This window comes from Culex pipiens, chromosome 3 (assembly GCF_016801865.2).
Source record: "Culex pipiens pallens isolate TS chromosome 3, TS_CPP_V2, whole genome shotgun sequence".
NCBI classification, from domain to species: Eukaryota; Metazoa; Arthropoda; class Insecta; order Diptera; family Culicidae; genus Culex; species Culex pipiens.
In genome coordinates this window covers 162793192-162850994 of record NC_068939.1, presented here as the reverse complement: position 1 = coordinate 162850994, position 57803 = coordinate 162793192, and the positions used below count along the sequence as shown (strand labels likewise).

General features: G+C 34.9%; 4 protein-coding genes across 5 annotated transcripts; 2 read left to right on the top strand and 2 right to left on the bottom strand.

Annotated features, from left to right (window-relative positions):
* Positions 1–6696: 6696 nt before the first annotated feature.
* LOC120425212 (40S ribosomal protein S3) lies at positions 6697–15857 on the top strand. Its single transcript, XM_039589643.2, has 3 exons — positions 6697–6838; positions 7257–7453; positions 15243–15857. The coding sequence occupies exons 1-3, from the start codon at positions 6809–6811 to the stop codon at positions 15766–15768; spliced, it is 753 nt and encodes a 250-aa protein (XP_039445577.1). The 5' UTR covers positions 6697–6808; the 3' UTR covers positions 15769–15857.
* On the bottom strand, positions 15854–29406 carry LOC120425211 (ribosomal protein S6 kinase delta-1). Its single transcript, XM_039589642.2, has 4 exons — positions 29253–29406; positions 29042–29165; positions 27299–28980; positions 15854–16425 (listed from the first exon to the last, which is right to left on the bottom strand). The coding sequence occupies exons 1-4, from the start codon at positions 29258–29260 to the stop codon at positions 15993–15995; spliced, it is 2247 nt and encodes a 748-aa protein (XP_039445576.1). The 5' UTR covers positions 29261–29406; the 3' UTR covers positions 15854–15992.
* A 1928-nt stretch (positions 29407–31334) lies between these two features.
* On the top strand, positions 31335–32370 carry LOC128093320 (uncharacterized). The gene is made up of 2 exons (XM_052709701.1): positions 31335–31608; positions 31668–32370. Exons 1-2 carry the CDS (start codon positions 31575–31577, stop codon positions 31991–31993), a joined length of 360 nt encoding a protein of 119 aa, XP_052565661.1. The 5' UTR covers positions 31335–31574; the 3' UTR covers positions 31994–32370.
* Positions 32371–35496: 3126 nt separating this feature from the next.
* On the bottom strand, positions 35497–54690 carry LOC120425226 (glycine receptor subunit alpha-3). 2 transcript variants are annotated; one of them, XM_039589658.2, is made up of 7 exons: positions 54380–54690; positions 45919–46001; positions 42334–42788; positions 42038–42273; positions 41615–41971; positions 41494–41520; positions 35497–36477 (listed from the first exon to the last, which is right to left on the bottom strand). In XM_039589658.2, the coding sequence occupies exons 2-7, from the start codon at positions 45996–45998 to the stop codon at positions 36268–36270; spliced, it is 1365 nt and encodes a 454-aa protein (XP_039445592.1). In that variant the 5' UTR covers positions 45999–46001; positions 54380–54690; the 3' UTR covers positions 35497–36267. The 2 variants fall into 2 exon arrangements, with proteins under 2 accessions (XP_039445592.1, XP_039445593.1); XM_039589659.2 differs by lacking the exon at positions 41494–41520 and having other exon boundaries at positions 54380–54688.
* Positions 54691–57803: the final 3113 nt, after the last annotated feature.

Genomic DNA, 57803 nt, shown 5'->3' with positions numbered 1-57803 from the left:
CGAGGAAAAAATAAAAAGATTAAAAATATTCAAAACTTAAAATTAAATAGATTTAAAATGTTTATTAAAAAATTTAACAACAATTATAAACAAAATTAAGAAATCAATAAATAAAAGCAAATTTAGAAATTCGTTAATTCTAAAACAAGAAAAACAGAAATTAAAAAAATATGTAATTATGAAATAAGGAAATTAAAAAACTATGTAATTATGAAATAAGGAAATTAAAAAAATTGGAAATTAGGAAACAAGGGAATTAGGAAATTTGGAAATTATGATATTAGCAAATTAGTAAAATAAAGAAAATAAGAAAATTAGGAAATTATGAAATTATGAAACAAGGAAATTAAGAAATCAGAAAATTAATATGTAAGGAAATTAGGATGTTAGGAAGTTAGGAAGTTAGGAAATTAGGAAATGAGGAAATTAGGAAGTTAGGAAATTTGGAAAATTTGGAAAGTAGGAAATAAGGAAATTTTTAAAATTAGAAAACTAGGATTAGGAAGTTAGGAAATTAAATTAGGATATTAGGAAGTGAGGAAGTTAGGAAATTGGGAAATTAGGATATCAGGAAACAAGGAAATTAGGAAGTTAGGAAATTAGGAAGTTAGGAAATTAGGAAGCTAGGAAATTAGGAAGTTAGGAAGTTAGGAAATTAGGAAGTTAGGAAACTAGGAAATTAGGAGTTTAGGAAGTTAGGAAGTTAAGAAATTATGAAATTAATATGTTAGGAAATTAGGAAGCTAGGAAATTAGGAAATTATGAAATAAGGAAAATAGGAAATTTCTAGGGAAATTCAGAAATTAGAAAATCGTGAAATTAGGAAAATAATATGTTAGGAAATTAGGAAGTTAGGAAATTAGGAAATTAGGAGGTTAGGAAGTTAGGAAATTTGGAAATTAGGAAATTAGGAAATTAGATTATTAGGAAGTTAGGAAATAAGGAAACTAGGAGTTTAGGAAGTTAGGAAGTTAAGAAATCAGGAAATTTGGAAGTGTGGAAATTAGGAATTAGGATATTCGGAAACTATGAAATTAGGAAGTTAGGAAATTTGGAAATTATAAAATAAGGCTGGTACAAATGTTTGATTTTTTTTCTCTGGAATTCTTAAATTCTTGAATTTTTAAATTCTTAAATTTTTAAATTCTTAAATTCTTAAATTCTTAAATTCTTAAATTCTTAAATTCTTACATTCTTGAATTCTTAAATTCTTAAATTCTTAAATTCTTAAATTCTTAAATTCTTAAATTCTTAAATTCTTAAATTCTTAAATTCTTAAATTCTTAAATTCTTAAATTCTTAAATTCTTAAATTCTTAAATTCTTAAATTCTTAAATTATTAAATTCTTAAATTCTTAAATTCTTAAATTCTTAAATTCTTAAATTCTTAAATTCTTAAATTCTTAAATTCTTAAATTCTTAAATTCTTAAATTCTTAAATTCTTAAATTCTTAAATTCTTAAATTCTTAAATTCTTAAATTCTTAAATTCTTAAATTCTTGAATTCTTAAATTCTTAAATTCTTAAATGCTTAAATTCTTAAATTCTTAAATTCTTAAATTCTTAAATTCTTAAATTCTTAAATTCTTAAATTCTTAAATTCTTAAATTCTTAAATTCTTAAATTCTTAAATTCTTAAATTCTTAAATTCTTAAATTATTAAATTCTTAAATTCTTAAATTCTTAAATTCTTAAATTCTTAAATTCTTAAATTCTTAAATTCTTAAATTCTTAAATTCTTAAATTCTTAAATTCTTTTCATTCAATTCAATTCATTTTATTTACCGAAATAACAATTTTACAACTTGTGTGAATGGCTGGTTCATAGAGATTTGGTGTTCCTTGCAACTATTTCCTTTTCATTAACCGCTTGGTAACAGAAGGTTCTTCAAATGCAATTAAACAAAAACTAGGGAAAATTTGGCCAAAAAACCTAGTGAGATTGAAAACTCTTAAATTCTTAAATTCTTAAATTCTTAAATTCTTAAATTCTTAAATTCTTAAATTCTTAAATTCTTAAATTCTTAAATTCTTAAATTCTTAAATTCTTAAATTCTTAAATTCTTAAATTCTTAAATTCTTAAATTCTTAAATTCTTAAATTCTTAAATTCTTAAATTCTTAAATTCTTAAATTCTTAAATTCTTAAATTCTTAAATTCTTAAATTCTTAAATTCTTAAATTCTTAAATTCTTAAATTCTTAAATTCTTAAATTCTTAAATTCTTAAATTCTTAAATTCTTAAATTCTTAAATTCTTAAATTCTTAAATTCTTAAATTCTTAAATTCTTAAATTCTTAAATTCTTAAATTCTTAAATTCTTAAATTCTTAAATTCTTAAATTCTTAAATTCTTAAATTCTGAAATTCTTAAATTCTTAAATTCTTAAATTCTTAAATTCTTAAATTCTTAAATTCTTAAATTCTTAAATTCTTAAATTCTTAAATTCTTAAATTCTTAAATTCTTAAATTCTTAAATTCTTAAATTCTTAAATTCTTAAATTCTTAAATTCTTAAATTCTTAAATTCTTAAATTCTTAAATCCTTAAATTCTTAAATTTTTTAAATTTCTTAATTTTTTTAAATTTCTTTATTCTTAAATTTTTATTCTAGATTTTTTAATTTTGGAAGAAATCGAGGTTTTTAAGCGAAGATGGCATTCGAATGGTGAACGCCCGAAATGTCAAAATCACACAGTGGTACCAACATTACGGAACAAGTGTGCCATGGCATGACAGCCACATTTTTTTTCTAATGTTGGTGCTACTGCGCGATTTTGACATTTCGGGCGTTCACCATTCGAACGCCATCTTCGCTTAAAAACCTGGATAGAGTTTTTGATTGTTATAATTTCGAGGTTTTCGTAAATTTGTATAATTTCTATATTTCCGATTTTTAAAACTTTTGGAATTTCGACTTGTACATTCGTTTCGAATTTTAACATTTTTGATCTATGGAATTTATAAAAAAGTTAAAAATTAAAATTATTATTCAATTCTGCATATTTTTAATTTTGATTTTCCAAATTTCAGATCTTTGTTGAAATTTTCTTTATTATTTAAAAAAAATGTTATTTGAAATTTCTGAAATGTTATTTGAAATTTCTGAAATGTTTGTTTTTTTCACATTTTTGAATTTGTTGTTTGGTTGGATTTCAAAATTTCAGATTATTATTGTATTTTCAGTAAGAACATAGATATTTGTATGATTATTGTCAAGTTTAATTTCACTCTGATTTACTTCATTTTGGTCCCGCGAGTGTGGATAAATCGGACAGTGCAGGGGACTCATAATCCAGAGGTAGCTGGTTGGTACTAGCAATAAATTGTTGGTGACACGATGGCCGACATCTATAAAGACAACTTCTTATTTTACTCCATTTCGACCGAAAAACTAAATCGGTCCTTTTAGTTTCAATATTCTGCTTTTTGAGATTCGGCGGGAATTTGAAATATTATTATCTCTAATACAAAATTATTAAAACGTTTGTAATTATCAGTCGCATTCAAAAAGAAAAAAATACAATTCTTTGATTTTTTCATCAAAACATATTACAAACAAGCACCGCGCGAAGAAACGTCAAACGCAATCTTTCCGTTTCTGTTACTTTTCAGCTGCGTACCGCTTAAGAAAAATCTTTTCGTGACCCTTTCCTTGACCGTTTCTTGGGCGTTTTTTTGTATGGAGTTTTGCGTTCCTTCCCATCTGCGTATCAGCCTCTACACTCAAAATCAGAAGTACCCTTCAAAAAGGGTTTTATCTACCCTTTATCTGTCATCCCAAAGAAAAAAAACCCTTTTTGAGGGTTACTTCCACCCTTTTTTCAAGTTTACCGGTAGTAACCCTTTGCAAAAGGGTGACGACGGGTGAACTTGAAAAAAAGGGTGGAAGTAACCCTCAAAAAGGGTTTTTTTTTCTTTGGGATGACAGATAAAGGGTAGATAAAACCCTTTTTGAAGGGTACTTCTGATTTTGAGTGTAGAGTAAATTTTCATAACAACCTTGAGTCAAGAGTTTCCTATGCCGATAGGACCTTTTAACAAATTTAATCAAGAAATTAGGTCCAAAAAGCAAATCTGGATTTTTTATTGTGTCAGATTTTTAAAATTACAATTTTGATTGCTTTTTATAGGACCTAAAAAAAAGAAATGGTAAAGTTTAGCGTATCGAGCATACTCTGATAAAGCTTTTACGATGTTTATATTTGCTAATTGGACCATAAAAAAGTCCAGAGATGAAGATTGGAAACAACAATTTTTTATGAAATGGTTTTCTACTAGGTTTTCTAATTTGAATCTTAATGCATACAACTATTTACGTTGAATTAATAAAAACCATGTCAAAAAAATTAAATAAAGTCTAGTCTTGGTTTAGTCAAAAATGAAAAAGTAAAAATTTTAAAAATCTAAACAACTGAAGCATTCAAAAATTGTTCAAAAACTGAAAAATTAAAAATCTCTAGAAATCTAAAGCACTTTTAAATTGATTATCTTGAAATCTAAAAATCTGAAAATCCTATATCGTAAAATCTCATCCGAAAATCTAGAAATCCCACAATTTATATCTGGAGTTTATGTTTTGAAAAGGTCCAATTTACAAAATTTTCAGCTTTTGCTTTTTGGGTGTTTTTTAATACCCCTGACTCAAGGCTGTTTAAAAAACACCCAAAAAGCAAAAACTGGAAATGTTGTTAATTGAACCTTTTCAAAACAAAAACTCCAGATACGTAGATTTAAAATTTCTATGACTCTAATTTTCTTTATCTTTTTGGTATATTAAATTATTTTTTTCATCTTTAAGAATTATTTATTTGATTCTTAGTAAATTTTCAATAGGGTGTAACCGAGGGTGTAACTACGGATATATGGATATATAAACAAGCTGCCTATCCCACTCACACTCAAGGTGAACTGTCACAATAGCAAAAGGAATGGACTGTTGGTTTACATTGAAGGTTACTCCCCTACCTTTTTTTTAGGTTTTTATGAATTTTTTTTTCAGATTTGTAGGTTAATTTTTTTTAGATTTTTAGATTTTGAGATTTTGAGATATTTAAATTTTTTGAGTCAAATATTTTGATTTTTTTTTCATTTAATAAGGAATTTTTAGATTTTCATATTTTTTATGTTGAGATTTGCAGAATTTAAAATTTTTGGATTTTAGAGTTTTTAGATTTTATGTTTTTTAGATTTTTGGATTTTTAGATTTTTAGATTTTTAGATTTTTAGATTTTTAGATTTTTAGATTTTTAGATTTTTAGATTTTTAGATTTTTAGATTTTTAGATTTTTAGATTTTTAGATTTTTAGATTTTTAGATTTTTAGATTTTTAGATTTTTATATTTTTAGATTTTTAGATTTTTAGATTTTTTGATTTTTTGATTTTTTGATTTTTTGATTTTTAAATTTTTTAACTTTTAAATTTAGATTTTTTGATTTTTGGATTTTTAGATTGTTAAATTTTTAGATTTTTAGATTATTAGATTTTTAGATTTTTAGATTTTTAGATTTTTAGATTTTTAGATTTTTAGATTTTTAGATTTTTAGAATTTTAGATTTTTATATTTTTAGATTTTTAGATTTTTAGATTTTTAGATTTTTAGATTTTTAGATTTTTAGATTTTTAGATTTTTAGATTTTTAGATTTTTAGATTTTTAGATTTTTAGATTTTTGGATTTTTAGATTTTAAAATTTTTAAATTTTTTGATTTTTAGATTTTTAGATTTTTAGATTTTAAGAATTTTAAAATTTTTAGATTTTTAAATTTTTAGATTTTTAAATTTTTAGATTTTTAGATTTTTATTTTTTTTTATTTTTAGATTTTTAGATTTTTAGATTTCTTGATTTTTTAAAATTTTTGGTAATTTAAATTTAAAAATTTACGTTTTTAATTTGTTTACCTTCGTACATCTTTTGATTTTTCGATTCTTGGCATTTTTAAGATTTTTTTGATATTAAGATTTTTAGTTTTTTTTAATAGATTGTAAGGTTTTTGGATTAATAAGATTTAAAATATTTATAGCCTTTTTATTTTTTTTTAGATTTTTGGAATTATCGCGATTACACTCAAACCCCGATGGTTTGACACCAACTGTTGTCAAACGAACGGGGTCACGTTTAGTTTGACACCCTTTTTACACGGAGTTCACACACACTACCAAACGTTTGTTTTAATAGTGTGCGTGAGCGCCGTGTAAAAAGTGACAGCTCGTCACTTTTTAGTTTGACTTTGACCAACCAACGGGGTACAAACTAAAAAAGTGTCAAACGAAAAAGTGACCAATCACCGGGGATTGAGTGTATTAAACTATTTTAAACGACAAACTGTAGAGCAATCAATTTGATTCGATTTTGAATTTTGATAATCAAATCAAAAAGCTTAAAAATAAATCCAGAAATCATAAATTTCCAAATAAATAAAAAAATAAAAAATTAAATCCTAAATATAAAATAAAGCAGCGATTTGGTTTATGTTACTGATGTTACTTTATTGCACTACATCTTCGCTTAAAACCTGAATAACTTTTACCTCACACGTGCCTTTAACCAAACACGGGTGACATAAAAATCAAACTAACAAATCCGTCCTGTAAAAACTGGCACTTCAAAAGCATTCTTGCAGTTTTCCTCCCATCTGTCAACGGTTGCGTTTGCCTCGCGCAAAAAACGCAAACTCGCCTTCTTCTTCTTTCGCACACGCTCGGCTGTCAAGTTTTCTTTTTCTTTTCGCGGCTCGGCCTCGGCGCACGGCGCTGACATCTTTCTTTTCTGCCTTTACCACGTTTTGCTAAAGTTGTGGTGCGACCAAAATGTATAACGTTGTGTCGAAAAAACGCCGGGTAAATGTCGAAAATGGGCCAAAATTATGTTTTCCGGAGGCGGGGGAACTTCCGGCGCAGCGGCCAGCATGGATTTGTGGCGGTTCCGGGCGGATTTTGACCGAAAATTGAGTGATTTTGTGTGGTGCACTGGTGTTTGACAGTTCCTAAGGGGAAGAGTGGTTCCATGGCTTGCTTTGAGAGGGGAGTGATTTTGGTGTAGAATCTGTTCTGGTGTGATGGACTTTACTGAAAGTGTGTTGAAAACAAGTGGTTCCAGGTTGCTTGGATGGTTCCTGCAAATCCGCCCGGGAACTCGTCACAAATTTGTTTGCTGCTGCTGCGCTGTCACAACATAACCTCCAAATCCTGTCGACTATTTTGGTAAACAAAAACGCACAACCACCCCGTAACTAATCCGGATTCTTCCCCTTTCCAGTTCGTTGCCAATGGCATGTTCCGTGCTGAGCTGAACGAGTTCCTGACTCGTGAGCTGGCCGAGGATGGCTACTCCGGTGTGGAGGTTCGCGTCACCCCGACCCGTACCGAGATCATCATCATGGCCACCCGCACCCAGAACGTGCTCGGCGAGAAGGGCCGCCGCATCCGCGAGCTGACCGCCGTCGTCCAGAAGCGGTGAGTTTTGGGAGGCCGTCTGTGCGCGGAACATAAGAATGATTTTGGAAGAAGTTGCGGCGAGAGCAGACTGAAGAAAGTCAAAGTAGTTATATTGTAGAATGGCGTAGGACCAAGCAATTTTGCTCGGTAATTACTTTCCAAGTTGTTCCTCACTAGAAGAAGTGACCAAGTTCTAGGTTCTTGGAATTGAAGTTAGTGTTTGGTTGTTTGAAGATATAAATGGTCCGAAATATTGTGCCTGCAACCCATGTTGTATTTAGAATGACTCTCAAGTATCTTCCAGTTAACCGTAGTCCTACGTTTGTTTTGTTCCGTGGTTCTTTTATGCATTTTAAACTCTTTAGCTAGTTTCTAAAAAGACTGGAGCGATTGAAAACAGTTTTTTTTACGAATACTCGGTGTATTCTGGTTTATTGTTATGTTATTCGTCAGCCCAGCCGCAATTCGTTTACACTTTGTTTGTTGTTCTGTTTTTTAAATTCATATTTATAGTTTTGAAGAAAAAAAAAGTGGATTAAATAAATTTGAAATTCTTTCATTCATACTAAAAATCGGTAATATTTGTTTGAGTCTATGGAACGAGCATTAGAATCCGGTTCTGAATCGACTATATTTTAATTTTCCATGATTTTTTAGCTTTAAAATGTTCTTGAGAATGTTTCTTAAATCTTGAGTGTGCAAATTTGATTGATGGGCTATCTACAATCACTTAGCTTAGAACATCTAATTAAAGTAGTTACTTAGGAAAGTACGCAACTTACGGCCGTCATCCACAATCAACTTAGAAATTTTGCTGGGCTGATATACGTTGCTATGCAGTTGTTTGTTTACCTTTGATATTGAAACGTCAACTTACCGTAGATTTTGAAATTTTTCAAACCATACGTCAGTTTCTAATTTGATTACTTTTCCATTGTAGAAGCTCGGCTTCATTTCCATTGATTCAAATTCCTAAGCTAAGTAAAATTTTCTAAGCTAAGTGATTGTAGATAGGCCAAATTTTACGCGAAGATTTTTGCTCACTTTGGTTGAGAATTTCAAAAATTAAAAATTATGTACATACAAAGTTTCATAATTCCGAAGTTCTAGAACTCTTAAATTCCTTCATTGCCAAATTTAAAATTTCTGTCATTTAAATGAATTGAAAAAAAAAACTTTGACATTTTAGAAATTGAAAATTTTACAATATTTGAATGACGAAACATTGGAAATATAAAATTATTAATACGATTTTTTTTCAATTTTGTTTTTATAAATTATTGTTTTTCTGAATTCATACATTATTAATTTATGAAATTTTGTATAACAGAACATAGAATTTCACAATTTTAGATCTTTTAACTAGCCCATTTTTTTTTAAATCTTTATTTTTTTAAATACTTCTACTCTAAAATAAAAAAAAATCAGTCTCGAATTTTAGGATTTTAAGAATTTTACAATTTTTTTAAAATATTAAAATAAAAAAGTATTTTTTTATTATTTTTTTTAATTTTTGATTTTTTAAATTCATGAATTTTTATTTTTTTAATGTTGAATTTTAGAATCAAAGAATTTTACAAGTTTATAATCTAAAAATATCAAAATCTTAAAATTTCACTATGTTGGAAGCTAAATTTAATTTTTTTGAATTTTTGGATCTTGTATTTTTGAATTAAAAAAATATATGAATTTGGATTTTTTGGAATATTAGTACTCAGAATATAACAGTTTTGAAGTTTTAAATTAAATAAACTTAAAAAAAAAATAGAATTTCACAATTTAATAATTTAGAAATTTTAGTGTTTTTTTTTTAAATTCGAAATCTGAATGTTTTGAAATTTTCTAAAAATTCAAGACTGATTGTAAAAATTGTAAATTATGAAATTCTAATTTTCTAAAGTTCCTATATTTTAAAACTTCAAAACTGTTATATTCTTGAGCACCAATATTCCAAAAATTCCAAATTCATATATTTTTTTTAAATTCAAAAATACAAAATCCAAAAATTCAAAAAATAATTCAGCTTCCAACAAATTGAAATTTATAGATTTTGATATTTTTAGATTTTAAACTTTAAAAATTATTGAATTCAAAAAATCACCATAAAAATAAAAATGCACGAATACGAAAATTCAAAAATTTAAAAAAATATTTATAAAAAAAATACTTTTTAATTTTCAAATTCCAAAAATTCTGAGACTAATTTAAAGTTGAAGAATTTGAAAAAAATCAACAGTTCAAAAATGAACAAAAAAATTATGATATAAAAGATTTAAAATTGTGAAATTCTTGTACCTTTAAATTCATAATTTTTTATTCTTTTGGGTGAATTTAAGAATTGAAGAATTTTACGAGTTTATAATCTAAAAATAACAAAATTTAAAAATTTCAATATGTTGGCAGCTGATTTTTTTTTACTTTTTTATCCTTGTATTTTTGAATAAATAAAATGTATTATTGTAATATTAGTACATAATAATTTAACAGTTTTAAAGTTTTAAAATATAGGATCTTAAGAACATTAGAATTCACAATTTAATAATTATAAAATTTAGTGTTTTTTTAATTTGAACTTTAAATGTTTTGAAATTCAAAAAATAAAATTCCGGAATTAAAAAAAAAATAAGTCCAACATTTAAATTTATTAATTTTCGTAATTTAAATCTAAGAATTAAAAAAAAATATTAAAAACATCGCATTTTTTTATTTGTTGTGCTATGGAATTTGAATTTTTTTTGAGTCCTTGTTTTTTAAAATTAAGAAAAAATAGGATGTAAAGTAAAAAAAGTAAATCTTTCCCAGTTCCTGAGGGGAACACCCTTGAAGAGTATCGGGGCCGGCATTTACAAAGCGGATTCAGTGGCAGTTTCATTCTCAACTTAATGTTAACATGTTAAGGTTAATGTTAACATTCCATAGGTCGCCTCCCTAAGGTGTCGTGATAAGGTCCAGTTTGTGACGAAACACTACCTTTCCTTTACTAAGCAATCGAATCCAGAAGGGAAAAGATCACCAGTTGTGTTGGTCCGAGCCGGGATTTAAACCCCGATCTACCGCTTACGAGGCGGAAGCGTTACCACTGGGCTACGTGGCTCGGTCAAAAAATAGGATGGGTCATAAAAAATGCCGAAATTTGCATGTAAAAATAAATAAATTTAAATTGGTAAAAACATAAACCTGTCCATTAGGCAATGATTAATTTTCAAATTATGTTTTTTTTTGTCTCGATCAAAAAAACTTTTGCGGAACTGTAAATCAGAAATTCACATATTTTTTTCAGTTATTAAACTTCGGTTTCCAATTAAATTTTAAAGTTTTTCTTTAAAATATTTGTCGACATAAACATTAAAAAATATTTGCAGCGGCCTAATTTTAAAGTAAAAAAAAACAATCTTAATTTTTTTTTAAATTTAGGAATTTTAGAACTTAAGAATTTCTATATTTTATACATACTCAAGTTTAAGTATTCTTATATTTGAATTTCATAGATCTAGGATTTTTTCTCAAAATTTATTTTCCTTAAAAGAGCACGCAGCTAGCAAAATCTAAACTTAGAAACATGTACCCTCCCTGTAATTCTGAATTGCAAATGTAACATCCTGGAGCAGAAATGTGAAATTCTAATAAACACCAATTGAATTGAAATTATATTTGAATTTTTAAATTTTAGAACTTTGGAAATCTTGTACTTTTGAAATCACGGATGTTTGAAATGTTGGAATTTCAAATATTATAACTTGACAATTTCACAATTTTGGAGTTTCAAAAAAACCCAATTTTAGAATTTTAGTATTTTGAAATAAGATTTTTATTTTTTTTTAGCTTCTTTTACCCTTGAAAAAAAAATCATGAATTTTTAATTGTTGGAACCGACAATCTATTAATATAAAGATTTAAACTTAAATTGAAATTTTGGAATTTCAAAATTCTTGTGTCCTAAATTCAAATGAAATTAAGGGTTTAAATTTTTTCAAATTTAAGAATAAAAAAAATGTTAAAAGATATTTATTTTAAATTCTTCTAGTTTTTTTTTAAAAAAAAAAAAGGTCATACAGTCCAGACTCGCTTATCTGAAGGCCTTGGCAAAATTTCACTTCGGATAATCGAATCAGAACCCTAAACTACTCTAAAGTGATTTAGAATTTTTAAATCCAAGATGGTGGCCAAAATGGCGGCGATGAAGCATTTAAAATGCATTTTTTAATTTAATAGGCAATTAACCACTCAAATTGCAATTGGTTGCAGAACTCGGATTTGATGTTAAAAGTAAGAAAAAATAAATATCTGAATTTCTATTATCCGAAGGTTTGTATGAGACTTCGGATAATCGAATCACGAACTAATTTTTTGTTCTCGTATTTTTTTTTATTTTCTTACTTTTAATATCAAATTCGAGTTGTCGGCCAAGGGCTGCAAGATTCCAAGTATCCACAGTGCAATAAATAAAGTTCCCAGTCCTGCTAGTTTGAACTATGTTTTAATGCTTTTGGATACTAGGGATGCCCAGGTGCAGGACATCCTGGAAGGAGCGGAACTGACTGTATCGGCAGTCCTGTTCGCGACTGTCGTAATCAGGGAAGCGATCCGCCAATTGTTGGTTGTTAGTATTCCTGGTTATGAGAGTCTGAACAGTATAGCTCTGGTCCTGCACCAGTTCCCTATCCTCATGCCTCCCCGTATGTTAGATGATGACTTGAACATCTGTCTAGCTGGCGGTTGATGATGTCCATGTTTCGAATCGTGGTGATTGCCCTGTCTTGTCACATGTATTTACGTAACTGACGTATAGGCGAGTGACAAGGTAGCACTATCATGACGAAGTATGATTGCGTGGACGGCCATCACTAGGGAGTTCCGTAGTGATTTTTCAATGGAGCGTAGCCTTGGGTGTGAGCAGGCAGCCTATTCCAGTCACATTCAAAGTGAACTGTTTGTTTGCAACAGGGGTTGCGCCCTTTTGGGAAGTTACTCCGGAATTTAACGATCCTTAGGGAGGATTCTCCAGGACAATCATATTGAAATAGCCGAATGAGGAGGGCACGGAACAACGCAGTTGGTTTGGGTGCATACCTAGATTAGCTGTGTTGTTTTGGGTGGGATTGGGTTATTCGTGAGTAAGAAGATCATGTATCAATGCATCTTTTTTGTCTTCATTTTCATGTCATGCCTGGGCCTACGACTGGAGGACGGTCGCACCAGGACAACCGAATCAAGACGTCTCTGGTAGGATATCTATCACATTGGAAACAACAGCAACAACAACAACCTGATGGCACTCAGGTTCGGGAAAGTATTTGTATCGTTATTTTATAGTTTTTATATTTTATTAACATCCCTTTCTTTGCAGAGCATGGACCACAATAACAAAGCGGCAATGTGGGAAAGGGAAGTCATTTGTGATTGTAGAAGGTATTGTTTTGATTCACAGCATGTTGAACGAACTGTTGTGGATGTACCTAGAACATCGCAGCACGGGGTTTTTCTTCTGCACATTTCCAACAACAGTACTTGTTCGGTAACTTGGCTGAGAATGTAGCACAGTTACCGAATGTTGCTCGCAAACTGGACTGAACGAAAAATGACGAGGGGACCGATGCATAACATTTTCTATACAAATGTAAAATGATGGTTGCTTAAATTTCTTTCAGAGCTCACCTTTAATTTTGACTTAACATTTAATTAAAACTTAAATATGATTTCTAATTTGCTGAACTTGCTTTTGCATCCACTGGCCCCTCCCTCATCATTCCGGTTTGTTTGGTTATTTTACATTTGTCTGCTTTTTAAGTGGGCTACAGCCCAAGTAGTCCAGTCAAACAAGCTCAGTTATCGAACAAGTACTGTACTTTAATTTTGCTTCACTCATCTTTCTACTCTTCTGCTCTCATTTCCCAATAAATACTGAAACGTGTTTTCCCTAACAAAAACAGTTTCCCTTAATATGCGAACGATTTTAACTTCTGTTTATCATTGATCTTTCCTTTACCCATTTTCTTATTTATTTATTAAAATGTAATTTTCATCGGCTCCTACTCTTCTTTCCTTCAAACTACAATTATTCTTTCAGTATCGATCAGTTTATTCTTTCAGTATGGTTCGAGTCCTTACTTAATATATTGAATGATCACACACATAAAATTATTGTACTTTTGGTAAACTTTTGAATAACATGCTTAGGTCCAAAACATTGTAACAAAACACCGCGACAGAAGAAATAGCAGCAGATTAACACGATTCAACATTAGGGAAGATTTCAGGAGGAAACATTACACAGTAAATAACAATTAGTTTTTGAATTCAAACTAAAATAAAACAGTTTTTGCTTTGTTGAAAGTTGATAGGCACACTATAAATGGTTAGGCGCTTATACTTACATCAAACCCTACGTAATGTACCACCCCCGGCCGAGTTAAAATGCGTAACCGGAAAAGAAGGTGTGCATGCCTGGCACGAACACTCAAAGCGTGTTCTAGCGTGCTGCTCGTACTGACTCAGAGCAAGGGTGAGATGTAGGTGTAAGGGCAGTGCGTGTTCGTCGGGAACCTGGTGCATAAGATCGGTCAAGGCCCGTTCTTACACTGAAAATTGCGAATTGCGAATTTTAATATCAAATTCGAGTTCTGCGATCCAATTTCTGTCAAATTTGATTGGTTGATTGCCTATTATAGAAAAAAAATGCCTTTTTAAATATTTCATCTCTGCCATTTTGGCCACCATCTTGGATTTAAAAAATCTAAAACATTTTTTAGGACAGCAAAAAAAAAAAAAGTTTTTTCGTGATTCTATTATCCGAAGTGAAATTTTTCCGAAGCCCTCGGATAATCGAGTTGAGACTGTAGCTAGAAAATCGTAAATTTTGAAGTTATTTGCCTGGAATGCTGCACAGACCTTTTGTAACAAAATAACTACAGTCATCCCACATATTCGGAACACCCTCAAATTCGGAACACTTTTGTGATAATTTGTCAATAACATGCCAAATGCAGCTTTTCTGTCGACCCTACAATTTTTAGGACCTTTATTTGGACATTCTCTTGCTATTTCACTAGTAAAAGTAGTACTTTTTGAACAAAAAACCTCATTTCAAGACTATTTTATCCAGTGCAGCAAAACACTGCCTCCAAATTGCCTGTTTCATAATTGTGGGATGTTATTGTGCCTCCCACAATTGTGGAACACCTGAGGGCTTTTGTTAATTTGATTTGGTTAACCGCGGTGGATTTTCTTGAAATAATTCGAACTGTCAAAAATCCACCAAAGCATCTACCACATTGATCGCACAAAAATCTGTGGTAGAAAAGTATCCACCGGTAGATGCTTTGGTGGATTTTTGACAGTTCGAATTATTTCATGAAAATCCACCGCGGTTAACCAAATCAAATTAACAAAAGCCCTCTGAATTTAACTGATATTTTCACAAAAAAGTTATCAGACCATTCATAAAACATAACTAAGCTTGAATTTCGTTGGTTTCAGTGCGTGAAGTCATTATTTTGTAAAAATTATGTACTCATGGAGAGAACCAAAGTTTACATCCGTAAGAAAAAAGTGTTCCGAATTTTGTGGAAAAAATAAAAAAATTGTGGTTAAAGTTTTTCTTCAAAAACTTGATATAAAAGTAAAAATTTACAGCTGTTCAATACAGCATTCGAAAGATCGCAAGAAAAGCCACCAAATGAAGGTAAAAGCGAGTCATTAAGTTCAATTATTGATTTTCTATGATTTTTTGAACATTGGCCGATCTGTAAACTGTTCCGAATATGAGGGATGACTGTAAATAACCCTTCTCTTCTTTCCCCTTCCGCAGATTCGGTTTCGCCCCCGGCACCGTCGAGCTGTACGCCGAGAAGGTCGCCACGCGCGGTCTGTGCGCCATCGCCCAGGCCGAGTCGCTCCGGTACAAGCTGATCGGAGGACTGGCCGTGCGTCGTGCCTGTTACGGTGTGCTGCGCTTCATCATGGAGTCCGGCGCCAAGGGTTGCGAGGTGGTCGTCTCGGGCAAACTGCGTGGTCAGCGTGCCAAGTCGATGAAGTTCGTCGACGGTCTGATGATCCATTCCGGAGATCCGTGCAACGAGTACGTCGACACGGCCACCCGCCACGTCCTGCTGCGCCAGGGAGTGCTCGGTATTAAGGTCAAGATTATGCTGCCGTGGGACCCGAACGGCAAGATCGGCCCGAAGAAGCCGCTGCCGGACAACGTGTTGGTGGTGGAGCCCAAGGACGAGATCATGTACAGCACGCCCCGCAGCGAACCCAAGAACAAGCCGTCGGCGCTGGAGCTGGGAGCCGGTGGAACCGTCGTCGAGGTGGTTGAACCCGTCATTAGTTAAGCTGGGCGCAGGATTCACGCCACGTTCAATATCCAAGGAAAAAATGTGTGTGAGATGATGAGTTGAGACGAAAAAAAAAACATTAAAAAGCTAACAGACTCGCTTACAAACACATTTATTGAATCCGAACGTCATTACACAAACAGTATTTATTGTTGGACTATATTTTGTTGCACCGGTTACAGTTTAAATTAGTACGCGCGCGTAACGAACTCCACAAACTCCTAAGCACTTTGCTGTCCTCGTCGTTTGACCTCGCTCCAGTCGATCGTGTGGAAGAATGCACTTGCGATGATCTCCTTAAAGTCGAACCGATTCTCGGGCAGCGGCTGCAGTAACCCGTCCAGCAGCTGGCGCGCCTCGTCCGAAATGTCCACCGCGTCCGGATACTGAACGTCCTGGTAACAGAACACCCCGGCCGGATGGCAGGCGAGGAAGCTGCGCCGGGTGAGCATCTCGAACAGGATGACGCCAATGGACCAGTAGTCGGAGCACGGTTGGAGCGGCCGCTCCGGTGCCACGTAGAGTTGCTGGACCGCTTCGGGCCGAAGTTCGGTGGCGAGAGTGGCCGCGTCCGGGAAGCGCTCCTTGCGGTAAAAGTACGTCAGCAGCAGTTGGCCCTCGGGACCGAGCAGCAGGTTGTCCATGGTGAGGTCGCTGGAATGAGGTTGAGATTTACGGTTTAACAAAATTATCAGATCCAAAATTCTAACAAATTATCAAGCGAAATGTGCGCTTCTCAAACACCGACGTAAACTTCAAGTATCTAGAATACGTTATTAAGATAAATTTTATAAAATTGCTATGAATATGGCCGTATTAGCACAGACAAACAGACATGAAAGTTAGAACAAATTTCTGATCAAAATGTGATCTTGTGCGCTTGTGGCTTCCGGAGCCACATTTCCCTGTGGTGGGCTGGTATCATCGAGTTCCATACCAACCTCATCTAACAGCTCAATTTCGTACGACGGGGTGATATGACCAGCCTCAAGCTCTTGGTCAAGGTCAACATCCTTAACATTTTCTTTAAAAAACTCAATTTCCAGGTGAATGGTTTAATTTTCCATTTTTTATTTTCCATTTTTAATCAAAACGTTTGAACAAACAAAACAACTAACTAAATTCAAACATGGAAACGGAAGAGAAACGTCAACGTACCCAAGGGCGCCTCTAGCGGCGAATCCGACAAGTATTAGTCATGCTTTTGGATTCAAAAAAACCGTTATTTTGTTGGGAAACCGGTAGATTTTTTGGGACAAGTTGACGACCTCGACTTTCATGTCTGTTTGTCTGTGGTATTAGGGCCATTCAGAATCTGTCTGGTTCTCCAGAGCGTAAACTTTCCGAACTTTTCCTCTAAAAGATTGTAGTAGCAATACCCCGAAGATTTTCTCTTCCGTTTCTTCAAAACTTGGTTCGTCTTTTTCTTGAATTGTGTGTGGGGATATCGTCCTTCTGACAGTGAGTGGCAGACGGGATTAACTGTTTGCATCCGAGGATACGTTCTTTTGGAATCTGTTGAATTAGAATTGATCTGAGGTGACCTGGCTACAAAAAATGTGTTTTAAGGTAGCTGAGCTATTGATAATTGACATCAAAAAAGTCTCACTATACACACCCAGAATTGGTGGTCAGATAGAGGACAAAAAATCCAACCTTTTGCTATTTTAAGGCATCCAAATTCGTCCACTACAGCCCGATTACGAGTCAGAGATTTGTCATTTCTACTAGAGGTGGGCAAAAAAAAAAGAGGTAGCCGTTCAAAGAGCCGGTTCATTAAAAAGAGCGAACGGATCCATGGCTCACAAAAAAAAAGAGCCGCGGTTCTTTTTGAAACTCCGACCGTTCCAAGATGGAAAGATTAAAACTCTGAATAGCATATTTGTCAATATTCGAATAAAACTTAAAAAATTTCAAAACTAAATTTTCAGTTTTCTATTTTTTTTTCAATTACAACTCCTAAGCTGCCGTTCTAAGCATAATTGTCCCATGTAATTTTTTGACGACTTTGACCTTTTGACATTTTTAAGTTCAGTTTGTCGTATACTTACTTTTTTTTTTAAATCTAGTACTTTGTTGGGAAACTCATCAAAAACAGGACGATTAAGAACCCACGGGACAACTATGCGTAGAAACACAGAAATCGATCGAAAAATTTCGCGTTTTTCTCAGTTGCACTGTTTTGAACATGGGACAATTATGCGTAGAACGGCAGTAAGGCTGGTACAAATTTTATTTGAAGTTTTTGTCTCCCCCACCTTCAACTTCAAAGTCGGCCCGAAAAATCAGGGGACTATTTTTTTTTCAAAAATCTTCAAAATTTCTATGGAATTTGAAGTGCAATCAGCTGAAATCAATTTAAAATGCATTCTCCTGCGTTTAGAATCATTTTGAGCATGTTTGGGTTAAAAATCTTCTGAATTTCAGGAAATTTGTGATGTTTATTATCGCAAAATGTTATTTTTTTTCGCAAGAAAATTTATTTTCGACAAACTTACATATTTTGAAAACTAATGATGGCAAATTATCTTAACTAGTGTAAAATGCATTTTAGAACGCTTTTTTTCCATTCAAATGTTAAAACTATGGCTTGTTATTTCAATAATTTTATTTTTTATTTTTTTGACCCCAAAAACAATTAAATAGCTAAAGAAATGCTCTTCCTTGCCCGGGCGCCCAATTAATTTTTGGCATTTTTGACATTATCAAATTAAACAGAATGTAGAGAAAACATTCTCGAATATTTTCTTAAAATAAAATATTGGTAGGGAAAATTCTCGTATGTTTGGCAGGTTAAGCCCTCTCTCCTAACTCCATCCAATTGTCTGATTTTTACTATTTAAACAACTTATTTTGTAAAACTGTTGATAGAAACTTGCTTGCTCACTTCCTATTGAGCTATTTATCACACGATTTTAGTTGAAAACGCGTTTTATGAGCTGTAATTGAACGTCAAAGTGCTGATATGGCAACATAACATGCTGCTCCCCTATCTGTTAAATTTTAGCAGAGCAGCGATGGAAGAATTATCATTAGCATTAGCATTAGAGCACGCCCCACCACCGGAAGGCTCCACAACGCTTATCCCACTGTTGGTGTGGTTGTGTTAGACCCTCATCCGGAACAATAATCCAACACGGGAGATACCATGTCTTCATCTTTAGATGAGTGTAATACTACCCAGGGCATAAGGGGGTCCTTGCCGGTTCTAAGCTATCCTTTGGGTCTACGGAAGGAATATTAGTAAACACCTATGTTGCGACGGAGCGCGTCCGAAGCAGCCCCTTGTTCTGCGTCATTGTCAGTGTTTTGTAATTGTTTGACTGGTGCCCGTGCTGTCGCTTAGAAATAAAGAAAATAAGATCAAAACAATTTGAGTAAGCGGGAGCACGGGCGCAGCTGAAGAATTCAGCTGTGAAAAAACACCAAAGATGTAAGTTTTGTAATTTTTTGTGAACTATTAGTGTTATTTATTAATAAATAAACTTTAGTTTTGTAGCGAGTGGAAAATAATGATGTTTTCTTTTAATCACTCCGCTGACAGAACCGGTGCCCGATTCAGGACATCCCCCGCGACTCAACAACCTATCTAAAGTGCGCAAGGATCCCTGCGTCACCTTAGTGGTATAGAGGTTTGTAGGGAGGTTTTGGACTCAATGTTAGTATGAGAGGTAGAACCCTAGGATATACCTACCCCAAAAGGTATTGCGGGCGAATCAAGTAGAGTTAGTTTTTTTGTATTAAACGTATACTTGTGACTGTATAGTGTAAAAGATGCATGATTTATATTTTTCATATTTAAAACCACGGCAGAAACAACGCGACGAAGCCGTGCATGATTAAATTGACTAGTATTACTAAACCAACAATTTTCTCTGGTGAATGCAATGCTAATTAAACACAGTTTTAACTTGTCTGCTGTTAAACTCAAGCTACCTACTGTAAGAGTAAAGAGAAGTTTATATTTTCTTTTCATTTGTTATGTGTTTAAGCGAAATACGAGGTTAAAAATGATTTATCACATCATTTGAATCTTGATTTTAAACTCTTACAGCGATGTGGAGTAGACCTTAATTATTTATTTGATTGTTTTATTTAAATGTAAAGCACGGACGAACGGCATGACACCACGAACAAATTTTGCCCATTTTTCTGAGGCAAAATTCAAATTCAAGCCGAATAAAAATACGTTAAAACCGCCTTGAAACACTAGCGCTGCCTGTGTTTGCATTGGCGAACTACACTGAACAAAAATGACCCTTTTAAATCAAGTGTTCTACCCTTGATCTGACCCTGCTATACAGTGCACTTAAAAACCAATCGCAAAACACTTGAATTTTTGGCAACAAAATTAGCTGTTAATTCAATAGCAAAACACTTGAATTTGACGTGTTGTGTCACATGAAATACTATATTATATTTATTGGTTTTAAATGGCTTTTCTTTCTTTAATCAATGCATGTTTGCATGTAATGGAAATGGATTTCGATTTGTTTTTATGTAAGGAAGATGTTGCGAAATGAAATGTCTTTTATTTTCTATCAACCTGGCTTGTAAAAACTTTGTTATTTTTTTCTTCCTGGTCGGGATCGGTTTGTTCGCCACCACTGCTTCCTGGGAGGTTTCTCAGCGTCGGCGAGTGAAGCACCGGTGCCGGCGGAGATGGAGGCCCCATGGGGAATCTTCTTGTTGATGCAGAACCACGGTGGTTCGAATCAAACTGTGCCTTGACCAGTCGAATGACGCATATCATGGCCCCTGAGTTGAATGCATCCAAATCTTGTTTATCACTGGCATCGCCTACCTGGTACGGCATCTGCAGCTCTTTCGCATCCTTCCTGCAAATCACACAAAATAAATCCAAAAATCTAAACAAAACCCCACAAAAAAAAATCTTTCTCCCCACTCACCAAGTGGGTGAATCTCCGGAAAAACGCCGCTATCGCCAAAGTTAGCCTCTTTCTGGGTCCGGGAGACCGAGCCCTTCCGCTGGCCCGAGGCTGCGTCTTTGTGGCGATGCTCGTCTTCGCGGCCACAAACCGGGCAGGCAATTTACTAGACAGGAACATGGCGGCAGCGAACTCACGCGGTCATTCGGGCCTGCGAAAAACGAACACACCGGACCGCCAAAACACAAATGAAGAAACGAAGCAAAGTCTGACGAAGCTGTCACGAAACTGCATTTCAAATCAAAACAAGATCAATTTCAAGTGTTTTCCTCATCACTTCGAATAGTTCAGCCCTGTGGGGCAAATTCAAGAGCGAAACACTTGAAAAGTTTGGGTCACCCGAATGAAAATAAGTTGTCAAAAAATACCATAAAGTCAATCGCTAAAACACTTGAATTTGATAATGGATTGGATTGAAATTCAAACACAAACAAATTAGATCTAAGATGTGGCTTTATTGAATCATTCAAGTGTTTGGGCACTTGACAAAAAAGTGTGGCGTATTTTCAGTGTAATTTTGTTTTGGCATTATTCTAAATTCAGTCAAAATTTTGTCATACTGCGGTGATTGAAAATTGCCTGTGTTTTACCCGCTACCAATGGTTTTACATTGCGCGCTGTTCTTTTTGCGGTGAATGGGAATTGTACATTTTTGATTGATACTAACAATACAATCTGGAGCGAATCAAGAAATTGTAAATAAATAAACAAAGCAAGCAAGATGTGCGCAGTTCTTGTGAATATTTGAGTTTTTCACTGATTTGAGCTGAGCTTTTACATAATTGAAAAAGGTATTTATTTTGGTTAGTGGTTAATCCGAAGCTAAATCAGCAAATTTAAATCAAAATTAAACTGCGTTTCCTCCACAGTATCGTTACAGCGACAAATTTACCGCAGCTACAAATAAGGGTAAACCAGAGCACCGAGACCGTACCTCCACGGTCCGAGTTTCAGGTCAAACTGATCGCCATGGAAAGGAGGGCGCCCAGCCTACGGAGCTCGAGTACTGGCCTCCAAATAGTCCCAAATAAAGAATCGGCTTTTATAGATTGCCAAGATGCTCGGCTGGCTGCACAAGGATACCGAACCGTTGTTCCGTCTGTGGAATCTGTTCTTGCAGATGCGTGAAAGTGAGATTTATAAAACGTTAATTTTTCTAAAGTTTTTATTATTTGCTCTAATTCGAATACAAACATCTCTTCTATTTTGTTGTTTTTGTGTGTTTTTGTCGGGTTATGTTCAACTCGTCCTTGAAGTCCAACTAAATGTTGACGAAATCAGACTTTGAATGATCCGGTTCAGCCACGACGTAGGGGCAGGGGGGGCAGAATGGCCCGCCTAAGTAAAATGCGCCAAAAACCATAGAAAAACATGAAAAGTTACGAATTCATTGTAGTAGGCTTATGCTTTGGGATGTTCCCTTCAATGTTGTATAGCCACTTACCAAAACCAACATTTTTGAAAATAGTGTTAATATGTTGAAAAAGGATACTATTTTTACAAATAATCATCAAAACAAGTAAAAAATCGACTAATGTTGCATTAAACGTGATTTGTGAAGCAACCAGGAGTGAAATAATCCATTGAGCTCAAATTTCGTAACTTTTTATTGTTTTTATAAGGCAGAAAAAAGGTGGTCCATTCTGCCCCCAAGTGGATTTTAATTTAACACTTCCACCACCAAGCCTCTAAATGATTTTAGGGTTCCGTTGTTGTTCGTATACCTTGGTAGTAACATCTAGTAACGTTATAAGCATTGAGCAAACTTTTTCAAACAATCCAACTTTTCAGAAAGCTTATTTAAAAACCTCGAAATAAACATCATTTGCGTGGTTTTTCTAATAAATTTACATTTTTGCTCATAATTCGAAAAATACAATGAATTCAAACGTCATTTTCGGTATGGTGAAGTTATTTGACGTCCTTTATAAGACCCTTGCCTTACAATTGGTCTAAATCCATTCTAAAGACCAAAACCAAGGGTGGCCCATTCTGCCCCCCTGGTCCATTCTGCCCCCCCCCCCCCTGCCCCTACTACTGGGTTTGCCGTTGAACACTTCTTTGCCAACCAGGGCGATTGAACTGTGTCGGTTGTCGGTCTATTTGAGCTTATCGTCCAGTACTCATGAGCACACCGTTCAACTCTACCTTGGCTAGTCCTAGTCGACGAACTTAGAAACGTCCGGCCATAAATCTGGTGGTCCTCCTGCTTGTTTCAGCGTGACCCACATTTAAGGGAAAGGAGGAACAGCCAACAATACGCGCAAGCCCTCGCGTTTCGATCTGGTCGCCCCGAATCCGGAAATCTTCCGCAAAACAACTGAGCACTCCGCCCACGCCCGTTTGCAGGAGGCAGAGAAAATTTGATGACGGAAGATCCGTTCCGTTTTATTTCGTTCTTGGAAGACGGTGAACCTTCACTCGAGTGTGCAATTTCACGCAAACTGTAGATTTCAAAACGTTTTATCAACCGATGAGCCAAACGCAAAAAAGCTATCTGTCAACTAGAGCAAACTGTCAAATTTTGTTTTGACATAAGCGTTCGCGCTGTGAAGGCCGGCAAGAAAATGAATAAGAACAAGAAAAAGAAGACCTGCTTCAAAATCCAAACGCTGGTGTCATGTCCGTTCGTCCGTGTGTAAAGTTAAAAGTTAAATTAAAACGACCGATTGGAAAAGCATACTTAGTTAACATTTAATTTATTTTGTGTCATGGGATTTATCAGCATATTTATATTTTTAAAATAAAAACAATTTAAATCAAAAGTCCTCACCAAGAATTTCAGCTTCAGCAGAACAGTAATAACAACCCCCTACTCCATGTGCATTTTTTCAATCGACCACAAAACCCCGAAGCAAATTGGATTCTATGCTTGTAGATTCGAAATAAATTAGAAAGTTAAGCGATGGAAGAATTATCATAAACAGAAAATCTTTTTAAGCTCATCAAAAGAAAAAAAATCGCGACGGACATGGCTCTCCTCTCTCGCACACGAAATGTCGGTAAAAAAAACTCAAAAAATCATTATCTTGATTATTCGGTGGAAAATCTTGCAAAATAAAAAAATATAAAAATTGAAAATAACAAGCTAAAGTCTAAACATATGAATGAAAAAAGTGTTGAAATAGTAGTTTATGCAACAAGTTGCAAAAAGAGGATTTTTTCAGCACGAGTCGTACATTTATCCAACGAGGTTCACCGAGTTGGATAAATACGGAGAGTGCTGAAAAAATCAAGTTTTGCAACGAGTTCCATACAACATTTTTTGCAATTCCGATAAACACCCTTTGAGTGATATTTTAAGTCAAATTTTCATGTATTTTGTCAATTAATCGATTAAATCAAAAAAATGTTGAAAAGTGTTACTTTTCGAAACAAGTGCTGAAAAGTTCAACTTTTCAGCACCCATTTTAGTGTTGAAAAGTAGAACTTTTCAGCATTTATTTTGAAAAGTGTTGCTATTCGATTCTGTTATTTTTGGTACAGAAAAGTAGGCTATTTCGTCGTTCAAGAATGACAGGAAAAGTAAGTAGTTTCACGACGGAATTGCAAAAATGCATTTTACACTTTCAGTTGTTTTGCAGTAATTAATTTTCAAAAAATGTTAAAGTTGACGAAAACAAACATTTTTTGCGAAAAAAAAGCTTTGCGGTATTGGGAAATAAATACATTAAAAAATTGAAAACTGATAAAAAACAGTCCATCCAAAATACATTGATGTTATGTAAATTTATGAATGTGAAAATCTTCTAAATAGTTCAATCTCAGAAAAAAAAGATCAAACTAATGTAAGGTATTATTATTCAATCATCAAATTAATTAAACGTTTTTAATACTAATACAAATTTCTGGAGTTTTTTTTTAGAAGGTCCTATAAACAAAATTTTATTTTTTTGCTTTTTGGGTGTTTTGAATACTCCTGACAGCTCCTGACCTGTGTGCTGAATAGTCGTCCACAGAGCGGCCTCAATTTAGAACTGTCAAAGCGGAACCAATTAACTGTTCGCAAAATGCTCCCAAGAAATAGCAAGTATTGTAATCGATCAATAATTTATTTTGTCAGGAATAAAAAAAAATTGATGGCGTCGAACTTTTGAAACATTCAAAAGTACCATTTGGATGCTCTTACGATTCACTAAATTCCACCCACTTCTGACTCAATTTTTCGTCACGTGGAAAACATAAAAGGCCTCTTTTGGCTGTCCCTCGTTTGGTCTATGAACAAAACACGCGCGAAGTACTTAATTTTGTCAACAAAAAGTCTAACATCAACAGATCCAAAATGTTTCAAAACAAGTCACTTCAGCAGCAAAAAAAATGTCACGCTAGAGCTTGAACATAGCCTTCAACTTTGTTTATGTTTACAGCTGTACTGCCCATGTTCGCATAAATGTCCCATATGCAAAAACAGCAAGCTGAGAAAAACGCATTTGAAGTTTGTCCCACACATAAGGCTACGTGTTAACTTTTCGCGAAAAAACTGGATTTCCTCCTGATTTCTTGAACAAAGTACTGGATGTTATAGGCTCTTTTGAAAGAGCACACGATTTTGAACCTCACTGCATCAATAACTCAAAAACGATGAAAATGCATATGGGACATTTATGCGATCAGGGGCAGTGTAGTGCAGTTGTATTAGTGAGGAGTAGTGGGGAGCATTCGAAAATCACGTTACGCATTCTGTCTTTTCAGCACCCAGCTCCTGACTCAAGGCGGTTTTAATTTAAAACTTCTAAATACACCCAAAAAGCAAAAAAATAAAATTTTGTTTATAGGACCTTTTTTTTTTAAAAAAAAAACCTTACTTAATCCACCTTTAGGTGGTTGGAGCCTTCCTCACATTCATAAAGTGAATACACTATACAGTGTATGAATAACACTTATTTTTATCAAAATATCTGAGATCAGGCCTCAAAAAAAGTGTATCAAAAACACTAAAGTACTAATAACTTTTGATAGAGTTGTCAGATCTTGTCTTTTGATTACATATCCATCCAACGTCAAAATATTTGAGATCAGGCCTCAAAAAAGTGTATAAATAACACTTAAATGCTCCCAACTTTTGATGGGGTTGTCAGATCTTTAATCGTTGGAAAGGTTTTTCAAATACCTTTCTAACAATATATAGCATGACGGGTTTTCTTACAAAAACCACCCTTTTTACAACCTTCTGAAGTTTAGCTAAAACCGTTTTTTTAGCATAACTTTTGAAGTACTTTTCTAAACTTTATAATATTAACTAGGGTCTCGTGGGACCCCAAGACGGATCGAATGAGACCAAAACAGTCCAAATCGGTTCAGCCAGTCCGGAGATAATCGAGTGGATATTTTTGGGTGCACGGACTCACATCCAGACACACGCACAGACATTTGTTCAGAATTTGATTCTGAGTCGATAGGTATACGTGAAGGTGGGTCTAGGAGGTCGAATAAAGGAGTTCATTTTTCGAGTGATTTTATAGCCTTTCCTCAATGAGGTGAGGAAGGTAAAACTCTAGATCTCGCCCCACTAAGCAGTAAAAAAAGTACGGAAAAAATACCATAATTTTAAAGTCGATGTTTTATGGTGCAAAACTGGATTGTTGTAAACCTTGTTCTAATAAAGTTATGGTCAAGATCTGGAATAAGATGATCATCAAAAAATCCAACAGATTTTAACGTTTGCGTTTTCTCTCTGAATTAAATTGATAAGTGCTTTCTCATTTTAAGTATTGTTTTTATGAATTTGTTGGTGAGTTTCTATTTAACAATTCTGGAGTTTTTTAAAGGTCCTATCAACATTTTTTTGGTTTATTTTTGTGTGTTTTGAATACCCCTGGGACCCGTGGTGTAGGGGTAAGCGTGGTTGCCTCTCACCCAGTCGGGTTCGATCCCAGAAAGTCCCAGTGGCAAATTTTGAGACGAGATTTATCTGATTACGCCTTCCGTCGGATGGGGAAGTAAATGTTGACCCCGGTCTAACCTAAAGGTTAGGTCGATAGCTCAGTCCAGGGGTAGGAGTCGTCTCCCTGGGTCCTACCTCGGTGGAGTCGCTGGTAGGCAGTTGGACTCACAATCCAAAGGTCGCCAGTTCGAATCCCGGGGTGGACGGAAGCTAAGGTGTAAAAAGAGGTTTGCAATTGCTTCAACAATCAAGCCTTCGGACACCTAGTTTCGAGTAGGAATCTCGCAATACCCCTGACTCAAGGCGGTTTCAAAAACATCCAAAAGCAAAAATTGAAAATTTTGTTTATTGGACCTTCTTTTTTGTTTAAAAAAACTCCAGAACTTAATTATCAATATTTGTTTCAACCTGGCACAAAGTTATGCGTCTGCGTTCGACGGATAATCATGTTTCTAATTTTAGGGATTGTTCTTTTATTACGTAACGCAGCAAATTTGTATGAAAATTTTGTTACAAGGGGGTCTAAAATATTTATTTTTTTACGTTAAGTAATAAAAGAACGCTCCCTACTGTTTGCGATGTGATGACTTCTAATGATCAGTGGTTATTTTTTGATGATTCGAATTGACCGTTAAATTGTTGATCGACACAATTTACAAGAGATGAACGTCTATTTATCTGTGTCATAACTCACCCACAAACGATCCCATTAAAGTGCAGATTATCCACCGCGATGATCAGCTCGCTGATCCACTGCTTGACGCATCCCTCGGGCAGTTGGTCCGGCTGCGCCGCCGTCCTTAACTCTAATTGACTAGTATCGATGTGGGGTCGCTTGGGCACCGCCGCCACCAGCAGTTTGCCACCTTCCCTTTCCAAAAGCTCGCTCCTCGGACGCTGCTGTTCAGATTGCTCGATCGTTTGCGACACGGCACGGAGCAGCTGCTGGCTGCAGCTGACGAGATCACTCACGTCCATGTCCTTGGACAGGGCGTCAAACGAGGGAATGTAGGTTGGTGGCGGGGGGTCGACTTCGTCGACGACCGCTTCCTGGGCTTGTTCGACCTCCTGCGGAGGTTCCGGATCGGGGATCAAGGGTTGCTTGCTGTTGTAGTCGTTGACGAGATCGATGAAGCCGGAGTCGAAGGCGGAGGTTGTAGTGGTGACGCTCGAGTCCGACTCGTTGGACGATTCTTGCGCTTTGGTTTCCGGTTCGGAGTCGTCGCCGGCGCCGCCGGCGGAATCTTCTGAAGTGGGAGGGGTGAATTCGTCTGATTTTCGGTAGCTGGCGATGTAGTCGTAAAGTTTGCCACCCGCGACCAGTTTGAGCAGCAGGAAGACGCTGGACTCGGACTGGAAGTACGCGACCAGCGGCACCATGTACGGAACGTTGTACGGGAGAGAGCTTGCTTGGGAGAAGCCTCCGGCGGGTTTCCGGATGCCCTTCATGACGTAGAACTTGCGATCGGTGACGTCCTGAACCTGCATGACGCGACCCTCGAGCACGCGGACCACTTTGTACCGGGACAGGTAGTTGAGCGGGCGTTCCAACAGCTGAATCGGCGAACTCGGATCGTCCAGGCAGATTGGGCTGAGCTGCAGAATGGCGTCGTCCTCCTGATGCAGGAGATACTTTTCGTAGATTTCCTCGGCACGCGTTACGTACTTGCAGGTCTTCTCCTTGGCCATCTTCTTGCGGGCGGCATTCGCGTCGGTTTTCGCTCCGGTAAGCAACCGGTCAATTCCTGCCTTGTACTCGTCAAACGCTTCCTTGTAGCGGCCGTTGGCCTCCGCCTGGGCAGCCCGGCTAAACACCATGGCCGCCTCCACGATGTAATCCAGCGAGTCCACCTCATCAACCGGTTCTTCCAAAACCCCGGAAACCGGTTCCCCCCCAGACTGCGCACTCGAAGACTGCGACAACATCGAGTCCACCATCGACCCCCCAACGCTCACCACGTCGTCCTCGCCACCGCTCCCAACCTCCCCATCGTCCCGACTCGGATCAACCAGCACAATCTCGTCCGGCACCGGAATCGCCAGATTCCCGCAAATCTCCGCAATATTGCCACCCTTCTGCGGCGATCCCTCCGGCGAAATGCCCCGCTCAAAAAACTTGACGAACGCGTACGACTGGTACAGCACCGGTTCCCTCCCGGCAAACTCCAGCAACCGCAGCACGTACTGCCGCCGTTCCTCGATGATCCGCGCGTCGAACCGCTTGAAGTAGGTCCGCTCCGCCAGCTCCGGAACCGTCCCCGGCAGGTGCCGATCGCGATGTCGCCTCACCAGATCCTTGTACAGCTGCTTCACGTCGCTGAACCGCTTCCACAGCGTCACGCTGGTCAGCGCCTCCGGCAGGTACCGCGGGAAGACCTGCAAGAATCGACCCGTCAAAAAAACCCCGTCGACAATTCGAAATTAAAAATGTTCATACAATCGAGGTGATCCGATAGATCGTGTAGCCCTTGTGCTTGCGCGTTTCGCTCACGCTGAAGCTGTGCACCCAGTCCGGGATCTTTTTGGCCGGTTCCATGCTCGACGACGACGACGAAGGGGTCCTTTCCGGCAGATTGCAGCGAAAAAGTGGGTGGGAGGATATTCGGTTGTAGTGCACCGGGTCCGTTTGAACAAAATTTGGTCCTTACTGTCCCATGGTCAACGGGGGGCGCGCTGGAATTCACATGATTGCGCACCGGAATATGTTTTGCGAAAGCTGGTAGGTTTTGCACTAAAATTACGCGAAAAATCAATCGATTGAAGCAGAATCAACACAAATTTGCAGTTTGTCAACAAGAAATTTTGCTTCTCGCGAGAAGCGTCAAAGTTTGATGTTTTGAGTATTCGAAATTCGAACGAAATGACGAATCTCAGCCTTGAAATGTTTCAAGAACGAATTTCAACACATGGGAGGGGCAAGACACAGCTGAAATAGTAAAAAAGGCCATTTTCAATTGGGTCCTAAAGCCGTATGTAATTTTTTATGTACAACGGTAGAAAACACGATTAAAAACCATCCCTGATCACCTTTTTCTTCATTTTATTGCAAAAAAAAATATTTGACAAGACAACTTTATACGATGGATCAACTATGGACCCCTTGGAACAAGCTATCAAGTATTATGCTTTCTGTCAAGAAGGGCCGCGAAGTTAGCTTTTTAAAATTTAATTAAAAATCCATTTTAAATCCTTGGCGGTCGTACAAAGGGTCATTGTACTCAGAAAAACATGCTTTATCGTTGTGAACAATAATATCAACAATTTATGCTTCATTTAAGGACCCAGTTGCGAATTTGATTTAACATCTGTTAGGAAATTTTAATTTATTTGTTGACTTTATCTGCAATATATTTCAAATGTTTTTTTTTAAACTTTGGTATTGGGGCTTTTTTGTCCTACTGCCCATGTTCGCATAAATGTCCCATATGCAAAAACAGCAAGCTGAAAAAAACGCATTTGAAGTTTGTCCCATACATAAGGCTACGTGTTAAGTTTTCGCGAAAAAACTGGATTTCCTCCTGATTTCTAGAACAAAGTACTGGATGTTATAGGCTCTTTCGAAAGAGCACACAATTCTGAATCAAACTACATCAATAACTCGAAATCGATGAAAATGCATATGGGACATTTATGCAATCAGGGGCAGTATACTATTAAAAAAAAAATATATATATATTTGTTCTCTTTGGGGAATTAAGTTTTGGGATTTTTTTGCATGCCCTTTTTTAACTTTTTCAAATAAAACCTTTCTTAAAGGAAGGAAGGAAATTTTCTGGCAAAAATTCTAAAATTCAACAACTTGAAAATTCAAAAATTTTAGACTTAAAACTTTTTTAAATAGAAATTCAACAATCCAAATAAATACAAAAATTCAAAATTTAAAGAAAATCAAGTATTTAGATTAAAGCATCCAATTTCCCGGGAAATCCCGGGAAATTTTAAATTTAATGAAAATTGTTATGATCTTGGTTTTAATTAATATTATGCAACAAAATTGTATAGGACATCAACATTAATGGTTTAAATAAGTGTGAAGATCAATTGACAGCTTGACTGCATGCAAAAAATCATTCAACTATAAGAAAATTTATTTTGGTATTTTTTGATGAGAAATATTTTTTATATCAATGTGTTTAAACTGTGAGTAAAATGTATCCATAATCCACAATCATAAAATTTCTTTTAAACTTGCCTCTGCACACAAAAAAATATTACTGTAAAGACAAAAGTAACTTATTTTTGATTTAAAAAGTTGCTAAAATTTGCTTGAGGGAAAGCTTTTTTCTTGTGTTAAAAATGAAAACTTTTACTGGTAAAGTTTTTAGAAATCTCCTTACTAACTGATTTAAAAGTCTTAACTTTTAATACGACTGTAAAATTTCTTTCATTTTGACGTTCTCGTGTAACCGAGTACGCCTAAGTCCCAAATGTAAACAAACACTTTGGTGGGTCCGGTGCACCGCGGTGGTGCTGGTGAGTCTAGGACGCAAAGCAAAGCCGACGCGGAAAACTTTGTGAGCCAAACAGCAGCAGCGGAACGCCTTCGAAGGAGGGTGGTGCAGGTGCGGGATTAGGTCTATTGCTCGAAAAGAACAAGGCCAGTTTCCTGCAGGAACTGCAGCTGTTCCAGGACCGGAATAGGTAAGAAGGAAGCTTGGACGTTTTGTGGGGTTTGTGATTGATTATGTTTGTTTTTGTAGGATGGGAGGTAGGAATGTGGTTTCGAACCGGTTGTATTCGGTGGTGGTGGCCCGGGATTGGTGGTTGAAGGTCAAGTCCCGCGAGGACTGGGGCGAGATTATCGAGGAGATGGCACTGCCGAAGCGTTGCATGAACAACGAGTTTGCGTGGAAGAAGATTAACGTCTGGTTTTTGGACAAGTACGAGAAAGTTAATTTTCACGGTGAGGAGAAGGATCCGACGAAGAGGAGGACGATGAGAAGCGGCATAATCGGAGGTGGTCAGCGCAGATGTTGCACTCGGTGCCGGCGTTTTACAACACCGGTGAGTATTGAGAATGTGTGCAGTGATTAGCCAACTTCACTTACTTCCATCTCTTCTAGCAACTTTCTGCCCACAAACGCTCACCTCGCGACGGCGCAGCTCCAGCAGAATGAACCATAACAGCAACCGAAAAATCTGTCATTCTCAAAGGAGGATGAAGGCCTCATCAACCCACGTTCTGGATGCGCTTCCAGGATCGGGAACTCCCCGTTCAGGCACTTCACTTCCCAGTCGGGAAACGTCGACCACCCTTCCCGAATCAACGGCCAACTCTTCCAAGACTGTCCTGATGAAGGCCGGCAACGTGACCATCCTGTTCTCTACACTGCTGTCGCTTGTCGAAACGTCCATCCGGAACCGTTCAGACTGGGGTCTTCGGAAGTGACCGGTGGCGTACCGTAAGAATCGGTACAGCTTGGACTCTGATGTTGGCCAACCTTGAGCAGAAGCGTTAAATGCAATAAAAAATGTTTTTTTTAGCATGCTGTTTTAAAGTTTTAAAAATAAATATAAAAATCAAGCTCATTTTTCTGAAATTATCACTGTAGTATTAAATGTTGTTTATTCTTGCCATAAAAGGTTTCTTTTCTAATTAAAAGTAAAACACTTTTACCGATACAACGATTTTGTTCCATAAATGCATGGTAGTATCAAAAACTTTCCAACTTTTAAATTAAAAAGTTTGAACTTTCTACGAATATTCACCAACGCGAACTTTTAATCCAGCGAACGATCTTTTTAAATTTAGAGTATTTTTTCTTTGTGTGTGTGTCAGTTTATTGAAATGAGAAAAAAAAAAAAAACATGCAGAAATTATGTTTTTCATGACAAATACTGGTTTCAGCTCTTGAACAAATGGTTAAGCTTTTTAGTGTTGGTTTTACTCCAAACAACCCAATGTTTTCAAATATTTGAAGCAAGCTTTGAATATATTTTTGCATTTTTTGAGAACAAACAATAGAAAGTAATTTTTCAATGATTTTTTTTTGTATTATTATGCAACATGATTTTAATTATATGATAAATTAACATCATTCCAAAAAAAGTCGTCTATTTTTTCACATTTAAGCGGTGTATGCACTTCGGAAGGAATCGGTCAAGAAAAATTTCAAATGGGCAGCAGCGGCAGCGAAAGCAAGCCAGGTGGGTGAATAAAAGCCCCAAGAAAACTCTCCCTCTCCTTTGTTCTGCTGTTCGTAAAGCTGTTTCTTGACCCCTTTTCTTCCGATCTCCATACTAGCCTTTAACCACCACACCTGTAGTTGCACCAGTGCTCCATAATTCTTTTACTTCAAATTGTAATTTCATGGTAAACAAAAACGTAAAAAAATCTCAATTATAATTTGGAAGTAAGGAGTTAATTTTGTTTTGATAAAATAACATCAATCTGTTAAAAGCTTCAAAAATTAATATTATTAGAAATAATTCTGATATCATAATTTCTGATAATCTGATTAATTATATATAAACCAAACAATACATTTAATTGAACAAAATCATGTTGAGTTTGTTCAATTATTATTTTTTCAGAGCGTTTTCAAAAAATAGTTCCAAAAAATTAAGAAAATGTATACTTCCGCTTGAATTTCGGGAATTCCCGGGACGGGAAATTTGACGCTCTAATTCAGATCAAAAGTGTTTCGATTAGGCTAAAATTTGGCATTTCATTTCCTCGGCCGAAAAGAATGCGCAACTTTTTTGACTACGTTTCTTCTGAACTCCGTATTTAGCTTCAAAATATTTTTTTAATGTTCCTTGTTTTCGCAAAATTGTATGGAAACTTATGTATGGTAAAAACTAATGATGTCAAATGGTTTTTTAGCAAGAGGAATGCAAATAAAAAGTTTCTTCCAAATAAAAAAACGCAAACCGAAAATCTCGAATAAATGCGAAATTCAGAAAAAGGAAGCTTCATTTGAATTGGGTACTAAACTGCCCATGTTCGCATAAATGTCCCATATGCAAAAACAGCAAGCTGAGAAAAACGCATTTGAAGTTTGTCCCACACATAAGGTTACGTGTTAAGTTTTCACGAAAAAACTGGATTTTCTCCTGATTTCTAGAACAAAGTAGTGGATGTTATAGGCTTTTCTGAAAGATCTCGCGATTCTGAATAAAACTGCATCAATAACTCAAAAACGATGAAAATGCATATGGGACATTTATGCGATCAGGGGCAGTAAAGCCCTATGTAAATTTTTATGTATAACGGTAAAAAACACGATTAAAAACCATTTCTAATCATTTTTTTTTATTTAAATGCAAAAAAATATTGACAAGACAACATTTTTTCGATTGATAAACTATGGTCCCCTTGGAACGTGCTGTCTGGTAGGACCTTTTCTGTCAAGAAGGACCATGAATTTAATTTTTTAAATTCAATTAAAAATCAATTTTAAATCCTTTGTGGTCGTTCAAAGGGTCATTGTACTCAGAAAAATTAGCTTTATCGTTATGAGCAATAATATCACAAATTTAAACTTCATTTTAGGACCCAATTGTAACAACATTGTGTGTGAGCGTTCAACATGAGATCTTCCTTAACTGAGCAATTCTCTGAGATTTCGGTCCAAACATTCAATATCACGTCCTTTTAAAATGTTAGTCTTGATAAAAAAAAATTGAAAATATTTTTTTCGAAAAGATCGGAAAATTTTCTCGAATGTTTCATATTTTAACATTGAAAATCGGACCATTAGTTGCTGAGATATCGACATTAGGAAATGCAAAATATAGAGAATTTTCTCAGCTTTTCAAAAATAATTTTTGCAAAAGTGGGCAAACATGAGCACTTATTTAAAAAAAATAATGACTGCGATTATTTTCAAAAAAGTTACATAAAAATGGCTATAATTTGAAAACGGTGCACTTTATCAAATTTTGACTAAAGTACGTTTTGATTGAAAATTTCGATTTCACATCGAAAAATGAAGTTGAAAAATTTGTGCGACCAATATTTCGATTGTTTTTAAAAATCAGTATTGATCCAAAAAGTTATAACTCAGCCAAAACATTTTTTGCACATTATGGAAATTTCTGAAAAGTTGGCATTTGATGTCCCCTAAAACATAAAAAAAATGTTTTTTTTTCTGCAAATTAAGTTTTAGTGACAAAAAGTGAAATAAAAAATCACCAAATTTGTTTTACCGTGTATCATTTTTTGCAGTGTAGTCCTTATCCATACCTACAACTATGCCCAAGACACCCAATCGATTAAAAAAATTTATCAAAGGATGCAGATTTTTGAATTTTTATATATCATTTTTGTATGTACAGCCTCCAAATTTGTATGGACAAACTGATGATGCAAATGGCTTCTTCGGGCATACCAAAGGCACCAAAAAAGTTTCAGTTGGATTAAAAAATACAAAAATTAAAATTAAAAAATACCGATTTTGTAGAGAATTACTCAACTGCAGTCCGAATACTTGAATCTTTAATTGGGTATTAAAGCCCTATGTCAATTTTTATGTACAACGGTAAAAAACACGATTAAAAACCATTTCTGATCACTTTTTTTAATTTTAATGCAAAAAATATATTGACAAGACAACATTTTTCCGATGGATCAACTATGGTACCCTTGGAACGAGCTGTCAAGTAGGAGCTTTTCTGTCAAGAAGGACCGCGAGGATAATTTTTCAAAATTGATTTAAAAATCCATTTTAAACTTTTTGTGGTCGTACAAAGGGTCATTGTATTCAGAAAAATAAGCTTTATCGCTGTAAACAATAATATCAGCAATCTAAGCTTCATTTTAGGACCCAATTAACACATTTTAAAGTTGACACTGTCGACAGAAGTAAAAATTGTGTTTTTACAAGATTGCATCGAACTTTCTCCACACAGTGAAAACCCACCTTACTAAAGGAAAAGAAAAACAACGGATTCTAGTAACAAACCAATTTGATAAACTCTTTATTAATTTCCTGGTTGCTATTTACAAAAGTTACACTGATTTTATCTTATACGTATAATTTTAACAGTTTACCCTAAATACATTGCCTCTGTTTGATATTTTGTTCTTTTTTGCTTCAGTTATTAATTCCTTACGGCTTTATATACGAATGTACGATCTAGATTAAACAGTTTAATAGTATCATTATTGTAATTGAATCTTTAATTTGATGCTCAGTTCACCCTATATGGAATGCCTAACTTCTTTTTTATTTTTACAAAATATTAAACTCGCAAGCTTGCAGTGCCTTTTTAACACAACAAACGAGCTAAATTGTGCCATCTTTGCCGGCTATTCAGTTTATCAGTTAGAGTTTTTTGTTTGTATTATTAAAATTATGGTTCGTATACCAGCTATTGCATGTTTGATATTTGTTTGTTTGTTATTTTCAGTTGCGTTCCGCTCATGGTTCCGCTTCTCTACCGGTTTGAAATCGTCACTTGGAGGCGCATGGTGCTTCAGTAATTTACATTTTATTTTGTCTTTTGTTTCACGATACGTTTAATACCATACACCAATATCCAAGACTAAACACAGCTCGTTTCAGTCTTGGTTATCGGTGTAAGTTGAATTTCTTCTCCTAGGTTAAGTGCGCTACAAAAAATTGACGTTTACAGTAATCCTGTATTTGATGTGTTCTAGACCTACTATACACTACGAAATTGTTGACGAGATAATTTCTCAAGATTCAGCTGTGTCATTTAGATGTACTCGTAGAACATGATCCAGTAGGCGAGGTTGAGCAGCGTAAACAGCAGCGGAAAGAACACCCGCGAGAACCGATCGATGTTGATGGCACGCTTGAGCCGGATCTGGGCCGGCGTAAGCTTCGGAATTGCGGAGGCCGGTTTGGCCGGCGGGGGTGGTATCGCCTGGATGTGCGGAACCGGTGACAGCAGCAGGGTGCTTTCCTGGATGGAAGAGATAGTGGGGGGTTGCTTCAATTTTAAAGTTTATTTTGGCGATTTCTAATTTATTTCATTTTTTATGACTTTGCAGAGTGAGATGACGTTTTAGGTTTTGATTAGAGTACTTTTCCGGTGTTTTATTTTTTTGTTTATTTTTTAAACTTTAATAATTCTATATTTAGGCGCATTGGTCTAAGTTTGGCTGATTTCCAAAAAAAATAAAGGGGACAACAAAATGGCAGAAGATTTTTGATTTTTATTCAAAATATAATGAGCAGTTCTCTACGGAATCGGTCTTTTTTCTTTATTTTTTTTTATTTTTTAATCCGGCTGAAACTTTTTCGGTGCCTTCGGTATGCCCAAAGAAGCCATTTTGCATCATTAGTTTGTCCATATAATTTTCCATACAAATTTGGCAGCTGTCCATACAAAAATGATGTGTGAAAATTCAAAAATCCGTATCTTTTGAAGGAATTTTTTGATCGATTTGGTGTCTTCGGCAAAGTTGTAGGTATGGATATGGACTACAATGAAAAAAAATTATGCACGGTAAAAACAATTTTGGTGATTTTTTATTTAAATTTTTGTCACTAAAACTTGATTTGCAAAAAACACTATTTTTATTTTTTTTATTTTTTTATATGTTTTAGAGGACATTAAATGCCAAATTTTTCTGAAATTTCCTGAATGGGCAAAAAATCTTTGACCGAGTTTTGATTTTTTGAATTAATTAATTTTTTTTCAAAAAATCGAAATATTGGTCGCAAAAATTTTTCAATTTCATTTTTTGATGTAAAATTGAATTTGCAATCAAAAAGTACTCTAGTGAAATTTTGATAAAAGGCACCGTTTTCAAGTTATAGCCATTTTTATGTAACTTTTTTCAAAATAGTCGCAGTTATTGATTTTTTAAAAATAGTGCCCATGTTTGCCCACTTTTGAAAAAAATATTTTTGAAAAGCTGAGAAAATTCTCTATATTCTGCTTTTTCGGATTTTGTTGATACGACCCTTAGTTGCTGAGATATTGCCATGCAAAGGTTTAAAAACAAGAAAATTGATGTTTTCTAAGTCTCACCCAAACAACCCACCATTTTCCAATGTCGATATCTCAGCAACTAATGGTCCTATTTACAATGTTAAATTATGAAACATTCGTGAAATTTTCCGATCTCCTCGAAAAAAATATTTTCAAAAATTTTAAATCAAGACTAACATATCAAAAGGGCGTAATATTGAATGTTTGGTCTTTTTTACTTTTTTTCGTAAAACCGCGATAACTCGTGATGTTTATAAGCAAACCCCTTATGTTTATATATCAAACTTTTTGTAATTGTCTGCTTTACAACTTTGTAGAACATTGTTACACTCTAAAAAATAATTCTGCAAAGTTAGAAAAAACACGAAATTTTAAAATGAAAAATTTTGTTCTAAATAAAAAAATGACCCTTCTGGGTCAATGTAGATTCGAAAAGTACATTAAATTTCCCTTTAAATGACATGTTCCAAAATTTTTTACAGTCGAGTAACGGAAAATGGGAAAATTTTTAAATCTTTTTTAGTGTTTTTTTTTTGATGAAATATACGTTTTTCGGAATTTTGAGTACGCCATCAAATCGGGCGTACAATTTTTCATAAAAGTCTCTTTGGCACCAAATTTCTATCTCATCACCGTTTAAGGCTGCAAATTATTGAAAAACACCACTTTTTTACGCATGTTCAAAAATTGAAGGGGTCGTACCGTCCCTTCGTCATGAGATATCGAAAAACGGACCTCGGATTCGTGATCAGGGACAAAAGTTACCCCTTAGGACAAAGTTTCACGCAAATCGAAGAGGGGTCGGGGCAACTGCTGTGGGTACACCGCAATAGATCAAAGTCATGGTCGCAGTGGTCTCAACCCAACAAAAAAAAAAAAAAGAACTGCTGTGTGAGTTGGTAGAGTTGGTACCCATGTTTTTTTCGCTATTTTTTTTTATTTTCGTCAAATCTTACTTATAACTTAACTGTTACCAGTGAAACCTCTTTTTACGCGGTGGCGTTACGCATTTTATTTCGACGATTTCTGTGGAACGACAAAACGTTTTTGCAATCTTTTAAAAGCAGTTTGTAGGTTTGTATGGTTTTAGTTTGTAATATTGTATGGTTTAAGAGAAATCAACGAAATAAAAAGCGTAACGCCACCGCGTAGAAAGAGGTTTCACTGTAATCATAATCGAAATTTTTTTTCGTGATAATTTTTTGGTTGAATTTACTTTTTACCTTAAAAATACGAAAAAAAATATAATTTTGAACCATAGCCTTATTTGTCAACACTTTAGAAAATAATTACTCAAAAATGTATTTCATTTTTCAAAAACACCTCTTTTAAACAATCGATGCTCAAAAAAAAAAAAAAAACGTGATACATTGGGAATATTTGATTCTAACATTGCAAAAAAACTTTTTTTATTTTAAACAATTTTTCAACAAACTCAAATCTAACGTCGTTTGTGGCGGAGACTAATGTTATCATAAAAATACTTCTCATTTGTAGATGGTGTAATATAGGGGAACTATACCCTTTCTCAGCCTATTTCTATTATCGGCCTATCAGCACTTTGATCATGAATTACAGCTTTCATACAGTGTTTTTGAATGATCCAAAGTAATAAATAGCTCAAATAAAAGTGAGCAAGCAACTCTCCATTGTTGATACATCTGAAAATGTTTATTTAATAGCGGAAAACTGCAAAAGTGATGAGAATCGGTCGAACGGCTTAGTGTGATTAAAATGGGTATATTTCCCCTATAAGATGTATTATAATTATACAAGCCTAACCCGACAAACTTCGTTCTGCCTTCGTTTGTTGACGTTTTTGACTTCAGCCTCCTGTGATCAAAATTTGATTTTACGTAGCTTTTTCCATACAATTTACCGATGCTCCAGAATCGGTTCCAGAGTGGCCAAAGTGTCAATTAGTTAGCGTATAAACCTTCCTTGGGCTTATACGAACCCAACGCAACAAAGAGCACCTCGATCCGACGCCCCGTGTTCAACTGATTCGCGTTCGAACAAATCCATCGAATTTTTTTTATATATATAGAGATAATATTTATTATATAATTATATAATACGGCGAGTTGAGGTCACACAATGTTCAAGTACGTTGTTTCAAAAAAGTTTATTTTGAATGGTTAAAAAAAAAAATTTAAAATTGATCATTATTCACTAGTAATGTTTTTCATTGTTTTTTTTTATGTTTGTGTAACTGAGCTTATTGACTTTTAATAAAATTAAATAAAAATTGAATCAAATTAATTAACTTTTATCAACATTTATAACAATTTGATTTTTTTGCATAACAATATATTTTTTGTAGCCACGAATACCAATTTTGTAGCATGATTCATAAATTTCCACATTTACTAAGAAAACTGTTCTACTGAAAATGCCTACAAATCTGAAGATATCTTTGATTTTTGTTTCAATAATACTTAAAACTTATAACGTAGAAACTAATGTTAACTATTCTTAGTGTAAAATTGTCAAAAAAATCCGTTTTCAAATTCGAAATCATTTTATTTAAGAAAATTATGCCACTTTGAGAGTATTTACATAACCCCATTTATGAATGTTTTCATAATTATAGTTACCTATCTTTTGAAACTTTTAAAATTTATGGAAAACTACTTCTTGAGGTACTAAGTACTAGGAGCACTTCTCTGGAAAATGGATTTTCGTCCATAGATCTTTGAAAAATAATTTGGCAAACGTTTCATTAAGGCTAACTAGATGACACTGAGAAAAAGATTTCTCCAAATAAATAACATCTTTAAAAGTCTGAATTTCAGCAACTAGGTAGTGATTCAATCAATAAAGTAAACATAATAAAAGCTAATTTTCTTCGATTTCGAAAATATGTTTTGCAGGGTTGCAACCCTCCATAAAATATGTTTTAAACGCTAAAATGATTTTTTTCTTATTTTTTAAAAAGAGATCAGCAAAGTCACTTTCAATTGGTTGGTTTTGCATCTAATAAAATATTTTAAAATTTGGTGTGATTATATGTCGTTATCTTTCAAAAAATCTTACATTTTGCCTTTCTTACTAAAGAAAGGCACGGGAAAAAATCAATTCTCGAAATCGTGAATTAATTTCACGAATGCGAGAACTACGAAGGAATATATGCACGTTTATAGTGCAAATGCACCATACTCATGAATAAATTCCTTCGTGGTACTCACATTCGTGAACTTAATTCACGATTACGAAAATTGACTTTTTTTTTGTGTAGGGTTTTCATAAAATCATAACTTTGCACCAGATTTTGCACCATTTTATTCTCTAGCGAAAAAAATGCTTTTCTTAGTTCAATAAAATAAATACACCAAAAATCTAGAAAAATACACGTATTTTGCGAATTTAGTTCCAAGTGGCAAAATATGAAATTCTTTGTTAATTTTTGCCGTGTTGCCTATTATTTTGGAATGTTCAACTTTGCTGAAGTCACCAAATCGACAAGAAATGCCTACTAAAAATAAAGATTTTCGAATGTTTACCCACCCAGCCCTCAAAATTAGATGGAGACTTGTATGGAAAACTAATGCGAAATTACTTTTTTGACATAGAAAATGTATGGGAACGCGTTTGACACACGCAAATGACCGACTACCGTAAACATTTGTAATTATAACTCGAGACTCTGGCAACCAAATTAAACCCCCATTTTGAACAATGCCCAGAATGGTCAACCAAACAAAACGTGTTTGTTATTGTTTACATTGCGTGCTCTTATTTTTGTTTATTCAAGGTCAAACGTTAAAACGCGTATCTCTCGGAACGTCAAAAAGCATGAAAAGATAGCACGACGATGTCGAAATGCTCGACAATGTTGTTTTATATTAACGATTTTAATGGAGACGCATAGTACTTCGTTAGCGTATAATAAATAAATAATTTTAAAAGAATTTAGTTGAACAAAAACATGCAACAAAGCCAATTATTATCACAGCGAGAATAGTTTAACAAACTGCCTACTAGCACTCCTGGCGGCAGCTCTGCCAACTAGAAAACACACAAGAAAACAAAGAAGAAAAAGGTGCATGTCGGTATGACTTCTTGGCAATGATTGCATGGAAATTTCAAAGCGGAACCGTACCTGTCGCTGGAACGTGTTGACCGTGACTTCGTTGTTTTCGAGATTCCGGCTGCCCCGTTTGCCGTTCCGCGTCGTGGCCAGGTCGATGAACCGGTCCAGTTTGGGCGGCGGGTGTGGTTTTGGGGGCGTCGGGGGTTCCGAGTCGCCCAGTACGATGTTGACCAGGCAGTACTCCATCAGGGCCATGAACACGAAGATCGTACAGACGGACATGAACGCGTCGACGGCCTTCAGGTAGGACACCGGGGGTAGGGAGGCTTGCGATTTGGCGTGTTGCGTCGAAAGGGTCAGCAGTGATGTCACTCCGAGGGTCACGCGAGCTGGGGCGGCCTCCGGTTTGATCCAGAACGAGACCCACTGGTTAGGGGGAGAATGTTGGGTTTACAGATATTGATGTGGGGTGGAAATGGTCGTTGATCTTACCGACATGATGACAATCAGACAGGTCGGGATGTACGTGTGGAAGAGATAGTAGCCGAGACGACGTTTCAGCTCAAATACCACTTCCAGACAGGTGAAGTTACCGGTCGAGTACACCTGGGTACAGTCGGCCGTGTAGTTCCGCAGCAACGCCAGTTGGGGAAGCTCGATGTTCTCGTCCACGACCAGCGGTACCTCCGGGTCCCACTGGAAGATCATATCGTCGGTGGTGTGAGAGACTGCAAGAGGAAAAGCCTGAACATCTGTTTACCAGAAACTCCCCCCCAAAAAATACTCACGACTCTCCATCTGCAGCTTACACTCCTGGGTGTCGTGGGGATAGATCAGGAAGTTCATGGCGCAGGACAGCCGCAGCGTCAGCTTCACCATGTACAGGATCGTCTTGTCCTTGTACAGCCACATGTAGTGGTTGGGGATGGTCATCGTTTGGAACGTGACCGACTTGGCGTTCTTGAAGAACGAGTCCGGCCGCCACATGTTCTTGAGCCACTCGACCTCCAGCAGCCGGTACTCGGAGGTCATGTTCTCCGGCAGCCGCAGCCGGTGGTCCTTCCAGGTTTGCGCGAAGAAGATGTCCGCCGCGTACGTCATGGACGTCTCGTCGATCGAGTCCAGTCCCATGACCGTGACGTGGAACAGCACCGTCGTCGGCTGGCCTTCCTTTTTTGGCGGGCGCATTTTGTCGTACAGCTTGGGATCTTCCGGAAGGATGTCATTGAAGGTGAGACCGGTTCTGCAATGGAAGGTGGGGGAGTTCGCAGGAGATATCTCATGTTATTGCTAATTTTGAGATAATGATTATAGCATTTTCAAAGAAACAATAAACGCGAAAAAGTATCATCAAAGTAAAAGAAACAGAAAATGAGCCATAAAATGAGATATAAGAAACACCTAAAACAAAAGGAAACTAAATTAAAGTAAACATAAATAGGTTTTAATTAAAAATAAACATCATATAGAGCCCAAACATATGGGAAATTGGAAGAGCTTTCCGGTAAAAATATTTACGAGACTGAAAAATCAAGTCTGTCATAAAGAAATTGCCATAAACCAAAAAAAAGGCGATATCCTCTGTTTTTCCATTATTTTTATTTTTAAAACCGGGGTTTGGACTTAGGACAATGGTCAATATAGAGACTTTTATGTAAAGTTGTCTGGAGAATTGATTCCCACTGTAGGTTTTTACAAATTTTGACGTTTAGACCACTTAAGGGATTACATACATGTAAATCGGCAAAAATTTCAGAGGTTGGTTTGAGCACACGCTTAAACTTTTTTTAAATCTGTTTTCAGGGCATTGAAATATACATTTTCATCTATCAATAAAATAAATTTGAACACATTTGGTTGTATATTTGCCGAGATATAGCTATTTGAAGTTAGCAGTTCTAGAGTTTTTTTGGATAGGTCCTATAAACATATGAAAGACAATAGCTTATAGGTCCTTTAAAAAAAAAACTCTGGAGTTTCAAAAAACGATGCCACGATATCTCAACACTGCTTTGACCAAATCGGCTAGAAATTAAAAAAAGTTTATTTAAAAAAAATATAAAAATACCGTGGAACCGTGGTGTAGGGGTAAGCGTGGTTGCCTCTCACCAAGTCGGCCTGGGTTCGATCCCAGAAGGTCCCGGTGGCATTTTTCGAGACGAGATTTGTCTGATCACGGCTTCCGTCGGACGGGGAGTAAATGTTGGCCCCGGACTAACCTAAAAAGGTTAGGTCGTTAGCTCAGTCCAGGTGTAGGAGTCGTCTCCCTGGGTCTTGTCTCGGTGGAGTCGCTGATAGGCAGTTGGACTAACAATCCAAAGGTCGTCAGTTCGTGTAAAAAGAGGTTTGCAATTGCCTCAACAATCAAGCCTTCGAACACCTAGTTTTGAGTAGGAATCTCGCAATCGAGAACGCCAAGTCAATGATGTAGAGCGAATAATTTGATTTTTGATTTTGATAAAAATATTTTTGTTTTTTCATATAAAAATTCGTTAGGTTTTTGATTTTTGTATTTTTTTTTAAAACAAAATTTCAAAATCGGGCTTCGTCATACACAAGGAATATGTCTTGAGAGTCTTCACCCCAAATTTCAGCCAGTTTGGTCTATCCCATCTCGAGATATCGTGGCACCCGTAAATCAACTCGGTGTTCCGAGAAAAACGCTCACAAAGTTTGATAGTCCGCTTTGCGCATGGCAAAAGTTTAAACTTAAATCGTCTTCTACTCACTTAAATCATGACATATCTTCATGAAACTTTCAGGAGTGTTTGGAATGCATCTTTTTAAAGGATTTAATAAATATTCGGAACTATGAAATATTGAGATTTTCTACATGTATGTAACCCCTTAAAAAAACAATTGTAGCAAATGATTTTTGTATTTTTTTAGGAGAGACATATCATCCTGCATTTTTTGTGAAGCTTTTTGTAACATCTTAGGCTATTTCCTTAATAATTTTGATCGAAAAAAAATCGTGACAGCACCTTAAAATTTAGCATAGCATTGGTGTCTACCCGTAGCTGCTACTTCGTTATTGAAAAGTAGGAACCAATCATCACCCCTTCGCAATTTTCAAAGATCCCTATCATGCTGATCAATACCGAAGCCGGCCGCGACCAGTGGTAAGACACGGGGAAGTGGATGGGAATGTTAGTCCGATACTTGAGTGATGGGACCGCTAAATCGACTGCGTCTCCGACAAAGTATCACATGAGTTTTGAGGGGTTAGTAAGATGGGTATGAGGTCAGGATTCACTGTGGTAGGTGATGCGACCATAAGAAATTTGTTTATCTGTTGAAATTTTAAAAATCTTAGGCAGCCGGCTGCGGAAAGATACATAATTGATTATTTAGAAAGTTTTTTTAATCGAACGCGTGCCAACCGAGCAGTATTGCTATGGGCTGGACTTATCAGTATATTTTTACTGTTTATACGATAACGCGAGTAAAATTTAAAACAAGTTCTTCCTTATAAAATGGAAAGTTTGATGAGTTAATCCTAGAACTGCCCGTTGGAATACATTTTTACAATCAACAGATTTGAACTACAAGAAAAGAGGACACCACGTAACCGATTGTAATGAAATTAAAACAATAACATAAACGAACTAAACCGGCGGCGGTAGATAATATGACCAGATAGTGAAACATAATCGTTGCTTTCCGATCTTCGACGCTAGAAGAACTTAATTATAAACTCAATCCCGTAATTTTTTTACTTCTTACCGTCGGCGTGCCATCCGAGCAACGATGCTATGGGAAGGGCTTTCAAAACGAAATGAAATTCAACATATACACGACAACGCGAAGCCTTCTATCAAAAAAATTAAGGAACTTCTATTACTTTCTCGCGGATTCTCGCGTCGATTCGCCCACCGATCTCCCCCACAAACACCACACGACTCAAATCGTGACATCACCTTAAAATTTAACTTTTAAACTGAAAAATCGAAAATTCACAAAGAAGTGGAATGTATTTTTCTTTCAATGTATTTTTTTTCAGAATGCCCTTCCAATTTCCTGCAAGTTTGTGTTTGACCGTTTTTTGATACGAAGCAACGGCTTCGAGTTACAGTAATTTCTAAATTACGAAATACAAAAATAAGTACCTAAATAACTAATGCCCTTCTCAAATGTCATTTTCGAGTGCAATTGGCTCAATATACATAAAAATAACTTATATAAGCCTAGGATAACATTTCTACAAAGTTTTATTGAAATCGGACAGGATCGGGTACAAAAGACCCAGAAAATTTCTGATTTGAGCTGGAATTGCCCCAAAATAAATATTGAGCCGTAATGATTGCGAAAAAGGGGGGATAATAAAAAAATAAGTAATCAAAAATCTAGCAGCACTCTTCTATTTTACTTACTGGTAGTTCTCTCCGGCGATGCTTGTGATACATGCTGTCAGTACAGTGAACGTTAGCAGGATATCATAGTCTAATTGCATGACCTATCCGTCGATTCAGCAGATCCCCCCGCAGATTGTCCGGGAAAATGTGTAGAAAGAAAAAAAAAACAGCATGCAAAACCTTATCAGACATCATTTCAAAAATCGTGTATCTTCCACGAAGATCAAGATACTTGGCGATTCTCGTGAAATACAACCGTTATCACAGTCCAAACATCCTCGTCGTTGAAAAGAGAGTAAATTTTCCTCGCGATAGTCGATGACCGTAAAAAATTAGTCGGCGAACAGAAAAAGAAGCAGACAACCGATTAACGTCACCAGTATGAAAAGGCTCTCGAAAGCTATTAGCAGACTCATCAAATGTGGCTCTCCTGGCGGAGAAAAAAAAATCTGTGACGAAATGTGATGAATAAATTTGTCGAGGACACCTTTTCTTCTCTATGTTTCTTGGAACTGGGGGTTCCCCGCAGTCTGGGACGTTTGAAAATGATTAGGTATTACAGTTTCTTCATTTTAGTTCAATTTACAAGTAAATTCCTTCAAATCTATAAATTTACCTTAAATCTTGCAATGTATATTTCAAAAATGTTGGGGGTATTATTCAACCACTTTGGCGTCATCCATAAAGTATGTCACGCTCTAGGGGGGGAGGGGGGGTCTGAGCAAGTGTGACATTGCATGTTATAAGTATAGGAAAAGCGTGACAAAGGGGGGAGGGGGGGTAAATTTTGGCTGATTTTAGCGTGACGTACTTTATGGATGAAGCCTTTGTAGATATTTGCTTTTGTTTAAATTTAACAATAAAAAAATGATAAAATCGAAATGATTTAAAAACAGGAAAATTTAGGTTTTCTTAGTCTCCCCACATTCAATATTACGCCCTTTTGAAATGTTAGTCCTGATAAAAAAATTGAAATATTGTTTTCGAAAAGATCGGTAAATTTCACGAATGTTTTTTACTTAAAAATGGCTATAACTTGAAAAAGGTGCACTTTATCAAAATTTGACTTTAGAACTTTTTGACTGCAAATTCGATTTTACATCAAAATATGAAGTTGATAATTTTTTGCGACCAGTATTTCGATTTTTTTTATTTATTTAAAATTGATTCAAAAATTCATAACTCGGTCAAAGATTTTTGCCTATTCTGGAAATTTCTGGAAAGTTGGCATTTGATGTCCCCTAAAATATATCAAAAAATATTGAGTTTGTTTGCAAATCAAGTGTTTGTGACGAAAGGTGAATTTAAAAATCACCAAAAATTTTTTACGGTGTTTCATTTTTTTTCCAGTGAGTCCTTATCCATACCTGAAACTTTGCCGAATACACCAAATGGATCAGCAAATTTCTTTAAAAGAACTAAATACAGTCCAGACTCGATTATCCGAAGGCCTTGGCAAAATTTCACTTCGGATAATTGAATTTTCGTTGTCTTATTTTTGATTTTTGAGCTTTAGTATAACCCCTAAACTACTCTAAAGTGATTTAGAATTTTTAAATCCAAGATGGCGGCCAAAATGGCGGTGATGAAAAAATGCAAGCTGATTCAGCTGCAATTTCGAAAAATATTTGTTCTGCCATTCCCGAGCAGACGGAAATAACGCGGGAATAACATTTTTTGATATTGGAAAATACTAGGCCAATAACATTTTATGTTATTTATAACAAGATTTGTTATTCGCCGTTATGATTTTTTTGTTATTGGATTGTTATTGTAATAACAGACTTATAACATTTTTAGTTATTCTGCGAACAAATCTTTGTTATTATTTTTTGTTATTTTAACAACTAATCCGATCATCCCAATAACAGTTGAAGTTATTTTTCCATAACAAAAAATGTTATTCCAAAGTTGTTTTGGCTTTCAACCCATATCAGACCAATAACAATTTTTGTTATGATAACTTAAATTGTTATTAAAGTCTTATTCAAAAATGGATTATGCAAGAATATCCCATAACACTTTTTGTTATTTTAACAGTATTTGTTATTGAAATGGCATGAATTTTGTTATTACCGTCTGCCTGGGTAAACACCGAATTGATTTACGGGTGCCACGCTGCCCACCATTGAAAAAACGGCTAATATCCACTTTTGACAAAAACGAGATATTAGCACCAGATGATAGAGGATGTTCCAACGCATCTTCTGAACCTTGAATTTCACTGAAATAGTGTATAGACTTGGCTGCCGATGCGAAAAACCAAACGGCTAATATGCCACTCTAATGGGAAATTGCCTTGACGAAGATTTGGTGACAAACACTAAAACGCGTTTTTCTCGGAATACCTGATTTGGCATAATAGCCGAATTTTCAATTATGGGCAGCACGATATCTCGAGATGGGATGGACCAAATTCACTGAAATTTGGGGTGAATACTCTCTAGACATATTCTGTGTGCATGACAAAGCCCGATTATGAAATTTTGCTTAAAAAAAAAACAAAAATCAAAAACTGACGATTTCTTGTATGAAAAACGTAAACATATTTGTATCTTTTTTTAAAATTAAGTTTTTGAAAAACGGCCTTCGTCATGCATACAGGACTGGTTTAACGAGTCTTCACCAAAATTTTGAGCCGATTTGGTCAAAGCAGTGTTGAGATATCGTGGCACCCGTTTTTTGAAACTGCTAACTTAAAATAGTTATATTTAGGCAAAGGTACATCCAAATGTCTTCACATTTATTTTGTTAATAGATGAAAATGTAAAATAATGCCATGCAAAAAGATTAAAAAAAAAAGTTTAAATGTGTGCTCATACCAACCTCTGACATTTTTGACTTTTTACTTATATGTAACCCCTTAATCATTGTAAATATGTAAGAGTCTAAAATGTGTTAAGTTAAGAAACATCATTATTCATAATTTAAGTAAATAATTAATAATAATTAAATTACTGAAATTCTTCAGCAAAATTTAAACACCCCAACCACATTTTACGGTCTACACTAAACGCACTGATTTAAACCTCTCCTGCTGCCGCTACTACTACTGATGGTACACTAAGTTAAGTGGCACTGTCCTTTCTCTTTCACTCTTACTCTCACTCACCACACCACCGCGACCAAGCCCCACACTCCGGCCAAGTGGCTGTGTCAGCAATTCTCCACAAGTGGCTACTAGGATGGGATGTGGGCCTTTGTTTAGTGGGTCTAATGACAGGCCATTCTTCTCTATTTTTTGCGCCTGCTTTTCTGCACGACTGAGTGCATCATAATCTTATGCTCAACAATACACTTGTCCCTACCGAATGGGGACCCCACCCACTCTTCGTTGGTTTTGATGAGAGGGTATAAATACCAAGCAGGGCGGGGGTTGTGGGTGCATATTTTATGCTGGAAGGAGTAAAAACAAGAAAGTCTTTCACCGAAGGCAAGTTTGTGAAATTGACGGAACTGACACCGGCCGCTGCCGCCACGAACGGGTAGCAGGGAACTGTCCTGTCAAGGACTTTTCGCTTGGGTTCTTGGATGTATGTTACAACATGCATTTCTGCATATAGGGAACAACAACGTATCAGTAGGTGATGCTGATCTAGGAGGCTTGGAACGCACGATATCTACATCTTGGAGCGACATCAAACGATGCATCATCTGCAGCAGTGTTGGAATGAGTCGAATCTTATTAATAGCATTTTTTTTAAAGAAATTTTCTGCACTATATATTTTTATCTATTTTTTATTAGCCAACTTACAGAATTGTATGAAATTCGAATTTTAAAACATTTGAAAAAATCTACAAATTTTTTGAAAGCATAAAATCTGCTGAAATTTATTCTTGTTTTATTTTCATCTAACCCTACATTCATCGTTATCTAAACTTTTATGCTCTTGTTTAAGGAGTTCCATCTTTATTATATATTTTTTAAATGCATTCAGCTTTTTCAGTTTAAAGTTTTGTTTTCTAATATTTTTGTACAACCTCCAATATGGTGTTCATGGATGAAATAATCGCAAAAAAAATCAATTTCGAACTTTCTTCACCCGCGAAAAAGAGAGGAGGCGAATCACGCATAAGTAAATCGCTCCCAAACTTCTCCGAGAAAATCAATCTGTTGAGGAATTTTTGTGAATTTCATTGTCAGCACCACTTAATATTGTGTATTTCGCTTTGTTTACAAACATTTCACATTTACAAAAAGTGACAGGTAATTTTTCGACGTGTGCCGTTACAATTGCAAGTGTAGTAGTGAAAAAGATGTTCCACCGGATAATCAAGGTGATTTTTGGAGATTCCTTTTACATTTTTTTTGTGCGCAAGAGAGAAGAGCCATGCTCCCTACGGATTTTTTTCTTTTGATGAACGTCAAAAGATTTTCTTTTGATGAAGATTTAGCCATAACTGAATGTGTTTTTCATATTTTGACTTTTTAAATGTTTTCTTGTATTTCACATTTTTTTCTATTCAAAATTATTAGCTTTGGCGTTGAATTTGATACCTAGCCTGTATCTCGTCGGCGTGAAGGTGAAAAATAGCTTTGTTCTAGAATGTTTCTGGAAAAGGACTCAAACTCACTGTATTATACAAAAAAAAAGTTCAGATTAAGTTACACACATATTTCTAAAAAGTACTGCAAAACCCTTACGCACATAACGTTTAATTAATAAATCAATTGTTTAAAAAAGTGTTTTTAGGGAGACTTTAGGGAGCGTTCTTTTATTAGGCTTCATCCATAAAGTACGTCACGCTAAAATTAGTCAAAATTTACCCCCCCCTCCCCCCCTTTGTCACGCTTTTCCTATACTTATAACACGCAATGTCACACTTGCCCAGAGCGTGACATACTTTACGGATGACGCCTTATGTAACGCAAAAAAAAATGAATTTTAGGACCTCATTTTAAGAGCTCATCAAATACCTTATCAGCCCATCATAGTTTATTGTTTAAGCTTTCAACTGATGCAAAAAGTTCATAGTTTTTGTGATAAATTAAGAGAGTCATGTGCGAGACAAAAAAGGGGATCAAGTCTTCCCTGCTTATTTTGACTGAAAAATATAAAGTTGTCAGTCAAAAACGCGGCCAAGGTATTGACGGTCAACTGATAAAGAGATTTTTAAACCATAGACAGGGAGCAGGGATGGCAAAGGGCAAAAAACCATCGCGAAGCCCTCGTTTGATTTATTACCTTCCAGTTACAGAATTCACTATAATGATGTATGAAGCAATTGTAGATTTTGTACAAACGAACAATTTTGTAGAACATTGTTTTGTTCTAAAGTGAATGCTGTTGACACTAGAGCGTAAACAATGTCTAAAAATGCCACCATCGGCGTCCCTCACTCGCGATGGTGAGGGGATTTTTGTTTACGATCTAATGTTAACAGCATTCAGTTTAGAACAAAACAATGTTCTACAAAGTTGTTCATTAGTAAAATATCTACGAGTGCTCCATACATGATTGTAGTAAATTCTTTAACTGGAAGGAAATAAATTAAAAAAACTTTTTGGAGGCCCATCGGCAAATACCTTCCCTGACAGGGAGACACGAAACAAGTCGAACCTTCAAACTCACAAAATGTGAGTCTTAATATTCTAAAAAATCAAGAGATCTTTTTGAAAACATAAGAACTTGCTTGATCAACTTTCAGCAGTGGAGGTTGTAGAGAATTGAAAATGTTTCGAAAAGTTTAGTGAGCAAAAGTGATATTATTGTGAAACTGTAAAATTAAAACAGTTTAACATTGATCTTAAAACAATTCAAATTTCAAGTACCGTACACCATTATGTTTTTGATAAAAAAGGTGAGAATATATAGCTTGGCACCAGACAAATATTAACAATAATAAAGAATCAAGTGTATGTTCAGCTGGGAATTTCAACCCTTGGGTATTATTTTTTATTTATTTAGCAAAATTCTTTTTCGAATCCACTCATTTAAAAAATAAACTTAATTCAAAGAACATTTACTTTTTTAATGGATTTTCAAGATTACGTTTTACCAATGTGCTTAATTAAAAACAAACCAATTCGCTCCAAGTGACCACGATTCTAAGCTGTTTGTGTTTGCCTGTTTCCAATTAGTTTTATCAAAATATTTTCAAAATACCTATATGCTTTTAGAGTAACATAATTGAATAAATAAAATTCTTCAAATATTTTCGAGAAAAACGATCTTTGAAATAAATCGTAAGGCCTTGAAAAATATCATTGAAGGTTTGGCGGCCATGTTTTCTATTGAAAAATATAAAACTATATATTTAGAATGCATCGATCAAAAAAATGTTTTCTATTGTTTGTGAGAACATTTTTCTTATATTGATTCATTTACATTTAGATTTACTATTTCTGGGATCAGAATTCAGATTCATCATTGGCATCCATTGCGTCAAGAGTAAATGGCACCATCTACAATCTTAAGTTATCAAATTGGAAATTAACTGTTTCTAACGGAAAACTTTCCTTTTGTGATTATTTTCATAAGGCTGTAGTGTGTTTCAATAAATAATTTATTATTATTTTGCTGAAAAAAATGTTATTGTCTTAATATACAAATATATTGTGTTTTCTTAAAAAAAAAACAAAATAAAATATGATTTCAAATCTCATAGTCAATGGAAATTTCACAATAGGGGAGAGTGGGGAGACTTGATCCCCTTTTTTTGTACCGCACATAACTCTGTCAATTTCTCACAAAACTATGAACTGTTTGCATGAATTGAAAGCTTAAACATTCAACTATGTTTGGCTGATAAGGGTATTTCATCAGATAAACTCTTCGAATCATGCCAAGCGTTTTAAAAAAATATTTTAAGCCGGCATTTTCAAAATGTTGGGGGTAATTTGATCCCCCTTTAAACATTTTGAAGAAATCTTAAGCAAAATGTTTCTTATTCATCCAAACTTTGAATTTTCTATAAGTTACAGCAATTTCACATTAAACCTGTACGTTTGTGTTCAAAATATAACAAGTTTAGCATGCAAAATATTTAAAAACTTAAAATTTTCTTTTTTCGACCAAAATTGAGCATGTTTACAAAAGCTGGTAATTTTTGTTTACAAAACTTTTGAAAAATGGTTCAATCTGCAGTAAGTTATGTACAACTATACTAAAGGAAACTATGTAAGAAAACCCAGCCTAATTATTTAATCTTGAGGTTGATTCCAGTGACTGTAAAAATGCAAGGATCAAGTCTCCCTAAACGCCCTTTTTTAAACAATTGATTGCAAAAATAGTATGACGATAAATTTAACGTCAAATGCGTAAGGGTTTTGGAGTTGATATGTTTATCAAACAATCCATGTATAAAAAATATTTTTTTGAATTATTTTTTAGTGTTTTCTATACTTATCAAAACAAAGAAAAAAGATCTCTTGGAAGTTTTTTGCAGCACTTTTTAGAAAAATGTGTTTAACTCAATCTTATCATTTTTTTATTTTTTTCTTTGTTTTCTACAATGAGTTTAAGTCAATTTCGCACAACTTTCTAGAACAAACCTAATTGTTTTACCCACATGCTGACGAGATACAGGCTTGGGATCAAGTGTCCCCGGGGATCAAGTTTCCCCACTCTCCCCTACATTGAAAAGTAACCCTCTTTTATTTATTAATAAGTTAACAGTATTCTTTATTAATTTATATAATAAATGATAAAAACTTTGCACAGACATCATCCGTAAAATAAATCATAAAAGTATCAATTTAAAACATTTTTTTCACATTTTCTAAGATTCTTTTTATTATTTAAAATGCTTATCAAATTGAAGATTTTTTTTTGAATTTTGGTTCGTCATTTGAAATGTTTTTAACTCATAATTCAAATTTTGTTCACTTTCATTTAAAAATAAATCGTATCATTTCTTGGTGATATTTGTTCAAAGCATTTTAATATTTCCAAACTAATTTTCAATGAAAAAAAAAATGGGAGTATTAACCTTTTTTATCAACGTTTTTTTAATTAGTTAAAAAGTCTAATCGAGTCCGTCCAATATAAAAAAAAACAGCAAGCCAAGAAAAACGCAAGTACAATTTGTCCCACCCATAAGGTTACGCGTTAGAATTTCACGAAAAATTGAACTTTCTACGGTTTTCTGGAACAAAGTACTAAAGTTTATTTTTTTTCTGATAGTTCACATGATTTTGAACCAAAAAAACTGGTTAAAAAGTACTACTTGAAAACATCTTTATCGAAAAAAGATTGCCAAATATGTCAGATATGAAAAAACAACGAATAACATTTTTTATAATGTTTATAAATCCACTTTGTATAGATATCAGAGCTCTTCAATGTCTGCTATTTAACCACAATGCGTAAATTCCATTCAAAAGAATTGCCTCATTTAGTCATATTAATCCTCCTCGAGCACAATTTCTATTCGGCGAACTACAATTCGGCAATTCAATCGCATTCAGTTTTGCACGAACGGTCATTCGCGAGAATTTCACCAAAAATTTGTTGAGAAAACTTAAAAGGTTCTTACAAATATTGGTTATTTATGGTTTGGAGGTCCAACAAATTATATGACCGAATTTGGCTGAAATTCAGTTCGGTTTCACTAACTTGCAGTTGCTTCTTTCATTAATACTTTCACTATTTGTTTTTTTAATCACTATTGATCATCAATTCCGTGCAGTGTTTGCAGGTAATTTACACTCAAAAACATAAATTTTCACTTAATTCCATTGCTTCCTCTAAAACTGAAATCCACAATTTTGATTTGATCCGTTTGTTCCCCTCTCTCTCTCCTTACTTTTTTGGACCGATCCGTCGCGAACGAGTTTAAAATTTGAACTAAGCGTTTCGGCCGTTTCGCGCGGGCTTAAATAGACTTCGTGTTCAGCACTGCGCCCTCTCGAAGAAAGGAGCCCGGGGGAAGATGCTGCGACGACGTGTCCTTGATCCTCGCCATTGTTGTCCATCGTGGGGTTTGAAACTGCCGATGATGGGTCGTCTCCACTGCTTGAAGGGGAGGAAGGGATTCGGTTGGGGGTGGTCCACTTTACCCCCTCTCTCCCCCTCTCCCAGTTGTTTACAGCACCTTCTTAAGGATAATGAGAGGGATAAGTGGCAAAAGTACGGGGTTTTCCAATATGGCCACGATGCGAGCATGTAAATAAGAACAAGTTGTAAGAAAGAATCGGCCACGTGGTGGAGGTACACGTGGGGGTGTATTGTTGTTGTTGTGTGCAGCACAAAAGGAACGTCCTTTTCTCAGCTGCTGCTGGTGCGGCGCTAATGCGGCAAAGGACTTGACCATAGGAAATTGGATGCAGGAAACGAACTGCCAAAATACTCATCACTTGAGGTGAGTTTCGTTTGGTAATGACGAAATTTTCCGTACCGTCGATGGGAGTTATGACGAATTGGCGAAAGGGCAGCGTTGAAAGGGATTTTCTTTAGCTTTTTTTTGTTGGTTGTTAAATCAGGAAAAAGAAAGCTTCACCTGCAATTGACAGCGAGTTTCGAGAGCACTCTACTGTGGAGTAATGACTTTGTTTTTGACGGAGGGTTTAATTTGAGTGAATTGTGTAACCAGTGCGGTTGTTTGGGATGTTTTCAAGACCTGCCTCAAAATAAATTTCTATCAGTATGTATTAAATGAAAGATAAACAGTTATGAAATACTTTTAAGAAGAATAAATTTAAGCGATACTTTTTAGTTTTCCAATAAAATGCAATACTTTTAAAATCGAAAAATTTTCTATACTATTTCAGAAAAGTATTTAACAAATGCTTGATTTTTGCAATGGTCTCAATTTTTTTTAATTGTAAATACATTGATGACTTTACTCTTTAGGTAATTAAATTTCCGTAATTGAAATACGCTACTTTTGGTTAGTAAAGGTCATCACTTAAATTACAAAGTGACCGCAGTTTTAGTGAATAAGGCTGTTTTTTATCCCGTCATTATCGTCATTTTCATGTTTTTGCACGTCGAAGAATCCTTGTTTTTATATATTAAAACAATATTTCAAAAATTGACTATTTGGTTACGAGACCTTCAAAGCAGAGACCTTTCCTGAAAAGCCTGTCAAATCACCATTTATTTGCTTTCAAAAGAGCTAAAATCGGTAAAAATGGCACGGGCTTATGATTTTTAGAAAAAAATATTTAACTTGCTAAAATTTTAGAAAATAATTTTGTTTTTGGACCCCCTTAAACGGCGTTGGCCACCCTAAAAAAACTTGAACATGCATGCAACTACCAAAATTTCAAAAATTCAAGGCTAATTTTTAAACCATTGCAAATTAAATTTCAATTTTTTGTTCTCCATTTCAAAATTTTCTTTAAAATTATTGGGGAAAAATAATGTTGAATTAAATTGAAATTTTAATTTTCAACTTGTAAAATCGATTGCAAACTATTCAGAATAAATTGTGATTCCTTTTGTGTCTCAATAAAAAAAAACAACCAGAGTCGAGGGTCAAAAACTTTCAATAAAATTTGTAACAATCTTAAAAAAATGGTAAATCTCTATTAAGGGGTTACATACATGTAAATCGGCAAAAATGTCAGAGGTTGGTATGAGCACACACTTACATTTTTTGTAAATCTGTTTTCAGGGCATTATATATACATTTTCAACTTTTAACAAAACAAATTTGAAGACATTTAGTTGTACCTTTGCCGAGATCTAGCTGTTTAAAGTAAGCAGTTTCAAAAAACGGGTGCCACGATATCACAACACAGCTTCAACCAAATCGGCTCAAAATTTTGGTGAAGACTCGCTAAAACGGTTCCGTGTGCATGACGAAGGCCGATTTTCTAAAAGTTTATTTAATAAAAAGTTATTAATATTTTTAAGTTTTTCATATTAAAAATCGTCAGTTTTTGATTTTTGTATTATTTTAAAATGCAAAATTTGAAAATCGGGCTTCGTCATGCACACGGGATATGTCCTGAGAGTCTTCATCCCAAATTTCAGCTATTTCGGTCCATCCCATCTTGAGATATCGTGGCACCCGTAAATCAACTCTGTGTTAAGAGAAAAAAATCACAAAGTTTGACAGTTCGCTTTGCGCATGGCAAAATTTCAAACTTAAATCGTCTGTTACTAACTTGAACCATGAAATATCTTCATGAAACTTTCAGGAGTGATTGGAAATCATCTTTTTAGTGCAATTAACAATTTTGCTTTAATATAAATTTTGGAAATTTACTACATGTATGTAACCCCTTAATAAAAATTACCTTGCTTTTAAAAATCTACAAGTCTAATGACAAAGAAGAGTGAATCCCCATGAATCATATAGTACCGCTAAAAGTTTACCCCTCTATTTAAAATCTATTTGAAATGTTAAAAAATATACCTCCAAATTTCATTTCGAAAATTTTAGCATAAAACATAAAACATAAAACATAAAACATAAAACATAAAACATAAAACATAAAACATAAAACATAAAACATAAAACATAAAACATAAAACATAAAACATAAAACATAAAACATAAAACATAAAACATAAAACATAAAACATAAAACATAAAACATAAAACATAAAACATAAAACATAAAACATAAAACATAAAACATAAAACATAAAACATAAAACATAAAACATAAAACATTAAACATAAAACATAAAACATAAAACATAAAACATAAAACATAAAACATAAAACATAAAACATAAAACATAAAACATAAAACATAAAACATAAAACATAAAACATAAAACATAAAACATAAAACATAAAACATAAAACATAAAACATAAAACATAAAACATAAAAAATAAAACATAAAACATAAAACATAAAACATAAAACATAAAACATAAAACATAAAACATAAAACATAAAACATAAAACATAAAACATAAAACATAAAACATAAAACATAAAACATAAAACATAAAACATAAAACATAAAACATAAAACATAAAACATAAAACATAAAAC

What these genes read in the sequence shown, in the direction of transcription:
- LOC120425212 (XM_039589643.2), top strand. Translation starts at nt 6,809, where the DNA reads ATGTATAACGTTGTGTCGAAAAAACGCCGG. An exon ending in TTGTGTCGAAAAAACGCCGG is followed by an intron (nt 6,839 to 7,256) that starts GTAAATGTCGAA and finishes TCCCCTTTCCAG; the next exon opens with TTCGTTGCCAATGGCATGTT. An exon ending in ACCGCCGTCGTCCAGAAGCG is followed by an intron (nt 7,454 to 15,242) that starts GTGAGTTTTGGG and finishes CCCCTTCCGCAG; the next exon opens with ATTCGGTTTCGCCCCCGGCA.
- LOC120425211 (XM_039589642.2), bottom strand. An exon ending in TCTATCGGATCACCTCGATT is followed by an intron (nt 28,981 to 29,041) that starts GTATGAACATTT and finishes CGATTCTTGCAG; the next exon opens with GTCTTCCCGCGGTACCTGCC. An exon ending in TTTAATGGGATCGTTTGTGG is followed by an intron (nt 16,426 to 27,298) that starts GTGAGTTATGAC and finishes ACCTCATTCCAG; the next exon opens with CGACCTCACCATGGACAACC.
- LOC128093320 (XM_052709701.1), top strand. Translation starts at nt 31,575, where the DNA reads ATGTTGCACTCGGTGCCGGCGTTTTACAACACCG. An exon ending in GCCGGCGTTTTACAACACCG is followed by an intron (nt 31,609 to 31,667) that starts GTGAGTATTGAG and finishes CATCTCTTCTAG; the next exon opens with CAACTTTCTGCCCACAAACG.
- LOC120425226 (XM_039589658.2), bottom strand. Translation starts at nt 45,998, where the DNA reads ATGCAATTAGACTATGATATCCTGCTAACGTTCACTGTACTGACAGCA. An exon ending in ATCGCCGGAGAGAACTACCA is followed by an intron (nt 42,789 to 45,918) that starts GTAAGTAAAATA and finishes CTTCCATTGCAG; the next exon opens with AACCGGTCTCACCTTCAATG. An exon ending in TCAACACGTTCCAGCGACAG is followed by an intron (nt 41,521 to 41,614) that starts GTACGGTTCCGC and finishes TGTGTTTTCTAG; the next exon opens with TTGGCAGAGCTGCCGCCAGG.